Below are 72,089 nucleotides of genomic sequence, written 5' to 3'. Positions count from 1 at the left end.
TAGAGACTCTATTTAGGGATGTCCAGGTAGGTAGCCTCAGGCAGAGAGCCAACACGGCAACTCTATAGCATTTCCTGGGCAGATTGCCTCACTTTCCTTCTTCAAAGCAGCTGCTGGGTTTGAACTGCCCACCTTTAGTAAGCGATCCCGTTAATACATGGGAGGGTAATTAGAACTCTTAATGTTAAAATAGTACAGTGGAAAAAAGGTTTTCCACTTTACTAGTTTTCTGTTATCAAAGGCAAGTACATTTTTGTGCTGAAAAACTCAGCTTATCCATGAGTATATACGATATGTTCAGTTATTATTTGTGTTTGCGACCTACAGACTCTTTAAGTATCTTTATTTATTTGTTTGAAGGGTCAGACTTTTATAAATAAACACATATACACATGAATGAACAATATCTCCTCTCTTTATATTCATTTCCAGAGAAAAAGTGCTACATTTCATTTGAAACAAGCAATGGAGAGTGAATTCACATCTTACTGGTGTTTCATTTGGTGATTTCTTATGCCAAGAAACACCTTACTAAAGGCAGTTTTTAAGAATTGCATCAGGTCTACTGTGATTCTTTTTCTAATTTTGTTATTACAATTCATTATATATATTATCTTCACTGCTAACTTTCTTCATTCCAACAACAAATGTAGGCGTCATTTAGGCCCTTATGATATATTAAGTTTTCTGTTAATGTTACTTTGTTTCCTTTACCTGAATATTATCCTTTCTCTTAAAGAATATTCTGAAATTATTGGAATAATATTTAAAAATTTATTTGAGCTGCTTAAATATAATTTTTATTGCTATAAAAACAGTCAGTTATATTGTTAGAGAATATATTTTTTCGTGAAGCTCAGCTATGTTAGATATATATTTTATTCCAGCTGGAGTGAAATAAAAAAGTCTGGTATTCAAATCCACAAAGAGTTTAAGGTAATACAAATCTGAGTTAAGAAATGAGCACATTTATTTTGAAGGTGAAAATAAAAGTGGAAAGCCTTTTATTTTAACCAACCCAGCGGAGTATGGGGTTTATTAGTCTAAAGTGAGTTAGACATGTTTAATATAAGCATGAAAGGGAGTCTGGGCTGCCGTTTCTATTTCACATTCACATTGGGGCTTCTGTGACAGTTTTATTGCTACCATTCTCTCTTTTTTGGTCTCTTTTGTTTCTTTCTTTGCTTATCTTTTCTTCAGGATGTATTTTATCAGTCATTGGCAAGAGTGGGAACCGACAAGCCAAACTTCCACACCATGTAGAGTCCGTTCCAGCCCAGCTTGTAACGGACGCTAAACACCGTGTGGTCCTGGTCTCAGGGGGGTGAAGATTAATAGTCCCAAGATCCATTAGTCCATGGGACGAATTGTTTCCATGCATCTTCAATTTTCTCCACTGGGTAGAGAGCTACCAAGAATGCACCTGGGGTGGGCATTCACGAACGTTTCAGTGGGTTAAAGAACATTGTCTTAACAGAATTGCAATGCCTATTGCTCATGGTGTTCCCCAACAGCATATCCTCAGCACCGTGACTCATTCTCACAAATTGTTTGGATATGTCTAAAAAAATTGTATAAATCTGTTCCCTGTGATCCACTATATTCATAGATATGCAAAGGGGATTCAGAGAATTTATTTAAAAATCAATTGAAAGATGCTATAAACTTTTCATGAACATTTTGAAACTCCATGACTTTTTGAAGCTTTTTGGAGTACAGGTAAATACACATGTGCAAATATCATCTGAGAACATGTGTACATCTATGGGTATAGCCCCATCCTACCTCCAGCGCTGTCTAATCTGCATGACTTTCTCTACACACATTTACGTATTCCCATGACTCGGTCTTATGCATACAACAGTGCTTACTTCTGCTGCTTCTAACGACTGCAGTCCTCTGAGCCTTTCCCTTGCTTCCATCCCTTTTGACCCTGACCTCCCTTGACTGTACATTGTCCTCCTTCACACAATTTAATATTTATTTACCCTTTCATTTAGAAATTTACCCTTCTCCCATGTCTATCCCTGATAGCAATCAAAGAATGTTTCTTTTAACAGCAACATCCATCTTTTCTTGACGTTTGACTACGGTGGTCTCATACACTATTTGTATTGTGTGGTTGATCTCTCCCTCAGCTTTATGTCTCCAGGGTCATCCATGCTATAAGATGCTTCCAGACTCATTGTTATTGTTCAACTTTGAAAATAATGTTGTTATTTTATAATACTATTCTATTTTGTGTATGTACTAGGATTCATCCATTCTTCCATTAATGGGCCTTTTGTTTTTGAGGATCGTGCTCAAGTAAACATGAGTGTGCATATGCCAATTTTTGTCATTGCACTTTTTCTCCAGGAAATATACCAAATATGTAGCAATAAGAAAATCAATTTTCAAGCAGCTCAAATCAATTTTTAAGTATTATATCAATAGTTTCAGAACATTCTTTAGGAGAAAGGGTATTATTTAGGAAAGGAAAACAAAGGAGAACTAAAAAGGCTCAGCATACTGGCCGTGCCTAAATGACACCTACATTTTGAGTTGGAATGAAGAAAATTAGCAGTGCAGATAAAATATATAATGAGTTCTAATACTGAGAAAATTAGAGGGAAAAATAAAAATGCTATGTATTCAGCTTTTTAAAGAAACATTATATCACTTGTGTTAATGGTTACAACATTTGATAGTCCTGTCAGAAATTTGTTGAGGGCTCCAGTCTCTCTCCGCTAACATTTGTTGTTTGTTCTTTTCCTAAACTTTGCTATCAGTGATGGGTGGAGGTAATATTTCATTATTGTTTTCATTTTAATATTTCAAATAGCTACCTGGTTTCCCCAAAAGTAAAGCATCTCCCCCAAAATAAGACCTACTTACAGTTTTGCCTCTCACTGAAATATAAGACATCTACCCGAAAATAAGAACACCCCAAAAATAAGGGTTTGGATTGTTATGATGTTCCAGAATATGATGACATGACTGTCATTGAATAAACGAGTAAATGTACCATAGATTGTTTTACATGGAAATAATGGTAGTAAAAAGAAATGCTTGATGCTGTAGGATTCACAGTTTGTCTGGTTTTGCTGGTTTGTGATGACAGCTACTACCGTACCATATACAATTAATAAATTTCCTTTTTTTGGTTCAACAATAAATGTGTACTGTATTCTTCTTCATGGAAAAATAAAACATTCCCTGAAAATAAGACCTAGCACACCTTTGGAAGCAAAAATTAATATAAGACACTGTCTTATTTTCGGGTAAACAGAGTACTGATTGTGAGCATTCTTCAGATTCTTGGTTGCCTGGAAGTTGCCTTTGGTGAAGTGCATGTTCAAGTCATATGCTAATTTTAAATTGGTTTACTGATCTTTTGTTGTTTGCTTGTTTTGAGGTATTGGAGCTTTCTATACATTTTAAAAATTGTTGCTGCCAATTTTTTCCCAAGTCTGTGGCTTCTCTTTATATTTCTGGGGTAAATATCTTGTTGCACATGAGTGTCTATTTTTTATGAAGTTCCAGGTATCAAGTTTGTCTTGTGCTGTTTGTGTTTTCAATAATGCATTTTTATCATGTATTATAACCCCTAAGTGTATCCCCATTTATTCATTGATTATTTTTATCATTATAAGTTTCATATACTTTTATACTTCTTGAGTTCATTTGTGTATATAATGTGAGACATGTGGGTCCTGTTTGTATTTCATCCTTGTTTAATGAGTTTTGGACCTTTGCCAAAGATCAACTCGCCATAGGTGAATAGTCTATTTCTGGGTTCTCAATTTCTGTTCCAAGGAATTTGTATTCGTTGCTGTACAAAAACATTACTGTTTAGATTAAAGTGGCTTTGTAGTAGCTTTTGATATCAGGAAGTGTGAAGCTTACACTTTGTTGTTTTTCTTTAGTAGTGCTTTGCTTATTCAAGATATCTTTTTTTCCCTTATAAAGTTGGTGATTTATTTATCCATACCTTTAAAATGTTAGAATTCTCTTAATTTTATACCATGAAATGAACATAGAACTGATACCAAACCAGGCAAAATATCACAGATACAGAAAACTTTACACCAATACCTCTTATGTAAACAGAAATAAAATTTCTCAACAAACTCTGACCAATAGGATCCAACAACTTCTCAAAAAAGTAATGCAGCATGACCATGTAGATTCATAGCAAGCATGAAAAGATGGTTCAACATTAGAAAACAATCAGCATTATTCTCCACATAAATAAAAAAGAAAGGGAACCACCATTATCTTATAAATAAGCACAGAATAGGGATTAGAAAAAAAAATTAACAGCCATTCCTTATTGAAATTCACTCAGTAAAATAATAATAAAGGTCTTTATTATAAATGAGCACATATATTCAACCCCATTGGCCAACATGGGTCTCAGTGTAGAAAAACTGGATGCCTTCCCTTTGTGAACAGGAATTAGATAAGGGCACTGCTGGAAGTCCTAGCCAGAGCTATCAGTCAAGAAATGGCAAGATTGAATGATGCAATGATGTGAGTTTTGGGTTAATTTCCAAGTAAGAATACATTGAAAGACAAAACAAACAAACATAGAAGCAGGAATGGTATGGTGGCTCACACTAAATCCCAGAGCCAATGTAAGAACAATTAGTTCTTATATCATGGCCCTACTGGATGCTCGCTTCCAGGGAGAGTGCACAGAGGAGACAGGTGTTATATCAAAATGTGGTGAAGAAATAAGATGGTGCCTGACTATTAGATAAAAAAAAATTATCTGGGGTCTTAAAGGCTTGTCCCCAAAGAAGCAGCCATCTAAGTGAGATATCCTCTAAGTTCATCATCACCAGCCACAGAAGGAGTGTGAAACACACAATCCAAAATTGAAGGGAGGGATTAGGATGAGAGTCTAAAGTCTGAGAATCTGGCTTGTAGAAGGCTATGGATGACCGTGGGAGCCCAGGATTCTTTGGTGGAACTATCCAGGAAATAAAACCTCTGGTGCATTCCCTCTATCAAGATTTGAAGGAGAAGGGGAAAAGTGTTGCCAATCGGGATGCATTAATTAGCTGAGTATAAAAGGCAGAAGCCTGACTTGAAGTTAAAACATGTCAGCAGATTCCCCTTAGGATGCATGCTGGACCTGATCTGGTTACCAAAAAGTTATGGTTTGGGGGGTTGTATTGTTTTGTTTGGTTCTTGAGTGTACATGTTACGGGATATCTCTGAAGTGTTATGTCATTGGTGGTCACCCTCTGGGAGTTCCCATGTTTGTTTGTTTATTTGTTTGTTGATGTTTGGTGTATGAAAATCAGGACTAATAAATCGAGCCAGCAAGTGGGATAAGGGTTTGGGGAAGAGGGACACACAGAGGTAGTAGTGGAGTGAAGGGGTTATGATATCAAGGGGTCCTTATATAAAAATAATGTTTAGAAACTGATTGTGGTAGCACATGTATATCCATGGTGGACATGATTGAAATATGGAATAATTTGATATATGTATTAATTCCTATTAATAAAAAACTTCACATAAAGATTTACAATGTTTCATTTGAAAATGTTCATTATAATTTAATCTCCAAATTAAATATTTTAAGCTCGTTATTAAAAAATGAAATGAAATGAAAATTCATGACATCCACATTGGGATATAAGAAGCAAAATTCTATTTGCAGATGATATTATCATAGAAAATGCCAAATAGTCAGCAAGAAAGTTACAGGAACAAATTGAAGGTTACAGTAAAGCATTAGTACACGAGAGTAACACGCAAAAAAAACCAATTGGATCCACTCACACTAACAAAGACTATATACGTCTTATGTTACATCTCAATACCATTTAGAGTGTCTGATATGTTGAAGCCTGCTAAACAGATATTTATTATGAGAATTATGAAAATAAATATTAATGTGTCCAAATTAAGTGTAGCCTTAAAATCCCATGATGAAGAATTAAGGTATAGAACTGGTCAGGCCAAAGAATATTTTTCCTTCTTTATGGAATTGCAAATTTTTAAAAATTTGAAACTAGAATGGTAAGTAAAGATGTACAATTCTTCCTCACTTATTGACTCTTTCATTATCCAACATTGATATGTAGGACAATAGTAAAATATTTACTATTTTGAAAATTAACAATGTCTTCTGGCTGTAATGTACACCAAGAAGCAAGGTGCAAGTGACAGTGGCTGTGGTGGTCTAAAGCAGTGGTGTCAGTGCCACAGCATCCTCCTCCGGCTCGTGATCTGACATGTCCATCCTCTGTCTTCATGGTCGGCTAGCTTTCACTGAACTACAGTCTTTAAACCTAATGCTGATGAGTAAGCATTGTGTGTGTATATATCCTTATATGGCCTTACATATCTACATTCAATAATAAATGTAAAACTATCCATGCAGTACTATAGAACTATAGAATTCATCGTTAAATTATATTCTAAATTGAACGTACAAAATAATTGTTTAGACATTCTCTCTGAGAGAGACATATACATTTGTGAGATACATGTTAAATAATTTGAAAGCCCATAAATGTTGCATATGCATAAGAGACATAAGATACATTTATATTACATTTATACCTTTCAGATAATATAACAATAAAACCTCCACAGAAGTTTTAATGAGAGTGTGTGGGAGTATTTTTCAATAAACAGATGATCATAGGGCATTTAGACAAGAAGCAATGTTTAAAGATTCTTTTTAAAATACAAAAATAAACATATTCTCTCAGTTGTATTTTAAATATAATGCCATTTAGAGAACTAAAAGGAAAATAGATATTTTCTTCATGAAATAATGTTTTATAGCTTTTGTTTTAAAATTAATTTTAATTTGGAAATTATGACTATCTATCTGCCAAACAACAGGCAAATCAAGCACATTATTGAGATATTCAATATTAAACATAGAACAAATTTAACTACACAGAGAAAAAGGCAGCTTAAAATGTGCTTAAAGTAATTTTAAAATGAAGAGAAAACAGCATTATAAAATTAGTAAACAAAACAAAGAACTGAACTCACTGCCATCAAATAAATTCTGACTCATAGTAATTCTATCGGAAAGGGTAGAAGTACACTACAGGAGTGCCAGGACCACAGATATTTAGGGACGCAGACTGCCACATTCTCATGAAGCAGTGCACTTGAACTATGGGGTCTACTGGTTAGCAGTCAAGAACTTGTAGTGCCATCAGAGATTCTAAAATAATAATACATTCATTAAAATATGATCCATTAAAATGTCAATATAAAATTCCATTAAATTCTACCACATCATTATAGATTGATATTGCCTACTAAAAAACAGCATGTCAGTGGAATCATGAAATAAATTATTTTTTTATGACTAGCTGTTTTGATCTGTGTATTTTGGAGATTCTTTATTCTTGATATGCATTGAGTACTTTTTTTCCCTTTTAATTGTGGCATTGTGTTTCATACAAATATCTTCCTAGATTTAGATTTGTGTAGTACATCCTTATACTGACAAAAATATCACCTATTTGGTCTCTCTTTCCATATTTAGACTTTTCATTTGAGGATTAAAATGGGAGTGTATAGTATATAATTTGGAAACAACTTCCTTCACTCATAATTGATTTGAGATAATTCAATTCATCATGTATAGTGCTAATTTTTGTGGTTGGTTATGAATGTGCTCCCACTTGATGACCCATGGGCCTTTAGAACATTTGAATGATGTGTAGCTGGAAGTTGCTGTATGTACACAAGTTTTGGGTAAATATAAAATTTTCACTTCTCCAGAAAGGTAGCTAGAGTGGAAATGCGTAGTCATGCAGTGACAGCCAGACTGTGGTCCAGCGTGGCTATGCTCCTTTTCCTCCCCATCCACACTGTGGAACATAAATTAAGATGCATTAGCTACCGTGGCACAAAGATACTTGAATGTTCTGGTATGCTGCCATAACATAGGTAGGTAGAAGTTTGACATATGATCATGAAACATTGAGATTTTTGCCTCCTGAAAGGAAGAATTTCAGTAAGAGCTAATGAAGTATATAACAAATAGAAACTGGCTAATAAAATGAGCTAAAATTCAAGATCTAAACCAACATGGAGAATCCATCAAATATAAAAAATATGCTATTGATTCTACATATAATGTCAATGTAATAGCCATAGAGATGAGAAAGACTTCTAAAATGTTGTCAATCTATATTCCTCATCTCTGAAGCCCGTGGAAATGAGTGTTAAGAGAATTCCAGCCAGCATCAGTCCATTATGCCCTACTAGACTACACTCACAGAATGCAGTTTGGCGTAGAAATCAACTGAGCTACTCAGCAGAGCTCCCTTGGGTTTTGAACTCAAACAGTTCTGTGTAAGCAGTTACTATCCGTCTTATGTAAACGAGATTGACTAGGTATTAATGGGAGTTGTTATCATTGTTGCTGCCAGAAGTTACCAGATACATTTGCTATCATGAAGTCATCTTTGAATTGTGAATATCATCTTTGAATTGTGAATATCAGAATAAATATTGATATGTCCTTGGCAATCTTCATGGGCATTACTAAATTTGTATAGACTCTTGTGCCTGTTATGTCTATCCATCTCCTTGAGGATTTTATTTCATTGTCATGGGTTCTCTTCTTTACCAAACATGCTGTCTTATTCAGCAAATTAGGGCCTAGAAATACTAATCATATCTTCAATGATGCCATTGAGATTTGGGACATTCAGCACAGCAACGATCGAAAGCAGTGAAGACAGTAACAGAAGAGCTTGTGACAGTGCAAACTCAAGGGAAAGTTCTTGCAAGCATGTGCCAAATGCTCACTGCCTGTAAGAGAGAAGGAAACCCCAGCAAGGACCCCACTAAGGTCACCAGCATTTTGTAACCTTAGTCCTACGATTGACTTGCAGAATGAGAAACTCAAACATTTCTTATGAATAACAGGTGCTAAAAAAGCTGACTTAGAATATGAGGTGAACTGACAACTCCAGGTTACTTGAATTCTTACCCCTGGGTTCTATGGCTTTGTCTAGAACCTCTCTGGTTCAACATAAATGGGACCTGAGATTTTCCTCTAACCAGTAACATGTAGAAATGATAATGGAATTTCATTTCTGCTATTATCTCCTCTTGTGTAAGACTCAATCTTGCAATTAGACTTTCTGTAGAGGCACTCTCTCCTTTCTGTCTTCATTTTAAGCATGTTGGAGAAACTACTATGGGAAGGAACGGAAGTCAATCCCTAAAAATTGCATGTGGCCTTCTAGGAGCAGAGGGCTATCTTTGACTGATGTCTGTTGCTATCTTGTTAAGCTATCTAGTCCTGAGTCCTCGCACCCACCCAAGACAAAGTTGACAGAAGCAGACTGCCACACCTTCTCCTACACAGATTCTAATCAATGCAAAATGACAACTATTTTGGCTAGCTGACAAGTGTTTAACCACAGCGCTACCACTAAAACAAAATCCTAATAACAAACTTCTTTGACACATAGTTCTTTTTCTTAGAGAAAATGTTGTTTTATCATTTCATTTCATTTTTAATTATTATTCAGACTATACACTGGTAGAGCATACACCAATGCAAAAATTCCCACATGTGCAATTCAATGACATTAATTACTTCCTTTAAACATCCCCACTCTCCTTTTCCAATTTGTTCTTCTCCCATAAAAACTAACTCCGTGCCTCCTAAGTTTCTTATCTGCTCTTTCAAGCTATTGCTGCAGAGATCGCTCTTAAAAGAGTATAATGTTCAAGGTTGATATTCTTTAGAAATGAAAATAAACTTTAAGTTTAAGAAAATTTGAGAGAATAATTTTGTTAGGGTTTAAAGTTTATTTTAGGACAGCAATTTCAAAAGTTCATCGAGCCTCAATGGCTCCAGAAACTCTAGTGTCCAAGAGCATTTAAACTTTTAAAAAATTCATTTCCTGTTGAAAATAACAAAAACTAAAACTAAAAAAACTGTGAACTCACTGCCATTGAGTCAGTTCTGACTCATAGAAACCCTATAAGTTTGGGTATAGCTGCCCCTGTGGGTTTCTGAGATTATAAATCTTATGAACAATAAAAAGCTTCATCTTTCTCCTGTGGAGCAGCTGGGGGTTAAACTACTGGCCTTGAAGATAATAGGCACCTCCTAACCCACTGCATCATGTTATATACGAATTTTGATTTAAAAAATGGTCACAAATGACAGCCAAGCACCATCGAGTTCATCTGGTTTCATAGCAAAGTGCTTAGTGCCTCATGGAGGCAGGGAACATTTCATTTCTTCCTCCTGTTCCTGACTCTCCTTTCTCGGATTAGGTGAATAGACACCAGGTGTATAGAAATCTGTAATGACCATTTACAAGCTTCTTTTAAGATCTCCCATATGATGTGACAAACCAGTGGTTAACATAGAAAGGACTCAGCACAATAATCAGCCAATCAACTGAGATGTCCTATGAAACTACGACCCTGAACCTCCAAAGAATCGAAATCCCATGCAGTGTGTGCTGTACAGTCTGAGCAACTGCTCCTTATTGTTATTCTGGCTGTCAACGCATCTGTCACACACCATTTGGCCATTCAGCTTTTTGCATACATATAGCTTATTGGTTTCTATCATGTTAATTGGATGTGCAAACCTGACCTTCCTTCAATGCAATTTTACCATCATTATAAACGGAAACTCTGTGCTCTGTATATAATAACTCCCTTCACTTTCTTTCCTCTCTCTAGTAACCACTAATAGAGCTTTTTCTCAATAAGGTTGCCATATATATATATATATATATATATATATATATATATATATAAAAAACTTAGGTTAGATGAGTACAGTAGTAGTCATTTCTATGATTTACTTCTTTCACCAGCACCATGCAGTCAAACCCCAGCTGCTTGGTATCACCTTAGATGACTTCATTTCCCTTTATGGCTGAGTAGTACTCCATTGCATGGATGTATCACCTGTGATTATCCAGTCATCCATTGATTAATAAAGATTTCTATGCAGTAAGATTGTTGTCTACTTTACTCCAGAGTATGTGTATGCCTAAAACATTTTATATGTGTGGAAAGATTTTATCTTATTATCTTTTAATTCCATTTGTCCATGAACATTTTTGAGATCCCACACATATACTTCTATAATGGCATCATTTCATTTTAAGAGAAATGACGGTAAAATCTCTATAAAAATATGTGTACAGTTCTCACAAAAAAGATATCTTAAATATTCTTATGGTATGAAACAAAGACATTTCTTTCTAACCATTAGCCAAATATATATTTAGCTTTTATTATATTGCAGGCAACACTGAGAGTAAAATATTCAACAATTTCAGCCTATATATCAAGAGAACATTAATGTAAAATGGTGATTAAAAAGAAAAATGTTTATTATCTCTTCAAACTAATATAAAGAGTAAAAATTACATTATCATAATCAGTTTCCCATAGCCAAAGTGATGAAAAAAAATTCCCACAATGTATCTGTGTCCTTCTGGAAAATCTATCAAGATTAGCCTTGAATCCTCCATAACAGTTTGAGATGATCTGTCTGCCTTACATTTAAATTGTCTGGCAGTTCTCCTCATAGTTATGGTTTTGATTGGATTTTATATTTGGAAGCCCTGTAATGAGATGAAAACAAGTGTGTACTACACAGGGAATGTGTCTGCAGTCACTAATCAGATCTGCTTATGCAGTCCAGTGCAGTACAGGACTCACTCACTAGTCTCAATCGCAAAATCACATGCACAGCCGTCAATTTGTTCTGACTTACAGCAACCTTACAGGACAAGATGAAACTGCCACTAGTGGTTTCCGAGGCTGTAAATTTGTACAGCAGTAGAAAGCTTTATCTTCATCTTACAGAGTGATTAGTGGTTTTGAACCGTGGACCTTGCCTTTAGCAGTTTAATGCATAACCCATTATGCCAGCAAGACTTCTTATTTACTAGTCTATGTCAAGAAATCTGAAAGATAGGTATTTGACCAATTGGTTGGAAGAGAACCACCTTTGTTTCAATTTCAAACAAAAGTGACTGATCAGAATTCAGGAAAATTCTAGAACAATTTTATTAATATCATACACAAGTAAAATTTTTCTGAAATAATTTTAAAAAACTGTTTCAGCAGTATCAACAGGAGCTGGTAGATATTGAATCTGGATTTAGAGTGGGCTTGGTACAGGAAATACTATTCTTTCATCAAATGGATCTTGGCTGAAACCAGAGGATACCAGAAAGATGTTTACATGTGCTATATTGAGTATACAAAGTATACAAAGGCATTTGATTGTTTGGATCAAACAAACTAGTAATAACATTACAAAGAATAGAAACTCCAAAACACTTTATTGTGCTCATGTATAAACAATACATATAACATAAGACAGTTGTTTGAATAGAAGCAGAGGATACTGCTCAGTGTAAAATCAGAAAAGGTTTGCATCAGGGTTTTATCATTTGTCACACACGTTCAATCTGTATGCAGAACAAATAACCAGAGAATTTGGACTACACGAAGAACTCGACATCTGACCAGAGGAAAACTCATTAACCAGCTGCACTATGTGGATGCATAATGTTGCTTGCTGAAGCCATGAAGGCTTGAGACACTCCGTGATGCAGAGCCAATCCTGTACCTTTCACTCTCTATTATAGTAAAATGTGTAGAAAATCTTCACAACTAGCCCATTCTGATAAACAGAGGAAAAAATATCTAGAGTGTCAAAGATTTCATTGTACTTGGATCCACCATCAATGCTTCTGGTACCAGTCGACAAGGAATCAAATGATTGGATACATCTGCTGGGAGGGTGGGAGTCTTTTAAGTATTAATGAGTAAAGATGTTTTTGGACTGCAGAGTTCTTGAACCAAATCATGATATTTTAATTCACTCATTTGCATGTGGAAATTGGAAAGGACTAAAAATGATGACAAAACATGATTCATTTTAATCATGGCATTGGCAATAAATATTTAAAGAGTCACGATTTCAAGAAAAATACACAAATATTTCTTACAAGTACAATCAGTATGCTCCTTAGAAGCTAGGATGTGAGATTTCATTTCATGTAGTTTGGGTAGGTTATCAGAAAGAACCAAAACTCAAACAAACAAACAAAACAAAGCAACTCACTGCCATTAAGTTGATGCCTACTGATGGTGACCCTAAAGGCTAGGGTAGGATTGCCCGTGCATATTTTTGAGACTAGAACTCCTTAAGGAGTAGAAAGCCACAGCTTGTGTGGTAAAGTAGAGGGTCGCCAAAAAACAAGGGTTCAATTCAATGTGCTGATACAGTGGTGGTAGCAGTGGCATAAACATTACAATTGCAGGTGCGATGCAGGATCAGGCAGTGTTTTGCTCTAATGTACACAGGGTTGCTATTGAGTGGGAATTGACTGGACAGCACATAGTAATGAGAAACCAATAAGAAATTATAATCTGTAACTTAAAAGGACAAGAATTTTGGAGTAATTAGTTTAAAGGAAACATATTCCTGTCACAGGTTTGCCTATTTTTTTATTCTTGTGATAAATATGTACAGAGCAATATATTGGAAATTTCAACCGTCTTCATGTTCTCAGTTCACGACACCCATTATGTTCATCATATCATTCAACCACCATATATATCTGTTCCAAGCTATAGCATCACCCTTAAAAATAAATTTTAGAAGTAAACACTAGTTATTCATTATTAAATGGCTATACACAAAATTTTTGGCTCAATGAATCAAGATTGAAAATTAAAATAGTTTCCCACAAAGGAATTGGAACTGGGGAAGAATCTTTAGCAACAAAAAAGCACTAAATTTTTAAATATGTAGAAAACTATAAAATCTCAACAAGTAAAAAAGCTCCACAAATAACCCAATTTACAATAGGCAAAAAGTCATAACAAAGACATGAAAAAATGTCCATGATCATTACCCATTGAGAAGATACAAATAAAAAAATGATGAGCTATCACTTTACCCTAATGGCATCCCATTTCAAAAAACAGAATAAAAAGTCAATGCTGGAGAGAGATGGTGTGGAGAGATTTGAACTCTCATTCTTTGCTTGTGGGTCTAAAATTTGTACAACCCCTATGGGAAGTGTTATGTCGATACCTCTAACAACTGGGAATAGAAATGCCATGCGATTTAACAATCTCTCTGCTGGCTGTACACACTAGAGAAGGATGAGAAATAATACAAAGAGATGTTTGCACCGCATGTCCCTCACAGCATGGGTCACAATAGCCAGAAATTGCAAACAGCCCAACAGCCCATCAGTAGAAAGAATAAAGTGACTTTGATACATATACAAAATGGAATACTATGCCTCATTAAAGAGCATTGATGAGAACACAAAGCACCTCAGGACATGGATTGATGGGCCTGGAGAATATCATGCTGAGCGAACTTAGTATCAAAAACACAAATTTTATATTATATGAGACCACTAATTAGAGGATAAACACCAAGTCAAGCCTGGCATCTCTTCTCAGGACATATAGTCATTTGATCTGAACTCCCAAGCAATGGTGGAATGTGTCTGCCTAATGTTCATGAACTGTTTATTTCTTCCTCAATTGTACACCTCAAAAATCACTTTTGGAGAAGAGGCCCTGCCTCAGGTGGGGTCAGTTTTTCATTTAGAGAGAACTGAGAGAGGGACAAATACCGTGTATACTCAAGTGTAAGTCTACCCGAATAGCAGCTGAGGCACCTAATTGTACTACAAAAACTGCATTAAAAATGTGTTGAAAACTCGGCTTATCCATGAATATAGACAGTAGCTCCTCCAAAATATCTTTGTCATGCTTTCACCCCAATTTAATAGACATTCCTACAACAGTGTTCAGTGAATCTCAGTGGAAATTAGGGAGCAGAGGAGTGGGAGGGTATGTATGCCTGTTCGCTTTCCACGGCGTACAGGTGTACAGCATTGTTTATAAGGCAACATCAGAAGAATCTGACTGGGAAACTCCTTTAAGTGATTTAGACTTTACCTTAGCAATACCTAATCCAGAATAAAGGAACTGAAATATTCCTTTGGATTTAAAGCCAAACAATCCTAGGATGATAAGAAGCAGATGACTACTATCTAAATATCTTGGCTTAAAATCTCCTGCTTTGACATTCTAGGACAAAAATAGCTTTCTATTTTCTTAGCTATTCAAGGCATAACCTAATTTTCTCTGTACAGACTGCGGTAGTTAGTTTATTGTGCCAACCTGGCTGATAAATACATGTAGGGTTAATTAAAGACCAGAGATAAATGGCTTGGTGAGCCTCCCCTTTTGAGCTCTCTGGTCTCTTGCTTTCTGATGGTTGGACCAGAGTAAGGCTGTCTTAGCCAGTACCCTGCTTCAGCTGGCAAGGCTCACTTCCTGCTAGGCATCCCTGAGAAGCCACATGGACCTACTCTGATGCAGCCCTGGGTGCTGGGACAGCTGTGTGGAAACCCCTGCCAGGCAGAGATGCTCACACGCCCACTGATTTGGCTTTCCACCTGCAGTTGGCATATAGTGTGTGTTTTATGACATGGAAGAGCACTTTGTGGATTGGTGTTGGACATATGAGTTAATGGTTAATGTTGGACTTGTGGGCTTGGGCAATACTGGGTTCAGATGTTTTCTTGATGTGCACTTACCCTTTATATAAAACTCTCTCTTATACATGAGTTTCTGTGAATGTGTTTCTCTAATATACCCAGACTACCACTCAGACTTTTGATTCTCAGATTATATTCATTCCTAAGTATTTTATCTTCAGCGTGGTTATTATAAATGATATTGTTTTCTTGATGTCTTTTTCAAAACTCTCTTCATTAGTACAGAACACTCTGACAAACTATTTCTTGTTCTGCTTGTATTCCACCATGTTGTCAAATATTTAGATTTTTTCCAACACTCTTTTTTGTCATATCTTTGGAGTTTTCTATGTAGAAAATCATATCTTCTGTGAATAGGGAGTGTTTTATTTATTTCTCTAATTTAAGCCTTAGAGGTGTCGTAGTAAAAATACTGGTTATGCATTGGGCTGATAACCAAAAGGCAAGTAGTTTGAAATTACCAATTGTTCCTCAGTGGAAAGACAGGGCATTCTAACTCCCATAAAGAGTTACAGTCTGGGGAACTCACAGGGACAGTTCTACCATGTCCTATAGGGTCCTTATCACTCTGCATAGATTTTATGGGGGTGAGTATGATTTTTGGTTTAGTTCATTGTATTCATTTGATTTATATTTGTTGCCTAATGGCTTTGGCTAATATTCACAGGGAAATCTTAAATACGAGTGGTGACACAGGCCATGATTGTGTGGTTCCTGCTCACAATGGAAATAGTTTGTTTCTCCCCATTGATCAAGATGTTGACTGTTGGCTTTTCATATATGGTCTTTATTGTGTTGAGAAATTTCCCTTCTATTACTTGTTTCTTGAGCTTTTTATTGAGAAATAAATGTTGGATATTGTCAGGTGCATTCTCTGTGTTGACTGATATGATCATGAGATTCTCATTTCTTGTTTTGTTTTTATGATGCATTATATGGACAGTTTTTCTAATGTTGAACCATTACATGTACCGGTTGTGAGTCATACTTGATCCTCATTATTTTACTTTATTTTTATATTGTTGAATTCTTTTGGCCAAGATTTTGTGGAAAAAATTTGCAACTATTTTCGAAGGGATATTAGTCTGTTGTTTTATATACTTGCTGTGTCTTTGCCTGGTTTTAGTATCAAGGATATGAGAGCTTCATAAAATGAGTCTTGAAACTTGCTGTTCTTTTCTATATTCTGGAATTTTCTCTGTAGATTTGGTGGTAGTTCGATAGATACTTGGTAGAAATCTCCTGTGAAGAATTCTGGACTTCCCTTGGTTGGGAGAATAGGATTTTTATGATTGGCACATAGAAGAAATGGAAACATTTTATCTTAGACTAGTTTATTCTGAAAAGGTTGACATCCTCAGGTACATTCACAAAGACATTTCTATACCCACATAGCTTCTCCACAGGGAACCACTGAAGAGAACAAAGAGAAAAATCTTCTTGGACATTTATATACTCTAGATGACAGAAGTGCATGTGCATAGAAAGAAGGGAAGAAGAAAAATATCCACTTTATGTAGTCTGGGCTCATAAAGTGTCTGACAGTCTTGGGGTCAGCATTAATATTGTAAAACACAGAACTTTTCTACCCCCTTTGGGACCAAAGATCAGAATAGATCAGTGTACCATTATATATAAACTACCCAACCATATTCACTGCCATTGAGTCCCATCCAAGTCATTGTGCCTCTGTAGGATAGAGTACATTTTCTGAGATGTAAATTTTTATCAGAGTAGAAAAACTCCTCTTTCTCCTGATATGCAACTGATGATTTTGACCTGATGATCTTGAGGTTAGCAATCCACAGGGAGTCTGTTTTTTAATCTTTTTATTGGGACTCATAAAGCTCTTATCACAGTCTGTACATACATCAATTGAGCAAAGCACCCTTATACATTCGTTGCACTCATCATTCTCATAATTCACCTTCCACTTGGGTTCCTGGAATCAGCTCGGTTGTCTTTTTTTTTAAATCATTTTATTGGGGGCTTCTACAACTCTTATCACAATCCATAAATACACCCATTGTGTCAAACACATATGTACATTTGTTGCCATCATCATTCTCAAAACATTTGCCTTCTACTTGAGCCCTTAGTATTGGCTGCTCATTTTCCTCCTCCCTCCCCAGTCTCCCCTCCCACATGAACCCTTCATAATTCATAAATTATTATTATTTTGTCATATGTTACACTGTCTGACGTCTTCCCCCAGCCTCTTCTCTGCTGTCCATCCCCCAGGGAGAAGACTATATGTAGATTCTTGTAATCAGTTCCCCCTTTCTACCCCACATTCCCTCCAGGCATCGCCATTCTCACCACTGGTCTTGAAGGAGTCATCTGTCCTGGATTCCCTGTGCTGCCAGTTGCTATCTGTACCCATGTACATCCTCTGTTCTAGCCAGATTTGTAAGGTAGAATTGGGATCATGATAGTGGGGGGAGGAAACATTTAAGAACTAGAGGAAAGTTACATGTTTCATTGTTGCTAACCTGCACCCTGAATGGCTCATCTCCTCCCCACAACCCTTCAGTGAGGGGGTGTCCAGTTGCCTACTGATGGGCTTTGAATCTACACTCTGCACTCACCCACATTTACAATGATATGATTTTTTTTTTTTTGGTTTTGATGCTTGATACCTGATCCCTTTGACTGCTCATGGTCACCTAGGCCGGTGTGCTTCTTCTGTGTGGGATTTGTTGCTTCTGAGTTAGATGACTGCTTGTTTATTTTCAAGCCTTTAAGACTCCAGATGCTATATCTTTTGATAGGCGGGCACCATCAGCTTTTTTCAACACATATGCTTATGCACACATTTTTCTTCATCAATTGTGTCAGGGCCGTGTGCATCATGGAATGTCAATTTAATAGAACAACGTGTTCTTGCATTGAGTAAGTACTTGAATGGAGGCCAATGTCCATCAGCTGCCTTAACACTAAACCTATAAATATATGCACGTAGATCTGTTTCCGTATACTCTTATATAAATATATTTACGTATGCACACTCCAGTCTTTAGACCTCTATAAATACCCTTTGTCACCTAGTTCTTTCCTCTATTTCCTTTCACTTTCCTCTTGTCCCACTATCATGCTTAGCCTTCATCTGGGTTTCAGTAATTTTTCTCTGTTACATTGCCCTTGCTGAATCCCTAACAGGCCTCTCACACCCTCCTTGCCACTGATTTTGGATCACTTGTTGCTCCCCTGTCCCTGGGTTGGTCAGCACCACTTCCTTACCCCCTCCTCCCCGTCTCCCATGTACCCCCAGAACCATTGGTCCCATTGCTTTCTCCTCCAGATTATTTGTCCAGTCTATCTTACCTAGATAGATCTGTCGGGGTAATAATATGCACCAAAAATCAAGCTATAGCAAGATAAGCAATGAATGAGAAGACAGCAATGACAACAAAAAAGAAAAGCCAAATGCCCATAAAAGAATAAATTAAATAAAAGAAAACTTTTAAAAATAAAGTAAAACCTGTAAATAGCTCAAAGTCTGATTTTTTATCTTTAGGCTTGTTCTTCAGTAATGTCCAATGGGGTACCATGCTCTGGCCCCAGAGCCTGTCCTTTGTACTCCCTCAGGGGCTCAATGCTCTGCTCCCATGGTTGCTCTGCCCCACAACTTTAGTGATTTGCCTTGGTGTCACAGGGTCAGTCTGGGTCAGTCCCGATACTGAGTCTCCAGTGTTGTCCCCCTTAGGGTCCTGGGCCATCAAGGAACGGCATGTCACATAGTGGGTTCAGCCTTATGGTCCACTCTGTGCATTGGCTGTCCAGAGCAGGGATAACATCCTCCAGGCCTGATGGGCCAGGTTGTGCTCCACTCTCGCTTCCTCCCCTTCATTTGCTCCCATTTGCTCTGATCAGACATGCCCCTCTCCCCTACCTGCAGCTGCAGTGCCATCCTCTAAAGTAAATTCTTCTGGGGGGAGGGGCAGTTGTCCATGTAGCTGGTATGGGGGCAAAGCCCTCAGGCCCCTCCACTGGCTCCCCACTCCATAAGGAGTCCTATAGTGAATCACATAGCTTACAAATAAGGCACGTGGGAACTTTCTAACCAAAGCACTAAGGAAGTAGGGTCTAGTTCCTGTTGGGTACATTATTCTGGGACATTCCAGTGTAGAGGTCATGCAAGGCAGTGGGGAGCTAGAACTACTTTTAATCTCTTTCATATGGTGTCATGATTTGTTTTACTATATTCTAAGGCAGGAATGGTGTTTGTCAAGGTTGTATCTTCTTACTACATTGCTCAATCTGTATGCTGAGAAGAACATTCAGAGACACTGGCTTATAAGAAGAAAAAGGTGGCATCAGGATCGGAGGAAGGCTATGAACCTGTGCTCTGCAGAAGGCAAACCTTGGTTGCTGAAAATGGGAATAACTTGAGGAACTTACTGACGAGAAATAACTGCAGCATCGAATATGGATTCCGACTCACTGTAAAGATGATCAAAGACCTCACAGCTCGACCGACAGGTAACATGATAACAAACAGAGGAAAGATTGCTGTTGTCAAAGATTCTGTCTCGCTTGGATCCACAATCAACAAGCATGGAAGCGATGTTCAAGAGATCAAATCATGCATTGCTTCGGGAATAAATGCTGCAAGAGACCTCTTTTGAATATTGAAAAACAAGATGTTACTTTGAGGATTCAGGTGAGCCTGACCCAAGATATGCTATTGTCCATTGCCCCATATTCATGTGAAAATTGAACAGGAAATAAGAAAGACTGAAAAAGAATTGATGCATTTGAATTGTGGTGCTGGTGAAGAATATTGAAAGTCCCATGGACAATTTAATCAAAACACAAACTACTCTGTGTTGAAAGCGATAAGACTACAGTGCTCCTTAGGTTCAAGGATGGGAAAATTTTGTCTTTCATATTTTGGACATGTCAGCAGTGACCAGTGGAGGGGCAGTGAAAAAGAAGAAGGCCTTCAACGAGATGGTTTGATGACACAGTGGCTGCAAAAATGGGCTCAGGTGTAGGAATAATTGTGAGGATGGGTCAGGACCGTGCAGCACTTCCAGCGAGTGAGCATAGGATCACTATGAGCAAGAGCTGATGTGATGGCATCTACCACAACAAATATTCGGAAATGTGGACTTGCAGAAATTCTGGAATGAAAATAGAAGAAATGTGAGGGGTATGCTAGTCATCCAAGAGCTCCTATTACAAGTGGAAGCAATCTTCTCTGCTGCTGGTGGAATCACAAGGAATGGTTCATTATGGTTCTCAGAAAGGTGATCAGAAAAGCTGCCCTATAGGAGTCCATCGCTTGGTGGGGGTAGCAGGGTAGGGAAGAGAGTGGGGGTGGAAACCAAAAACAAATGAATGAATACCTCATTTTTCTTCCTTATTTACAAATCTGTGGGTCAAATCAGAAGAAGATAGTGCTCAAATCAGAAAGGAGTTGGACACTTGCACCCCAATGTGGCTGTTCACTCTGATGGCATCAGGCAGAGACCTTGCTGCGGTGAGTGGATACCATCTCCTAGAGACTCTATTTAGGGATGTCCAGGTAGGTAGCCTCAGGCAGAGAGCCAACACAGACACTCTCTTTAGCATTTCCTGGGCAGATTGTCTCACTTTCCTTCTTCAAAGCAGCTTCTGGGTTTGAACTGCCCACCTTTAGGTTAGCAATCCCTTTAATACATGGGAGGACCATGTATTAACATGTATTAACATTATGAACTCTTAATGTTAAAATAGTACAGTGGAAAAAACCTTTTATCTCTATTAGTTTTCAGTTATCAAAGGCAAGTATGTTATACTTTCACCTTCAGTTTTGAAATATAATGAAATAAGGTCATAAATGCCCTCAACTGTGCTGATGGTCTTCGATTCAACTCCTAATCATGGCAATTCCATATGTATCAGAGAGCTGTTTCCATAGAGGTTTCAATGGTTATATTGTCTGATGTTCCTTTCTTCGGAAGATCCTATGGCTGGATTCAGACTTCCAACCTTTGATTTATTAGTTGAGTATGTTCAGTTGTTATCGAAGTATGTTCGCTACCCACAGATTCTTTAAGTATCTTATTCTTTTGTCTGAAGGGCCAGACCTCTATAAAAAAACACACACACATATACACAAGAATGACTTGTAGGAACAATACTTCCTTTCTTTATATTCATTTTGAGAGGAGAAAATGCTACATTTCATTTGGAACAACCAACGGAGAGACAATTAAATCACCGCAGACTGGTATTTCATTTGGTGATTTCTTATGCCAAGTGGGGTAGTTACTTAATCTGGTGCCAGTTTGGGACTTGAGAGGATAAAGAGTGAATGGAATGGAGTCTAATCTGTCAATCGGGTCATAGCCCAATGAGGCCTTTGTGTGGGTGTGGCCTTCTCCTGAGAATTCTAGGAACTCTAGTTTTCCTCCTTGGAGGCGGGAGACACTCCTCTCTCTGCTCACTCCCTGGGAGACATTGAAGCTGACAAGAAATATGGAACTACACTAGTGCCCTGAACTGGAGAAGCCATGTGGACCTACCGATGTAACCAGATCTCTGAAGGTGGAGTGGCCACTAGAGAACCCAGCCAGCGCTGAGATGCTTACAATGCCACTGGATCCAAAGACTTTCTACCCACTGGTCTGTGATCATCCTGAATTCAGCATCATTGCATATGTTTCATGAATCTGAAGAGGACTTTACATGTTGGTATAGGATATATGAGCTAAGACTGGACTTATGGACGTAATCTGGACTGGGTTGGGATGCTTTCTTAAGGTACAATTACCCTTTATATAAAACTCTCTCTTATCAGCGTATGAGTCTCTAAGGATTTGTTTCTCTAGTGCACCCAGACTAGCACACCAAGTAATACTTTACTGAATGGCAGTTTTTAAGAACTGCGTCAAGTCTACTGTGATTCATTTCCTCTCTAATTTTCTTAATATTACAATTCATTATATATTTCATCTGCACTGCTAACTTTTTCATTCCAACAAGAAATGTTAATTTTCTGTTAATTTTGTTTTGGGTGGCACTGAGTGGACTCGGTTTCCCTCTAGGCCTGGTCTTCTTCACTGTATCCGACTTATGTTTAGTGAATAGTACACTAAATCTTGTCGCTGATCATGGGCTTCCGGTGATAGCTTACATTTCTCTCCCTGGAACACAAACCTGCACTCCCCAAAGAAGGCACCTCTGTGGTAAGTAAAGCAGACGTGGCAACCATTGTCCCCAAGATCAGAGGTCAGGAGTGCATCTTCCTGATCTAGCTTGATGTAGACCTTACTGTTAGCATCACAGAGTTCCAGTTTATGCTTCAACGCTTCTTTGGATGGGTGGCGACTGTACATCTTCTTAGGGTGAAAGAGCTTGAGGATGCTGCTGATGAAAATGGTCACCACCAGCACATATTTCCCAACCACCTCCATTTGTAGTACCTGCTGAGTCTCTCAGCCCAGTTGAGCCGCCTTGTGCCAGCGCCAGTAGACCATTGCCCACCGCTGTTTTAAGTTAATGCCATTGTTGGACATACACCCTAGCAGTGTATAAAACTGATAGACACGACCTCACTTTCAGTCATGATGATTTGAATGCCCCGATTTAGTATCTTTGAAGAGGTCTGAAACAGAATCATATTTCCATTCTCCAGGTAGAGAATGGTTAAGAAACAAACAAACCTTACTATCTCTGTTTTTCTTTTCTGAGAAGCAAGAAGCCCCTCAGGAGTACAATGAGAGTAATTCTGTCTGCAATAGTTTACAGTCATCCAGAAGCCTAAGGTTTTACAATAAAAGATGACTCCCTCGCTTCATTGATGAATGGCTATAATTTTCCATCGGACATCCTGAATCGGCTGCCCTGCCAGAATGAGGAAAAAAGCTCTCTAACTCTGAATTGAAGGTATAATTCTAAAATGTAAAGCTCTACTGTGCAGCAGTAATGCATTTCCTAGGAATCCTTGACATGCAAGAGTGGCAGAGAAAAATAAAATGGTAGGTATTTACAGAGGACAAGCATTTAGATAGATTCAGCACTTTCATTTTAAAAAAGAAAATGACAATAACATAAGGAAATAAATAATCTGTAATCCAATGATACGAACTTCAGGAAGAAATGAACTTCAAGCAAAACTGTCATATGAATCACTTTAGTTAAAGACCTTAAGTGTCTGGCATTTCCCAGGTAGTTTAATAAGACATGGTAGGAGGGTTTGTCTACTCCCATACGTCTAACCCAATCCAAGGCCACTGTCATCAAGTCAATTAAAAATCATATATTCTCTTTTAAGGAGCATTCAGTACAAAATTCATAAAGTAAACTGTTTGAGATGTACACTTGTAAATTTTTTTTCTTGTTACCTTTGTCCTTCCTGGGCCATGATGTCTCTGAAAGATGATAAGTCATTATCTTTAGCTCTGAGGAATCCACATATCTTTTTCATATTGCTATAGTGTGTACATGGTTTTTATATTGCCTGTAAGGTATATAAGGTGAATATTTTTGAGATGTAAAGTTTATAAATTTGACCTTGTCATGATAATAATTTTGAAATTTGAGTATTATTATTGTACTTCATCAATATTTGCAGATTTGGGACATTCCTAGTAGTACTAATTTGACCACTCCATGAATAGGAAGATATAATATTAATTCTATTTTTAAAAATCTATCTCAATATTGCTGAGACTGAATAAATGAAAATGAGCTGCAATGATTACTTGATAGCATTCCTGAGCTTTTGTAACCAAGTTGATTATTTAATCATACACCATGTTATTATATACAAAACAAGTCTTATCTGTGTCTGCCCAATGGTTCCAATTTGAATTCCATTTGTTATTTTAAAATCTACTTTTTTCACCTTCAAGTAGAAGCAGAAAATTACTGTGCCAATGGACCAAACACAGGTTCGTTAATGAAAGAATTCAAGCACTTAAGCTAGACGTATAGACAGACATGTGCTAGGAAGTAAGAAAGAATGCGAACTATCTGCTTTCATGTCTCCTCCAATTCATGGAGACCGTGTGCGTACAGCAGAGTGATATATTGTTTGTTCCTGCATCATCCTCAGCACCACTGGGTTTTACTCTAATGTTGCAACATGTTTTGCCAAATCATCTCACAAAGAGTCCCTCTTGCATTTTTTCCCCTCTGCTTTGCAAACTTGATATCATCCTCTAGCTGTTGACCTCTTCTGATGGCTAAGTGGGATCATGTTCTGTTATGATTCATAGAGTTTATATTGAATAAATTTGGGAGATAGATCGCCGGAGTTTTTTTCCTAGTCTTAGTCTAAAATGTCTGTTGAAAACTGTTCCCTGAAGGTGTCCCTGCTGGTATTTGAAATACAAGAGACATAGAGTCCAGTATTACAACATGCAAACCACTTTAGTCTTAACAACTGATAGGTGGTGGTAAGCCAGCATAAATAGAGATTTTATGAAATTCTTAGAGCTTCAGTCAGTGGTAGTTTTTATATTTATAATTTATGTCTATAAGAGATTAAGACATATACTATGGATTACCAAAAGAACAAAACATTGTCTTGGAAAAAGTATAATAAGAATGCTCTTTATAATCAAAGATGGAGAGACTTCTCGTGCACTTTGGACATGTTATCAAGTGGGACCAGATTTGGAAATCATATTTGGTAAAATGGATGGTCAGATTAAAAGAGATTGCTGCCAGAGAGATGGCTTGGCATATTGGCTGCAACATCTCAAGCAGAAAAATTGTGAGGACAGGCAGTGTTTCTTTTGATCATGGGTCCCTATAAATAGGAACTGCCTCCCTACCGCGTAACAACAACAAAGCGATATGCATTGGAATGGCATAAACATCTGGCTAGTCTGTGTGTGAATTATGGGTAACTTGATGATGGATGGGGCACTAATAGTCTATAAGATACAAGGTAGACAATCCCCTAGATACATTTGATGTCCACAAATCAATTTACCATGCAAATAGAGAAAGCAAAAAAAAAAAACAGAGAAAGTAGCAAAAGAGGTCATCAAAACTGTAGGTGATTTAGGAAATAGATGTTGAGTGTCTTGGCTCCACTATACCTTGATCATAAGTAATGAGAGAAATTAAGAATGAAAATTCTGATAATAAAGAAAAGCTAACATAAAATCTTCAAATGAATTCAAATTAAACATATACAAACTTAACTACTTCCAGTGTATTTTTCCATTCTTGTGTTGTTACTCCATCTTTTATCTTCCATGGTAAGTAAGAAACGTCACTAGTTTAGTAAAGAAAACTAAGACTTTATAACAAAATCCAAATGTCTATTATTTAAAAGGTGTGTGTGTATGTGTTTTCTGTATAATGCAAAGTAAATGTTATCTAGAGAGCTAACATTCAAGGAAGCTTATTCATCACCAATTTTTCCCCATAAAAATACCTGGCCTATAGGGGATTTCAAGTGATTGACAATCCATTTCAATTTAGCTCCTATCACAGGGTGTACCCTGGATGGAATACAGAGCACAAATGTAAAATTACTCAATGAACCAGCTTAATTAAACTCTACTCTATATTTAAGGCCGATCACACCACATGGCATAACTGTGATGCTTCATTTGTCAGTCTCTTAAATTTCTTATTTCCTTTGGTGTATTGCTATCCTAATTCTTGTCCATCTGTAAATGATTCATCCTCAAAAAGTCTTTAAATGCTTATGGAGCTTCCAAAATTTTTTTTTTCTTTCTCTTCTTTCACCATATGCAGATAGTCTGCATTCTTCCTAAAAACCCTTCATATTATTTAAAATTGCATGCATATATCTGTCTCTTTCTATATCAATCTATAATATATAATAGCAACTGATATAATATAGTGTTATATGTTATAACATTGATTTTGAGTCAGGAGGGTTCTATGTGTGTCAAATTACAGCTATATTCCTTAGAGTTTTAAATAGTGAGATTTTTAATAGCTCTCCAGACCTTTTTTTGAGGAACATCTGGATGGACTCAAACTTACAACTTTTTAGTTAATTGCTGAGTATGTTGTTTTCACTACTCAGTTACACACACATTATTGATATCTTCATATGGTTTTATAATGCAATAATTATGTGTTTCTAAATTCTTTCTCTCCTTTGGAATGATATTTCTTTTCCTAGTAGCAAGGTTTGGGCTTTGCTTTTCTAGATACATTTAAGTGCTCATTAAAGTTTTTTATTTATTTCATAAATCATTTTATTGGGGCTCTTACAGCTTTTATAACAATCTATACATCAATTGCATCAAGCACATTGTATATATGTTGCCATCATCATTTTCAATACATTTTCTTTCAACTTGAGCCCTTGATATTAGCTCCTCCTTTTTTTTCCCTCTCTCCCCCACCCTCCCACCTTTGTGAACTCTTGATAAATTATTATTATTTTCATCTCTTACACCATTTGCTGTCTCCTTTCACCCATGTTTCTGTTGTTCCTTCCTGGGGGGTGTGGGGTTAAATGTTGATCATTGTGATAGGTTCCCCCTTTCTCCCCCTTCCTTCCTCCTACCCTCATGGCATCACTACTCCCATTATTGTTCTTTGAGGGATTTATCTGTCCAGAATTCCATGTGTCAAGAGCCCTTATCTTTACCAGTGTTTATGCTCTAGTCTAGCTGAATTTTCAACGTAGAACTGGGGTCATTATAGTGGGGCGCGGCGGGAAGAAGCATTAAAGAGCTAAAGGAATGTTGTGTGTTTTGTTGATACTGTGCTTCACCCTGGCTGGCTCATCTTTTTCTTGTGACCCTTGTGTGAGGGGATGTCTAATTGTCTACAGATGGGCTTTGGGTCTCCACTCTGACCCTCCTCGTTCACATCAATATGAATGTTTGTTTTGGATCTTCTGATGATGATACCTGATCCTGTTGACACCTCTTGATCACATAGGCCGGTGTGCTTCGTCCATTGGACCTTTGTTGCTTCCCTGTTAGATGGCAGCTTTTTTAACTGCAAGCTGTTGAGATCCCAGATGTTATATCTTCTAATAGCTGGCCAGCATCAGCTTTCTTCACTACATTTGCTTATAAACCTGTTTTTTCTTCGGCGATCATGCCAGGAAAGTGAGCATCACAAAGGTTATTAAGTTTTTTATTATTTGAATACAGTCATTCCTTAATGCCCAGAGTTAGACAGAAAGTAAACACCAGGAATAATTTCAAAATGAAATACAGTAAGCTGAGTAAATTTGCCTTGGACAAAGTAAAATTCAAAGGTAAAAATACAATTGGCAGTACTAAATACAAAAAAATAGAAAAAGAAAATGGAATCTATTTAGTCACTAGTGAAACTAGTTTTGAAATTTCTAATGCTTGTTGAATGCATTTATTCTGGGGTAAACATATTAAGAACAGGGCAGAAGCAAAGAACATGAAGAACTTCCAAAATAAAAACGTGTTCACCTACTATTTATTGAAGCCTCTGAGAGCTTTATGCTAATACTAACCAATAAAACTTTGGCTTCTATTGAAATATGTATTCCAAGAAAGAAAAAGATATTTTAAAGGCACCCTTCAATAAAACGATAGCACGAATCCAGGGAAAGATAGTTTTCCTCTAGGACACTGCTAAAATGCCCAATATGTGACATAGTAGGATTACCACAAAACTACTAACAATCGCAGTCTCACAGTAATGTAGACTAAATGTGGAAAGCAAATCATATACTTGGATAGGAAGGACATTTTTTCTATCATAATTTTTCTGAGTATTATCCCACAAAAGGATATGATCTCTTGAAAAACAAAATATGAATGTATATAAAAATGTACCCTGCATAATGAAGTGTACATCGTATGCACTTAGAAGCAGGGGATATTTTGCGTTGTATATTTTTCATCTTTTCTACTTAAATATCTGCTATTTAATGTGAATTTTAAAAACATGAATAATTTTATTTTAATTGAAAAACTGTATTACTTCCTAAATATGTAATACAATGCTTGAGATTTAGTTTTATAGTCAGACTGTAGTGAAAATGAAATGTCTCTGTAAAATAATTTGTTATAGAGTATTATGCAAATGTGTGGATTTCAATTCTATTATACCCTTATTATATGTAAAGACAACTCAGTGAAGGAGGTTTCTCATAGGAATGAGTAAACCTAAACTCCTCTAGTTTTCAAATATTCTGAAGACATGAAAGTTATGATAAGTCACTGATGGAAACTATAAGAAAGTCAATGTGTGCTTGACACAGTGGATGAATGTATGGATTATGACAAGAGATTTAAGAGCCCCCAATAAAAGTATTCTAAAAAGAGTCAACATAGTGCTGAAATTGTGATTCTTAAAGAGATAAATATTGTCATGGGAAGCTGCTGTATAACTAACAAGCCTCAAGTTGCAATACTGAGGGATTCTATGGGAAAACATTGACTGATGCAGGAAGCACTGAAAGAAGGTGGAAAGAATCCAGTTACTGTACCAAAAAATCCAGCCAACCTTGCACCATTTCCCGAGGTGGTCTGTGAGAAGAACCAGAAGTGCTCAAGGAATAAACCCAAACGATACTGGAAACCTGAGCCAAAACCAGTGCTCAGGATTGATGGAATGCCAATGGAAATGTGACCAGGTGAGGCAGCATGGGAAGCACTCAGTTGTCTATGCCAGAAAATTTGGAAGATAGAAATTTGATCAACTGATGATAAGAGGTTCATATTTGTGCCTATTCCAAAGAAAGTGATCCAACAGGATGCAGAAATAATAGAACAATATCATTAGTATTACACACAAGTAAACGTCTACTGAAGATCACCTAACAAAGGTTGCAGCAGTACATTTATCGGGAGCAGCCAGAGGTTCAGGTCAAATTCAGAATATGGGTTAGAACAAGAGATATCGTGGTTGATGTCAGATGGATCTTGGCTGAAAGGAGTAAGTAGCACAGAGTACTTATGGAAACATCATGCTTGGTACAGTAGAGGGACAGCAAAACAGAGGAAGACTCTCCAAGATGCATTGACACTGTGGCTGGACAGTGCTCTAAGACAAGAACAATTTTGAGGATGGCACAGAACCTGAGTGTTTACTTCTGTTGAACATAGAGTTACTATGAATTGGAACCAACTAGAAGGTGCCTAACAACCACCACCTTACCACTCATGATGTCCTTCTCCAGAGACAGGTCTCTACTGATAACACGTGCAATTTACATGAGATGAAATCTGGCCATCCTTGTCTCTAAGAAAGATCTGGCTGTACTTCTTCCAAGATAAATTTATTTGTCCTTTTGACATTTCATGGTACTTTTAATGTTTTCCCCAGTATGATAATTCAAATGTATTGATTCCCCATTTGTCTTCAATACTCAATTTCTAGCTTTCACATTCACATGAGGAAATTGAAAAATACCATGACTTGTGGCAGGCACACCTGGGTCCTCAAAATAACATCCTTGCTTTTCAACACTTTTAAGAAGTCTTGTGCAGGAGATTTACCTAATGCAGTGTGTTGTTTTATTTCTTGACTGATGCTTCCATGAAAATTGATTATAGATTGAAGCAAGATGAAACTTCAGTATTTTTTCTGTTTATCATGATTTTGCCCATCAGGGCAGTAATGAGGATTTGAGTTTTCTTTACTTTGAGTTGTAGTCTAAATTGAAGGTGGCAATCCATGGTCTGCATCAACAAGTGCTTCACATCCTCCTCACTTTCAGGAAGCAAGGTGCATCTTCTGCAAACTATTCTTTTCTTCTGAGCTGTTTTCATGATTATTTCTTTGTTTCTGGTTTTGCAAAATTGTTTACAGTATTTCCTAGTGATTTCCTTTTGGGATCACCTATATCAGGTTCTATCCAGTTTCTTTAATTAATAACTTATCTTTCATGAAATTAGAGTTTATCTTCCAAGAAACCTTCACCAATATTATGGATTTTGTTGCTGTTATCTCTTTCTATTCTTTAATTCCAGTCACATGTAAACTGTTCCTTATGATTCTTGTCCCATATAATTCTTATGCTCTCTTTTAATATTTTATTATGCTAACAAAGTAGAAATATCTTCAATATCACTGATTCTATTTTCCATAAATTCAATTCTATTCTCTCCTTCTGACTACTTATCTTTTTCAGAAGCTTCAGTATTAATCTTCTGGATTCCCATCTGCTCTCTTTGCATGGTTTCTAATTTTCTATTTATTTTCAATTTTATTTTCTTAGTGATTTAATGAATTCTTATAGATTTTGGTCTGTTTTCCCTTGATTGCATGATCTCTTTCCTTGAAGTTGAAAGGTCTTAAAGAGGGCTATTTGAACTCTTTATCAGATAGTTCCATTTCTTCCTCTGAAAGGTTTCCTGGCTATGTGTACATTTTGGAAATTTGCTTGTTCCATCCTATCTTGTTTCTTTTCTTCTGTGAACTGAGGTTATCTCTTGTCTACAAAACACTGGTGTTATTCATTTTATAATTTATATTGCTTTATTACACTCAAAAATTTTTGTTTTATGTTTCTTCTATATATTCAGGTAAGCAAGGTGGGATGCTACTCTGGTCACTACTTTAAGTATCCTCAGGTGCTCGCTATCTGTCTTCTGATGGGTATGGTACTGGTTGGGAGTATATCTAGGCTCTATTTAATTTTTTTAGAGCATAAAGGTTGTGCTGAGTGAATGTGAGCTGCCATTTGTCCTTTATTAGGTTGTGTAGTAGTGGGTAGTGACACTTGCCAGGTGGGCTTGATGTCGTGTGTAACAGGTGTGACTAAGTTCTGGTTTCTGCTAGGTGGGGCAAAAAAAAGAAAAAAATATTTAAAAGAAAGTGTGGTAATCACCTAATCTGGTGTTAATTTAAGAATTAAGAGTGTAGGGGTGGAGCTTACACTGTCAATCTCGAGATAGCCAATGAGACTTTGTGTGGGAATGGCCTTCTCCTGAGAATTCTGGGAAATCTGGTACTTTGTCATTGGAAGACACCTTTTTCTCTCTGCTGGGAGGCATTGCAGAAGACAAGCCACATGGATGAAACCAGGCTTCTGACGCCGGAGAAGCCACAGAGAAACCCCTGACAGCAATGAGATGCTCACAATGCCACTGGACCCAAAGACTTTCTACCCACTGGTTTGTGATTTTCCTGCATTTGGCTTCATTGCATGTCTTTCATGAGTCTGAAGAGGACTTTACAGATTGATATCAGACATATGGGCTAATATCAGATTTATGGTTTTGGGCTACACTGCATTGGAATGTTTTCTTAGTGTACAATTGGTCTTGTATATAAATCTCTTTCTTATACACAGATGTGTGTCCATGAATTTCTTTCTCTAGCCTACCCAGACTGACACAGAAATGTTGACTAAAGGGTAGGGGAGAAGAAAGCAGACAGCAGGAGGCATGAGCTTTTGCCACCAACTCTGGAGGCTGTGGCAGCATGTGTCACCAACTGTGGAGGTGATGGGTTACGGCACTCAATACACAGGAGTGTGCTTCATCAGCAACGAAGCAGAGCGAGATGCTTAAGAACACCCATTGCTGACCTTAGAGACATTGGATGCACATAGTTTGTTACACAGGAACACACCCCAGGCCACTGCGGAAGATGAGCCCAGGGCAGCCATGAGGATGGACAGAAGCGGCTACCACCAGGCTCACGTCAGGGGTGTGCATGGTGGCCACAGTTCTGTTTACCAGGAGTGCATGAGGGAATCAGAGCAAAGATTTCACCTCTCTGCTCACCTGCCATTGCCACAGGGCCTGATGCAGTCCTGGGCAAGCAGAGCCCAATCCCAACACTGCTTACAATGACTCCTCAAACTGACTGTAATGTGCTTGTCCAGGTGTCAATAACTTCTCTGTATCTCTCCTTGGTTGCTGCTTTCATTCAGTTTCTTTGTCTAATCCCGATTTCCAGGAAAATGGACAGAAAAAGTAATACAAGCCAGGCAATGGTCTCAGCTACAGAGGATTTTTCAACCCCATAGTTGCCACCGTCTCCATCCTTCTCAATATAGAATGTCTGAATCAGCCTTCTTTGGGCAAAGAGGGATGGAAAAAGATGAGGAGCCTGCTTTCCATTTCTTTTATTTGATTTCCTTCTTTGCTCAATGGTCTGATAAATACCTTTCTCTTATTGATGCTGCTTTTTTAAAGCCAGGATGTTTAAAATTTCCATTTTAGTCAATAGTTATGGTATTTTGAGAACAATTAACATAAGTTGATTAAAATTCTTCCACCTGGTTTAAAAGTCAGGTGCAATGGTCAATAGATCAATTCTTAGCAATGTCAGGCAGTGGGTAAATTTTGGTTTTATTACTCTTTCAAACCTAATTTCCCCTTCCCCTCTCCTCTCACCTCCAGGGAGCCCATCTCCTTGTTCTATCCAGAGTGGCCTTCCCTGTGCTCTTCTCAGAGGGATTGCCTCCAAATTGCACACTGGTCACATCCAGTGATCCAGTTCCCCCAGGGCCTAGGTTTTAGCTACTGCCCCAGGGGATAATCCCCTGACACTAGAATGTTCCATAACTTCTTGTAAAAATGCTTCAAATGACTGGGTATGGAGTCAGTTTTCTAATAAGAAAATAGAAGATGCTTATGAGAAACAAAATGGCCACAACAAAGTAGGAGCATTATCTGTTATTGTTTAAAGAGAAAGAAAGAAAACAATTAGACACCTAGCTGCCTCTTTCACTCTTACTTTGGTTTTAATCTTTATGAAAATGCGCTTCAACATTCTTCCTACAATGGTTAAGGCTGTACATCAACTTGATCAGGCCGTTCCTCTGGGTGATTTGACAGTTATAATGTCATCATCCCCCATGAGGAGATCTGATATAATTCCACCATTCATAGGGATATCTGCAGATGCTCTGCCCAAACTCCGTTTCTTCCTGCTGCATCTTTGCACTACATCTGGATAATCATCTAACCTCTGGTTCTTTCAACTTGAACCACTGGCTTCCCATAGTATTGAAAAAATCCAGGAATCCTCATCAGCCTGCCATGTTACTTGATGAGTTGGATACATCAGTTCTTGCAGTTATGTGAGACAGGGACACTTCTGCCCTTACATCAGACCTATACTCTTGAAACTTGTCATCCTCTGCAACTGTGAGAGACATTTCCTTGAATCAATCTGTGTATTTGTGGGGGTGTTATGTATAAAGGGCTTCAAAAAGTTAGCGGAAAATGGAAATAAAAGATAATATTTTCCCATGAACCTTTTAAAAACCCCTAGACCCTGATGTTCAAGTCTAGCAGTTTGAAACACCAGCTCATATATAGGACTAAGATGAGGCTTTCTACTCCCATAAAGAGTAGAAACTAAAAGGGGCAGTTCTACATTGTCCTATAGGATTGTGAGGATTTGGACTCGACTTGATGGTAATGAGATTGATTTTTTATACATATATTAGCTTCATTAATTTTGCTTCTCTTAAAACCCAGTGACATGCTTGGTCCTGAGAATGGTCCTAAAGAATTAAAATCAAAATAATACATTAGCACTAAAAATTGGTTTCCAAGTCTCTTTTAAAAACAATGAAACTTTATTTCCATTAGTAAAGAGGACATTGCTAGACATGACACAATGTGGCAATATTAATATGCAAAATGTCACAATCAATTATACAAGTCTTGATGGAAAGGGAAGCTATGAGCAATCATGTGTTTTGGCCATGTGTTTGATATTTTTCTGAAATTTTTAAGGATGAAAATGATAACTGGTGCTTTGTCCTTATATTTCTTATCCTAATAAAATTGGGTTGGTGGAAATATAGGTGATGTGGTCTAAATTAAAACTAGAATTTCATCTTGAGAGGCAGGATTACAACACCAGTTTCACTTTTGTTTATATACTTTTAAGATGTATTGTTTTAAGGCACTAGAATGATGTTATAATTGTCTTCATTTGGAGTTATGTATTGTGTGATACACACACATATATCCAGATGCCAGGTGAATACTAGTGTGATGTGATGTGATGGTCAAGGTTGTATGTGAACTTGTATGTGCCAAGATTCTCAGAAGGCTGGCAATGAAGAAGTAGTCATTCCTTACGATGATATTTGATATAATGAAATCATCCTCATCATGAAATCAGCCATCTATAAGCAAATATCATCTTCAAAGTACTCTCCATTACACTTAGTACATTTGTCAAATCTGCGATTCCATTCTTGGGAACATTTTTCAAACTCATCTGTTTGGATGGTTGATAGCACCTCCATAATTTTCTTCTTCATCTACTCTATGCCGTCAAATCACCGTCCTTTCATGTTCCTCTTCATTTGTGGAAACAAAAAGTAGTCACATATAGCAAGGTCAGGTGAGTAAGGCTCATGGGGCAAAAGAGGCATGCTGTTTTTGGCCAAACACTGGTACACTGAGATGGCTGCGTGAATAGGTGCGTTGTCATGGTGGCAAAACCAGTCCCCCATCTGCCACAAATCAGGCCTTTTTTATCACACACTATTATGCTATCTTTTCAGAAAGTCTAAATAGAAAGATTGATTAACAATCTGACCTGATGGAATGAACTCCGAATGCACTATCCCCTCACATCAAAAAAGCAAATGAGCATCTTTTTTGAGGGGCATGTACCCCCTTATATAAACATCTTTGATTTTTGGTCTTGAGAGATCCAAGCCTAAGATGCTGCCTTGATTTATTGCTCAAATATATTCTTCTGAATATAATTAATATGAAAAATGTCATGATATTTGCATTTTATAATCTCTGTAATTAAATGGTCACCAAACATTTTTATTGCTCATGTATTTTCTTTCATGATTTCATTTTACTCACTCCCAAGGTAGCTTAGAAGATCAAACCCACTACCATTAAGCTGATTCTGATTCATTCCAACCCTCTTCAAGGTTTCTAAGAGTGTTAATCTTTACAGGATCAGATAGCTCTTCTTTTTCCTAGAAACCAATGCTTACTAGACAGCATGCCAGAGTTTATGATAATATAATATGTATAAAATGTATCTTTCTCTGATGTATATTTTATTGAGAAATGTCAAAGCAAAAAATGCATAAGTATGTATTGATGGTCAAAGTATAATTCTTAAAGGAACACCTAACCAGCAGTCAATCTTGTCATTTGAACCCTTTCACTGACTGGCAATGCTAAAACAAATCTAGCTAGTAAACAATGCTATGGGAAATCCAGGTTTAAGTTCAACAAATGTATCTGTATGCACATGTTAAACTATAGGCTGAAACATACATTATAAGCTTCATTTGAGACGTAATAGACCATTCAGAAGTTGTTAATTCAGGTCCTTTGAGAAGCAGAGATCAAAATGAGATCAGAGCTTCGCTGATAAAAAATGCTATTAATAAAAGAGGCGAGCGGCATACAGAGGCTTCATTTTAGCAACTGTGGTAAGAGAAAAACAATGTTTTGGCAAGGAGAGTCTCTGACTATTACATGAGTTGAAGAGAGTCAATGTAAAGTTTGAGGTGAAATTAGCTTATCAGAGGAATTCCTTGCCATGAAAGCATATGCTGACCTTTATTATCCTTAAATTGTTCAGTGTTTTGCTGGAAGCAAACTACAAAGATTGCTACAATGCTGTGAACATGTGAGGTTCCAGTCCGTCAACGCTGCACCCTGCAGGTATTTCACTTATTGGAGAGTAATCAACACTTCCCATGGCAGCTAGAGCTCACCACACTCCCACGCAGACACACTCTTCCCACGGTCCCCTGGGCCTGTCTTCCTGGAAGGAAATCTAGGGTAAGTTAGAAAGTTTGCTACAGAATCAGAGAAACCTTCATTAAATAAAAATCATCAAAATGTGAAGCAATCCTCCCTCTGGGTTTAAGCACCTCTGAGGGGGATGCTTTGGTCTTTCTAAGACCTTCCCAAGGAATGCTGTTCCCTTCGACTCACACCGCAGCAAAGGGGGGTTGTGACATCGTGGAGCAACTCAAGCCCTGTTGATTTTCATTGTTTTGGAGTGGTGTAGCAGCAACAACAAAACTCCGAAGGGAAAAGATGAGGACACGATGCATGGGGGTAAGTTTCCCAAAGCAATTCCCTGAGGATAGTCCTGGTTGCCTAGACAAATGTACAGAGAGAGCGTTATGATGGGAGGGTGATTTTCTTTCCCCCCACCAATGAAGACTTCAATCTTCCGAGCACTTCTCCCTAGTAAGCAAACGTGATCATTTTGTGCCATTCATAAAATTGATCAACATTACCCTTTGAAAAACTATCGAAAAACAGTTATTTTACACCATAACCTACCACCACACTGTCTTGAATTTAACTGGCTCAATCAATTCCTTTGGAGTGCACATTTTGATTGGAGCATTTACTTCTTTTCGGAGGCTTATTAATGCAACTAAGAAAAATGTATGACTGAGTGAACTTGTCCTCAACCATCACTGATCGCAGTGACTAGTTTAAAATTGTTGTGTTTGGAATAAACTCATGAACATAAGAACTGGAACACTAGTAGCAATACATTTTACTTCCCTTTGTATAAAAGAAAAGTTTAGTAGGAAGAACCATACAGTCTAATTCTAAAGTTGGTCTAGAGTACGCATAATAATATCCATCCTCCCCATCTCCTACTATCCATTTTAAATGGTCTTTATCTTCAACTCTTACTTAAATGGAGATTATTGGTTTGTTTAATGGTATGACTCAAATTTTCATTCCTGAATAAATAGTTTGCTGTAATACTCATCTCCGGTCATTTTGAGGATGTATACATTCAGTTATAATAGGCCAAGCTAGGTAGGTAGACTCAAGAGCCACACATGTGGATAGTTAGGTTTCACTTATTTTCATTCCTGATTGCACGATATAAAGGAAGCCATATCCCCTCTTGCTTACCATGGTCGTTTAACCTTGATTTGATCTTGACTTTTCTTGCCTGCTGATTCCTGAACCAAAGCATATTTGAATAACACTGGTTGTAGTTATGTCTATTGTCAGAGGACACCAGAAGATTTCCAACCACAATCTTCCTGTGTCTCCTGACCATGGACACCCTTTCTTTAGGGACTCCAGGACTTCCAACTCTGGTGAGTTCTGAGATGCATTGACAAATAATATTACTTTTTCTAAGGATGATATCATTGATAAGTATGGCCAGAATTCCTTTTGCCTTTTTTTTATAAACATTTGATTTCTCTTATGAGATACAACAAATAAGGAGATAAAAAAGCTAAAGGCTTTTCATGCTTCTAGAATGTTGTCTCCTGGTGGTGTAGTGGTTACCTGTGGTACTGCTAACTGCAAAGTCAGCCATTGGAAACCACCAGCTGCTCTGTGGGAGAAAGATGAGGCTTTCTACTCCTGTGAAGAGTTGCAATCTCAGTAACCCTCAGGGACAATTCGACACAGTCCTAGAGGGTCACTATGAGCCAGGATTGACTCAGAGGCAATGAGAGGTATTTTGTTGTTTAGTTTTGTTTTTAGGTGTTTCATCTGTACTTTTATTACAGTTCATAGCTCTATTGGGTTGACAGTTTCTCGATAGTGTAGTGTGTGGTATGAGCAGTAGATTCTGTAAGCATAACCACACACCTCTCATCAGTCTCTCCATGTTAGTAAGCCCCATAGCTAGATGCCACGATATGTGGGATTCTGTGTCTGTTGAGCAGATATTTCACAATTCTCTGAATAGTGATGCTGATTGAGACTTTGTGGGCAGAAACAGCAAACCCATAGAAAAGAAGTACTTATCCCTGTGAGGACAAACTACTGGCTTTTCAAAAACATAAGGTAATTGAGACAGTTGACCAGGCAAAGGCCCTGTCAGTTCCTTGAGGAACAATGTTGTGTCTGGGATCTCACCATTGTTCTCTATAGCGGTCACGTTGAATATTATGAGACATTAACTGTATTCACCTCAGTAGATATGAATCAATGCTACAGAGTCCTCTATATCTGCCATTGACATCCACTTGCCATGAAAATGTCCATGAAAACAAACAATACCTTAGAATTATTATGGAAATTGTTTTCATCTTGCAAGCTCCCTAAAAGTCTCCTTGAATGAAGTTTTTTGAAGCACTTATTTAAGACATATATGATATATCTTAAACCTTAGTTATTATGACAGTATGGCATTAAGGAGACGGGTGCTGTTAGTACTGTTTTCACAGGTAATGGAAAACAGTGGAGGATGAAACTCCTAGTACTTTATCATGAATCAAAGAAATGAAGTCAAGTGAACAAATAACCTTTATTTCCTTCTCTTGTGCTTGCAATAAAACTAAATACTTTTACTTAAAAATGACATCAAAAATGAAACTTGGCTACTTTTATTAAATCTCAACGTGTGAGTCAATGTCTTTTTTTATTATATGTAACAAAAGAGAATGTATACCTAAAACATTTCTGCTGGAAGTCAAACTTGTACCATGTTTTTTGAATAAAATAATTTGTGCAATTATTTGAGTTGAAAACTGCACTAACTACTGTATCTATAACAGTCCTCTTTTGCCTGAAAGAAAAGGCTATGGAAAAACTATGCTTATACAGATGTCGGTGTTTAACTCCTAACTCTCCTTCCTTCACTATGTTAGCACCCGCCCACATGTGTAACTTAGAGGAGCATAGTGAGCTCTTTCAGTTCAAGGAGAGAATGAAACTCAAAATGGAGGAAGAGAGAAAACAGAGGAAGAGAGGAAAGCATCCTTCCCACGTGCTCTCCCCTTCTCATGCGTCAGAACCCAGTGAGCCATGAATGAAGTGTGGAAGGAAGAGACTTCATTTCACCTTGACTGAAGGCTGGGCCTGTTTTAATTTAGGAAGTGAAAATTTTAAATTTATAAAACAGGATATTTTAAAACTGTTAGTAACCAGGTGACAATTTTTATTAATATCATTATAATTTTAGAGTCAGCAAATAAACCAAGGCATCCATTCAAGTATTCATAGAGGTTCGGGACAAAGACTTGCCCCATCGAATGGGTTGGAGCAGATAAAGGTACAGGGTCTGGTCACACCAAAAACAATTCAGTATTCTTGTATACATTTTTGAAAGAATTCTAATGGAAATGCCAAGATTGTGTTTTTATTTAAGAAATATGGGTGCAGGTAAATAATTAATTAGAAATACATATAAATAAATACAAATATAAGACAAAATATACTATAAATCATATATGGTTAAACAGTGTAAAGAACATTACATAAACATGATATGACATCAAGGTAAACATGAAATACAAAAATGGAAATACAAAAAGGAAAGTCATCATAATTATAAAATATGAGTGTAGCAAAAGTTCTAGGCAATAAAAAGGATAGATATTCATATTTCTATATTAGCATTTTCAGGTTATTTTGCAATATAACTCTATGGAGAATGTAGCAGCTTTGTACAAAACATATCATAGAGAGTATTTATAAATAAAATGTCCTGAAATTTTAGAATCTGAATTAATGGCAGAATGCATATATGTTTTAAAACACTAGAAGAGATAGAGGAAAATATTTCTACATTTAATATAGGAAATATATGACTTGAAGGAAAACAAATACCAAAATTTGTTAAAGTTATTTCATAAAAATAAAATTTCAAATTGTGTGTTTTGAATGTATATGCAGTAGTTTTGATGTTGCTCTTAATAATCATAATAGGCACGGGGGAAGCTTAATTTTAAATGTACACATACATAGGACCAAATGGAAAAATATTCAGGAGACCATTTTTTAAATTATTATAATTTGTCTTTTTACTGCCAACTGAATTTTACTTCGTGAAAGCCGATCACACTTCAGCAGAATTTTTTCACAATTTACTCTGTGTTAAACAAGAAGTTTAATAAATAATGACAAATTTTCTTAAATATTTTTTGGGGATGAGGAAAACATAATAAATTATGCATAGACTTTTAAATGTAGAATAATTTAAACTATAAGTACCATCTGTGATGCATAAGGGAAGCAGTAAATGCTCACTCATATTTAATCTTATGGAAAAGGAAAGTCATTTAAATAAACATAGGAACAAAGAGCTTGATGCTCACACCAAGGTCGCAAGCAATTGAAAATACCAAATAAACAAAAGCTAATTATATGAGGGCGTAAGTATTATAAAAAGAATAACATCAAACTTCATTTGAAATTAATATCAGGGAACCAATCATTAGACTCATAAAAATGTGAAACTATTTTTCAGCTTCTAAATCAAAAAAGTAATGAGGTACATCATATGAGAAACAAAAATAGATTTCGTTTAAGTGAAAATTTACCTAGAAGTCAGGCTTTGCTAACAACCAAATAAATGCCTTGATGCTATTCACCCTTGTAGAAAAAAACCTAGTCCTTGCTGGTACTGATGCTCCATGGAGGAGAGTGCGGCGGGTGATCCTGAAGCTATTGCGTCCCAGCTCTTAGCACTGACACACCAGGAACTTTCTTCTGGGAAGTACAGTGGGGCTGCCGGTGTGATATGCAAAGTGAGTGATTGCGACCCAGAGTGTCCTCACTAATAATCTAAGAACTGAGTGCTCTGCAAAATAGAATTAATTTTTTTCTGTAGATTAGAGAAGGACACAGCATGAGGGAGGTTTGTGTTTTATTTGAAGAATGAGAGATTGCCTGGCTTCAAATCATAATTCTGCATTCAGCATATTAGTGTTGTTTTGCATTGACTAATTAAAATTGTTTGCAAAGGCATTGTATTGTCAGGTAACTCAGTACATTACAAATATGTCTGAAGAGGAAATATAATATTCTGTTAGCAACTTTGCACATGGTAGTTTAAGAAGGTGGATTTCACTGTATTCTGGGATAAAGGAAAGAGATAACTTTGTACAAAGTGATTTCAAAGAGTTTGTGTAAAATTAAATTAGCTTTTCATTCCATTTTCCACAATTGTCGGTCGTCTCATTGGTTTTCAACCCTTGTTGAAATTTCACAATAAGCTTTCTCATCACTCACAATAAACTATAAATCGTCGGCTTAAAATATATCTTCTAATTTGGGCTTTGATTACTAGGCCCAGGCTCATGACCTCACCCAGGTGGGATTAACCCAACCAATGGGGTCAACCAACACCATCAGCCTCACCTCCCCAGCCAGAGACTTGACATATCCTGGCTGTCGCTCTCTTTTACCCTGTTCCTGGTCAGTCGCAGGCCTTAGGTGAGGGTCTCCCTCCCCCGCCTGGGCACACATGCGCCCTCTCCGGGCCGGCCAACTGGCTTTCATCCTCTAGGTTTCTAGGGCTTCGGGCCTCCCAGGATCCCCCGAGATCTGCACGTGTGGGTGCTCTTTTCCAGGCGGTTGTTCATGCCCAGCTGTGAACTCCATCACAGCCTCTGCGCGGCTGGGAAGCTTCCCAGGAATAGCAGGAACCCTTTTGAGACTGTCAAACCTGAAACTTGTCCCGTCCTTCATTAAAAACCCACTTAGATGACAAAGCAAGCTTCAGCATGCATTCTTTCATCAGGTGAAGCCAAGAGCCGAGGTTTAGTGAAACGTTCCAGAAACCTTACCTGTGGGCCTCGTGTGACTCGGATGGAAACCTTGGAATAGATTCCCTGCCTGTCTCTGGGTGCACCTTTAGTTTCAGACTGCACCTCACCCCCCCGGAGAGACTGGAAACCTGGCGGTCGGTCATATCTTCTGTATGGGACTTAAGCGGCAAGGGGGGCGGTTTGAAGAAAACGCCGGCCTCTTTCAGGGAGATGGGACCTTCTGCTTCCAGACAGGTCTGCAGACTTTCTGGGTACCACTTATCCTGGGCCTTTGGAGTAAGAGAACTGCCTGGGGCCACGTGGAAAGGTTGGTGGCAGGAGCCCCTTTCCCCTCCCCCTGCGTGTCTGCCTCTCTGCTCTCTAGTGAAATCCTCGCCCTGGTTGCCTGTGATGCGGCCAGAAGACTCCAGCCTGCAGTTTGGGGGAACTTGGTCCCCAAAGTCCTCTACTTTTCAATGTGTCGCTCCGTGTTCCTGCCAGCAAAATTATCCGGGGGAGCATATAAACCCGTGAGTCTCTGCTGGATTCTGACCCCAGGCTCCCTGACCCCTGACTCCCCTGCACAATTCAGTTACCATTTTCTTGCAGGGTAGCCAAGTACACGAATCTACTACCCTCATCGAGATGGCGCCTCCCATTGTCTGCTGCCATTTCGTTGTAGGGCAACTGCGCATATGGTCTTCTACTGAGCTCAGCAAGATGGCTTCCAATGATCCATCCAAGTTGAGGGAGGGGGACGGTACTTAGTGGCTACCCTCGCCCCGTTCCCAAGAGTTGGCCCAGCCATGTTCCCAAGAGGTTGGCCTTGGTTTTCCCACAGATGCCCCTGTTTTCTCCTGTTCACAAACAGGTAGCTTGGTTGTGTTTAGGGGTTGCTTTGGCCTTCAGCTCATGTGTAGTTTTGGTTCTCCTGCTGGTTGGTTTGCCTTTTGACAAGTCTTGGAAAAAGGCATTTGAAAGCCAGATGTTAACCCTGCTGTTTTGAAAGAGTTTTAGCATAACAGCCTCTGGCCTCTGGCTTCTGGCCTCTGGGCCATTTACATTCCTGGTCCAGCTCCACTGTGACAGTGTATGTCCAGCCAAGGATCCCAGTTTCCCTATTGTGCACCCTAAGCCAATTGACAGGTCTCTCGTATTCTGCAAAGGTTTCAGAAAAGGCCACTCACAAGCCAGTGGTCACCTTTGAAGGCTATTGTAAGGCCACATCAAGCAGTGTCCCGTCTTCAGAGGTTCAGGTGAATTACTCATGCCAGTAATTCCCTCCACGCACCCTGGAAGGTCAACCAGGCTGATGGCCCACCAATCCCTTGCTTGCTGTCTAGAAAATTGCCAGGCCCTAGTCTGCTGGCAAAGACTGGTTCCCCCAAGTCCCCTCCCTTGATCAAGGTCACCTATTCAAGGTCAGGTTCCACGGAGCCTTAGATATGGCTCACACTTGGACTCCAGTTATGACCCCAGGGCACTGAGCTCACGTAACTTCTCTGTTGTTGTGTTTTCTAGATGGGTAATGAAGGATCTGTCCCCAGTGGAGTGGCACTACACTGCATCCTGTCTCATTGGCATAGATCTGACCCACAGATGCTAGAAAAGCAGAAGTTAATATCCTTCAGCAACACCTTCTGGCCTCAGTACAGTCTAGGTAATGGGGAATCCTGGCCAAAGAATAGCACACTTTCCTTCCGACCCTGATTCAACCAGAACAATCCTGCATAGGGATGAGGAAGTGGGCAGAGTTCCAAGGGTACCAAGGTCCCTCTAAGGGTCCCTCAATCTGAAGGCCATTCTACCCCCACTGAGCCACACCACCTTCGGTCAGTCTCTGAGCTTGTAGAAGCTGAGGGGACAGGTGGCCCCACCAAAGTCCTACCCTTAATAAAGACAGCTTGGGAATTTGGCCCCAGGCATTTCACAATCCTTTAATCCTAATTGAACATAGGAAGATTAGGAGTAACCTAGGCAGTTTTTCAAACCGTCCCAAACAGTACATAGAGACCTTTCAGCAACTCACCCTAGCCTATCAGTTGGCTTGGAAAGATGTAATGATCATTCTGGGGGAGACTCTGACAGACTTTGAGAAAGAGTGAGTGCTGAAGGGAGTTAAAAAGTTTGTAGAAGATTTACAGCTGATGAATGATAAGTATCCAACAGGAGAAACATCTGTGCCTCTAACCAAGCTCACCTGGGATTATAATGATCCCAATGAGCATGGGAACGTTTTCTGGTATGTACCAAAAATTGACTAAAGTCAGGATGGCAAAAAGCCATCAACTATACAAAAGTGACAGCTATTAACTGAGGGCCTAATGAAAGTCCTGTAAGTTTCTTAGAGGGCTTAGAGAAGCCCTGGGGAATCACACCACTGCAAACAGAGACTCCTATGAAGGGCAAGTCCTACTCAGGGACACATTTCTCACACAAGCCACAGCAGGCATTTGGGAAAAAGCCCAGAAGTTAGTGCCTGAACCTTCAGGAATTATTCCAGAAAAGATGGCCACTAGTGCCAACATAACTTTTTACAATAAGGACAAGAAGTAGGAAGTCAAGGAGAAGGAGAGAATGAAGAGCATTAGGCATACACAGGTACTGGTTGCCATTGTTAACCAATGCCTATCAACTGACTCCCAGTTTTCCAAGACCCCCTGAACAATGCCATGTGCGCCATCACCCAGGTCACTGGGCAATGAATTGCCCTAACCAGAATAGGCCTCCACACAGGTCATGCGACCATTGCAAACAAACTGGTCATTGAGCAGCACTCTGTCCTATGGGAGACAACTGGGAGGGGAGGCACCCTCAGACTAGTGTGCAGCTGCTGAGGATTGAAATGGCCCAGCCTGGACAGCCAAGCAGCAAGAGATAGCAGTTACTGATCTGGAGCCTAAGGTGAACATAGCGATGACAGGCAGGTTAGTAAATTTTCTCCTAGATACTGGGGAGGCCTACTCTGTCCTTACCCCCTTCTCCAGACCCCTGGCACTGCACATTTGCATCATCATGGGAACGGCAGGAAAACCTGTAGTCAAAGACTTTATGGAGTCCTTAAGGTGACTTTGGGACAACCTTTATTTATCTCATAATTCCTAGTAGTCCCTAAATATCCAGTCACTCGTCTAGGCCAAAACATATTATTTAAGCTACATATCTACATAGTTATAGTGCCTCATCCTAGTCCCACTGTAGCTATCCAAATGTTCCTTATGACAGAGGAACTGCAAAGCCCCATACAGGAACAGTCAGAAAGTGCCATAAACTCTGAAGTCTGAGACACGGGAGTCCCCAGCAGAGCTAAATATGCAACCCCTGTAAAGATTTTCCTAAAAGACCCCACCCAGTTTTCCCACCAGTGCTAGTACACTTTTGTATTAGTCTAGGTAGACTAGAGAAACACATTCATTGACACTCATATGTGTATATGAAAGAGCTTTATATACAAGTGCAATTGAATATTGAGAAAACATTGCAGCCCAGTCCAGTCAGATCAAGTCCATAAGTCCAATATTAGCCTATATGTCTGATACCAAACTCACGAAGCACATGCAATGATGCTGAATGCAGGAAGATCACAGGTAAGTGGGAGGGAAGTATTGTGGATCCAGTGGGGGTGTAAGCAGCTCAGCACTGGTAGGGGTCTTCACGTAGCTTCTCTAGCTTCCAGGTCTGCATCAGGGTAGGTCCATGTGGCTTCTCTTCAGGGATGTCTCCCAGGGAGTGAGCTTTGTCAGTAGAGAGTCTCCAATGGAGTGAGCACAGAGAGTGTGCATCTCCCCATCCCAAAGATTAATTAGCGGAGTTCCCAGAATCCTCAGAAGGCCATGTCCACACAGAGGCCTCATTGGCTATGACATGATTGATAGAGTAGACTCCACCCCTTCAATCTTAATCCTCTCAAGTCCAAAATTGACACCAGATTATGTAACTACTACTATTTTTTTGCAACCTGAAGCCATCAAAGAATTACAACCCCTTATTAATAAATTTCTCCAGCATGGACTTTGGTCCCTATCAATTCCCCATGTAAGACCCAATATTACCAGTCAAGAAAAAATATGGATTTTATTAGCTCTTCAAGACCTTAGGATAATAAATGAAGCAGTGATCCCAATGCACCCAGTAGTACTTGACCCCTATATATGCCTAGGGAAAATTCCTAGCTCCACACAATGGTACAGCATCCTCGACTTAAAGGATGCCTTTTTATGCATCCTGCTGGACCCACAGAGCCAGTTCCTTTTTGCCTTTGAGTGAAAATTAGAACAGGGGCAGTCCCACAAATTTTCCTGGACTGTGCTGCTAATAAGCTTCCAATATAGCCCCCTATATTTGGGGCTCTAACCCAGAACTTAGCTGGTCTTACTCTAGTGGGGGGTGGCACAGTCCTACAATATGTAGATGACCTCATCATCTGCTTCACCACTCAGGAACAGTCTGTCACTCATACAGTACAAGTTCTAAACGTCTAGGCAGAAAGAGGCTAGAGAGTCTCCAGTGGCAAGGCCAAGCTAGATCAATAGGAAGTAACATATTTAGGACTTGTCTTATCAAAAGGAAAATAAGGGCTCTCCCTGGAAAGAGTAAGGGCAATTATAGACCTGCCTGGATTGGAAATGCAGACACCGCTCCATGCATTTCTAGGCCATATGGGGTTTTGGAGAATCTGGACTCCCAACTATGGGCTCCTAGCAAAACCCCTATATTGAGATGAGAGGGAGACATGGAACAAGCCACAACTCAGGAATTCTGCCTTTGACCTGATGGATGGTGGTTGAAAAACAACTCCTACTGCCACAAAGGTACTGTGTAAAGTTGTAAAGTCTTCCAGATGCCACCCATCTTAGTTATGCAGCCTCCTTGACCCTGCTCACTCAACAGTTCTGTGGAGCCAACTGACCTTGGATTATCGGGTCCATAACCGCTCATTGTCCCACCTGCCAGACCAGCAGTCCCCATGGGGCACTTAGAAGTCACCTTGCTCAGCCTACCCAGCTCAAGGCATCCTACCCTGGGGAAGACTAGTAGGTAAATTTTACCCAGGTTCCTGCTATCTAAGGATTCAAGTATCTTCTTGTGTTCATAGACACCTTTACCAGGTGAATTAAAACATATTCCAGCCATACCGAGAAGGCTCTCGAAGTGTGGTAGTAATCTGTTGTCTGTTTGAGAGACTTAAGAGTGAATGGGTGGAATCTAGCCTGTCAATCAGGTCACAGCTCAATGATCTCACTTGGAGGTGTTAAGGAGACAAATAGCTCGCTGGAGGTGGGAAACACGCTCACTCCCTGGGAGACATTGCAGCTGACAAGACACATGTGGCTACACTAGTGCCCCAAGCTGGGGGAGTCATGTGGAGGTCTATGCCTGGGCTTAGACTCTACAATGCCACTGGATCCACAAGACTTCCCGCCCACTGACCTGTGATCTTCCTGCATTCGGCATCATTGCATGTGTTTTGTGAGTCTGAAGATGACTTTATAGATTGATATCAGAGATAGGGGCTAATATCAGACTTATGGACTTGGTTGCTATGTTTTCTCAATCTTTAAATGGTCTTGTAATATAAACCTCTTTCCTATAAACATGGGTGTCTATGAATTTGTTTCGCTTGTCTATCCAGAATAACAAAGTTTCTGAAAGGTTACTTCAAGATGTAATCCCTGGATTTGGGCTTCCCAAATCACTGTAAACTGATAACAGGCCTGCTTTCATCTCTCAAATCACTCAGGCAGTCTTTTAACACTTAGGAATAAGCTATCGCCTCAACTGTGCCAGGAGGTGGCAGTCCTCAGGGAGGATAGAGAGAATTAACCAGCACTTGAAGCTAACCCTCAGGAAACTGACACAAGAAACTCAGATGAACTGGCAAGAAGCACTGCCAATAGTTCTGTTACATCTTAGAATTGCCCCATGGCCACCTTCGCATTTGAGCCCCTATGAAATTTTATACGGGTGATCTTGCCTTGGAACAGAGCCAGCTATAGACTCTGAGGTAGCTTTAATACAGCAATATGGCATAAAAGTAACTCAGGGTCAGGAGGCATTCCATCAGCATAGGCTCATCCAGGCCCAAGGGGAGGAAAAACTACCACCCTTATGCCTGCCTGGAGACCTAGTTCTTATAAAAGCTTGGAAGGACAGGTCCCCTGATTCCTAGGTCCAGCAATTCTGGAAGGGTCCCTTCCCAGCAATTCTGCCTACCCCCACTGCTGTTAATTCCAGGGCAAAGTGCTTGGACCCACCATTCACAGGTGAAAACATGGAAGTTGTCATAACCAGACCCTCAGAAGCTGAACAAACAGACATGTACTCCTTGGACAGTCTTAAGGTGGTGTTTCACTGACACCCCGAGACAGATAAGTGCCCTTCCTCCACAGAAAACCCCACCTTAGACCCACACCAGTCTTTAAGCTAGTAAATGCTTTCACAACATTCCTGTGTTTTTGAAGTAAACTGGCACCATTCCTGTCAGTCCTAAGATTTCTTTTTCCAATCTTCCCTTGTCAGTGACCCCCACCTTCAAGGACACTGCTACCTCACAGCTTTGCCCCAGCCTTACCTAAACAGTTCTCCTGCTTTGTTTCGTCCAGAAGTCATCAGGTTGCTAATGACACTGAGTCAAGTGTGCCAATCCCAGGATCCCCAGCCCCTGAATCATCCCAACCTCTGACTAGGAGCTGGGAGAGAGTGCAGCCTTCCCATAGCTAGGATATTTCAAGCCTCTGGCTGGGAAAGCATTGTTGACGGTATTGGTTGACCCCATTTGCTAAGTTAAGTCCACTTGGGTGATATGAAGAGCTAGGGCTAGTTTGGGCACCCAGGTGTACCTCCCACCTGGCTTAGGGGCTTCATTATGAGTGTGCTCAGTTGGGGTCTTCATAGGTGTCTAATGGTTGCCTGATGTCTTTTCAACCTCCTCCATGGGGGCTTTTGCAAGCATGGAAGGGGGAACCTCACAGTCTCTAAGCTAGCTACCTAACACTATGTTTTACCATATTTTTATATTGAGCCCAAAGAATATTGCAAGCACATATTCAATAAATGGGTGAATCAATGACTAATCATAGATTCAGGGCATCAGTGATGAAGATCGGATTCTAGGACAACAATAACAACAAATGTAAGTAATATCTATGGCAACAAATGTAAATACTATCTCATCCTTTTTTTTTGGTTGAGAATGACTCTGATCAAAAATTATTTTCAACTCTCTCAAGATGTCCTATGCAACAAATTTGTCCAATGTAACTTGTCTTGTAATTTCTCCACTGCTGGTTCTCTGAGTATTGATTAAGGATCAAAGCAAGACAAAATCCTTGACAACTTCAAACTTTTCTCCATTTATCATGACATTACCTATTAGTCCAGTTGTGAGGATTTTGGTCTTTACGTTGTGTTGTAATCCATACTGAAGGATGCGATCCTTGATCATCATCAGCAAGTGCTTCAAGTCTGCCTCGCTTTCAGCTAGTAAGGTTATGTCATCGGTATAGCCAAGGTTGTTATAAACCTTCCTCCAATTGATGTCATATTCTTCTTCATATAAACCAGCTTTTCTGATCACTTGCTGAACCTACAGATTGAACAAGTGTGATGAGAGGACACTACCCTGATGCACACCTATTCTGATTTTAAATCATGCAATATTCCCTTGTTCTGCTTTCCCCACGCCTCTTGACTCATGTACAAATTCTACATGAGCACGACCAACTGTTCTGGAATTCCCATTCATCACAAGGCTATATTCATGGTTTGCTATGATCCACACATTCAAATATTTTGGCATAGTAACAAACAAACAAACAAAAGAACCCAAAAGTAAATATCTTACTGGTATTCTCTTCTTCCAACAAAGATCCATCTGACATCAGCAATGATTTCTTTTATTCCTTCCCATTTTCTTTTCAATTGATGGTTTCCTCTAGTTTATTTTGTTGTTGTTGGTTCTTTTGTGTCTGCTTATTGGGTATGCTTTCCTATGTATAAAATCCAGCACAGGTAAATCTCTAGAAAGAGTAAGTGGATTAGTGGCTTACTATGGGTACGGGCAGGAAGGTGGAAGCAAAATGGGGAGCTAAGAAAGACTATAAGAAGAACGAAAATGTTCCAGAACAGATTGTAGTGATGATCGTATAACCATTTTAATAGGACTGAACTATTAAAGTGTATGATGTGTGAATTATGTCATAAAACTATTTTTAAAAGAAAGAAAATAAAATGATTAGGGTAAAGAATGTACAGATGTGCTTTATACAATTGATGTATGTATATTTATGGACTGTGATAAGAGTTGTATGAGCCCCTAGCATTTTAAAAAAACTATTTTTAAAAGATATACACTAACATGCTTAACTTTGTTCCTGATTTACTACTCCATACCTTATATTTTGTTATTGCTGTGGTCTATATCATCATCCTCTGCCTTCTAAATCACTGTAAAAAGTCTAAAGAATCTCATCAGGTTCTAAACACTATTGCTCTAAAGAAACTTACTCAACATTATCTAACACTATGCTTCACAAGTGTGCTTGACCACAAAATAGACATACATATATATATATGTATGTCAATAATTGTGTATATATATATATATATATACAATTGTTGACTTCTATTGCAAACGCAATCTATTTTGAAACACTTCATATCAAGTGTCTAGTTTTGCTATTTCTTCAGTGTAAAGTGCAATTGACTTCTACTCTTCTGAAATATCCCAGCAGTACACATCAGGTATAAATTCTGAATGGAACGAAAATTTGTCGATATTAGAGGTCACACATCAATCCCAAACTGAAACCAAAGTCCTTTTATTGATAACCTCACACATAATCAAAAATGATTATTACATGAATATGTCTAACTCAGTCTGATGATCTTGTTTCATTACCAACAGTTCTCTAAACATTAAATTTCAATTTGAAATATTGAAGATCATATTGTATTTCCCTACAACATAAAATTCAGGTACCACCTTGGTTTTAAAGGAAGATAGAAAGTAGTATGATCCCAAATAGAATCATCTAGCAGATGAAACAAGTAGTAGGCTTCACACCACTTCCACACGTGAATTGTCTGTTTCTTCAAGTAGGTGAGTTTTTGAACACTATGTAAAAATAATATGTATTTTTATATGTTTAATCACACTGTTCTTTTCTGAAATATGATGATGATAACTTAGTATTGACAATTCTTACCCTATAGCCTGGTATATGACAAAGTAAAGTCACTCAGTGAGTAATAGTGGTATAAATGATTAGAAATGCTGCTGGGGAAAAATGCTCTCAGGTGTGTGTGATTTTTATAATTATGGGAATATAAGTAAATGAAAATAGCACAAGAGAAGGATTCCATATATATATAACAAAAATAAAATAAACTCACCTGGGGGGTGGGGGGGAAAAGAAAAAAAAGAAACTCACTGACAATTTTACTGTCATTACTAGGGGAAATACTTAAAATTATCTTTTAATAAAATTTCATCCTCTATAAAACAATTACACAATATGTAAATATAAATTATGGCATTTCTTGGAGTTTTTAATCAGTCACAAATACATCTAAGAATTAATTCAACTATTTAGAAAATAGTTCAAAAGAATGAACAGATACAACGCTGAATGCTTGGGACAGATGGATTCTGATCAAGAATCTAAGTCATAGCAATTTCTGGACCAAATATAGGAAAGCTTATTGCATTTGCCTAAGAAATCATAATTATTTACAGAGGAAAGGGTATGACCAAATTAATTTGGCAGAAAGGTGTTCTACTCCTTCATGTAATCTTTAAATTGTGAATTAGAATATAACTAATCTGAATGTCTTATTACCTTCCTTTGAACTACATGGTTCCTAGATATTACAGTCTTTCTTTTCATTCACCATGAGACCGGAGAGCTATTTATTGACTTGGGGGGTTAGTTATGCATGGGAAGCATCCTGAGTCCAAGAGGTCCGTAGTTCCCAAAAGAGACTCTATCTGGCCTAGGACAGTTCTGAACACTTGACAATGTTTTTGCTAATTCGTCCTAGATGGAGTAGCAAAGGCATCCCTGGCAGAAACACTTGGGGACACTTGTTTTCTCTGTTCTAGGCTCTAGCCAGCATTTTATGAAAACAGGAACGTAAAGCTTAGCCATGCCTTTTTAAAGGGAAATGAAAACAGGAAGCTAAACATGGGTCATCATTTCATTCAGCTTCAGTCGTGCAATCCTACCTGATGTGCATTTTCCGTTCACTGGCCAACTCCACCGAAGAGCAAAGTGACGTTTTCATGGTGAATCCTTTCATTTGCTGATATCATTCATACTGCGATGATGCTTTATTCAAGGCTAAGTGATAAGGACCAATAATTTTCCACATTGGAGCTCTATTAAACCTGGCTGAAGAATATTTTACTCATCTCTATATATTCACAGAGTAATTGGCTTTATTGTTAGCATATGATTTTTGCTGTTGAATCTTCTTACAAGTAATTTAGTTCTGATAACATATTTAAAAGATCCTCTAACAATTCAAACACATTATTTAAGACTTAGAGCTTTAATAAGTACTATTCAATTTGATCTGATTTAATTAATTTAATTAAATTTGACTTAATTAAAGATAAAAGAAAATACTTGATAGATGATTAAAAATATAGCCCTCTTATTTGTGAAGTAAACATGTCAAATAGGTAATAGTCTATTCTATTTTTAAATCTTCCAAATTTTTGGAAATAAAATTACTGACCACATGCAATGTATTTTATATTAACCCATCCAACTCATGTAGATAGTTTACCTCGTCCTGGATGATATCTTTGTTCTGTTTAAGGTACAATAAAAGAGTTTCCTTAAGATGGGTTTATGTGTGTGTGTGTGTGTGTGTGTGTGTGTGTGTGTCAGGTCAGTATGGATCAACTCCAACTTTGTGGCATCTAGCAACAAAAATACATAAAATATGCATGACTTTGAGTATTTTTTATGAGAACAAAAGTTCTGTCAGGATACTTGGAAACAAGGATGGCAAGATTTTGCTTCATATACTTTGGATAAATTATGAGGCGTTTCTTAGGCTGGCTTCTCTAGAAGAGGAAGAGAGAGAGGTTGTTATCAAGACAGGGATTCACAGTTTTGTAACAGCAGGCAAGTGCCAAGGCTGTGAGTCATATGTTAGGTTGGGCATTTCTCCTGAGTTGATAAATACAATGCCACAGACTTTAGGCAATAGAGGTGAATAAATGAAAGATCAACAGGCAATATGGCAGGCTGCTGATGACTTCCAGGGCTGGCGAGCAATATGGCAGACTGTAGCTGAAAGTGAGCAGGGCTCAAAGCACTATTTGCTGAAGACCAAGAATTACAGCCTCCAGTGTGGATAACAAATCAAGGTTAAAAATAAATAAACAAAATCCTCACAACTGGACCAATAGGTAATACAATGACAAATGGAGAAAAGATTCTAATAAATTGTCAAAGATTTTGTCTTCCTTGGATCCACATTCAATGTTCATGGAATCAACAGTCAGTAGATCAAATGACACATTGCATTTGGTAACTGCTCATAGTTTTGATGATAAAGGTATGTTTGACCCTATCCATGGAATTTCCATCACCTCATATGCATGTCAAATATTAACATTAAATGAAAAAGACAAAAGAAGAAACAATGCATTTGAATTATAATCCTGGTGGTGAATATTGGAAGTACCATTGACTGCCAGTATAACAAACAGATCAGGTTTGCCGGAAGTGCTGCCAGAGTTAAGGATGGTGAGATTTAGTTTTCCATACGTTAGACATTTTAGCATGAAACGTCAGTCCCAGTAGAAGGGCATCATTCTTGGTAAAGGGGAGAGACAGTACTAAAGAGGAAGACCCTCTACACAGTAGCAGTAACAGTGGACTCAAACATGAGCGCAATTGTGCGGATGGCACAAGACCGGGCAGTGTTTCACTCTGTCCTCCTATATTGGACAGGGTTCTCTAGAGAGACAAACCAGATTGCTAGTAATTATATATAAATATATTTTAAAAGATAGATATATAATTCAAGAAATAAACCATTAAATTATATACAGATAGATAATACAAGAAATTAGCAGTTAAATTATAAAGCAGTGAGACACTAGCAGTCCTTCAAGTTTTGAGAGCTGCCAGGTGCCAGTCCCCTTCTGTAGAGAGAGCTGGGCTATATTTACCCAGGCAGCAAACAGCAAGGCAGGTCCCCAACTGTCATCAACTGTCAGTCCCCAGCTCCAGAGATGAACACTCCAAACGTGTGTGCTTAAAGGGACCTCAACTTACAGCAACACAGTCCACAGGCTAGGCATCCCACAGATAGTGTACCCCTTTAAACTGAGGCACAGAACAACCAAGGTGAGGCTCACCCAGCCGTTTATCCCTCTTCCCTTCAGTTAATCCTACTTGTGTTTATCGGCCAGGCTGGCACAATAAACTACAGCACCTACCTAGGGTCACTATGAATCCATACCAAACTGCCAACACCTAACAACAATACCAACACCAACAACAAACAGCAACACAGCTCAACTCACCAGACCACAGATTGAGAAGCTGGTAAAATGTGGAATCCAGACACAACAAAATAAAAAAGTTTTTTTTTTACCCTGTCTAATTATTTTGGAAGTAGTTCAAGTCCTAAAAAATCTCAGCATGGGGGATTGCTAAATATTAACGGCCAAACCACTGTTCTCCTGACCAGCTAGAGTATCTGGAGAAGGACATCATACCCGGTAAAGAAGAGTCTGTGAAAAAGGAAGCTCCTCAACGAGGACGAGATGGCTATAACACGGTGACTCCCACCATGGGCCCCTACGTAGCAATGATTGTGAGGTCAGTGCAGGGCCCTGCGGTGTTTTCTTCTGTTGTCCATGGTCATTTTGAGCTAGAACCAATTCTGTGGGGTTTAACAACAATTATGATATCATTGAAAAATATTTCAACCAAAAGAGTGGAATTCTGGTATCGTAAAAATCTTCTCTTCAACTATGCGCCCACATTCCTAAGAAAGATGTTATTCCAATTTATATTGGAGGTAAGAGGGAAAATCAATCTACAATCTTATCATATTTCTGAGAATTCTTGGTATTATAAGATTTTTAAAAATTTCCCAACTGTGGCAAAAATTGAGATTTTCATTAGACATCTTCTTTGGTTATTTGTCTGTTTGAAATCTCTATTTGAGTTTCTAATAGACATCTCAATATTAAAATGTCCCAAATTGAAAATTTTTCACTCCTTAAAGGTGAAATATTAAAAAAAAGAAAGTAAAAGAACATTAAAAAATCCCCAAAGAAAGTGAAATGTCTTTCAACTGTATTAGAAAGCTTTAGCAAATCCTAAACACTTACATTGGTATATAAGTTCCAATATAATACGGTGTATTTTACATTCTCTGACCTCGTTTCCTAGGACTTTCTATGTGATATTCTCACGCACTCAGTTTGCTGCTCCAGCAGCACACTGCCGACAACCTGCTTTAAGCCCATTAGGCAGTGGGTCTGGAGCAGCTAACAATAAGATCAGCAGTTTGAAACACCATCCACGCCATGTGAGAAAGATGAGGCTTTCTACTCCCATAAACAGTTACAATCTTGGATACCCACAGAAAGTTTTCCCCTGTCCCACAGAGTTGCTATTAGTAGACATTGACTCAATGGCAGAAAAGCTGGAGTATTTTGGATTACTGGAACAGAGCCATCTCCACTGAGCAAATTTATATTTTGTATAGATAGCCTTCAAATTTCTTTGTTGTTGTCTTTTTGTTAATTGGCATCTTCTATATCCAGATAGATTTTTGTGGCATTCACTTTCTTAGACTTTCCACATTAAGACAGTGTATAATCAAACTGCAAAGTTATTTCAAATAATTTTGGGGAATACGATCTAAGACTCCCAAATCTATACCACTTACTTCCAACATATTTTAGATTTTAAAAAGGTAGAAAAATGCATGAATCTACGGGTTATCAAAGATAGCCAAAGTTCATAGAAAATAAGCGAGACTTAGGAAATCTGAAGATAGCTAGATGATCTGGGTGAAACGCATTGAAAAAGGATTTATTACTAAACTTTTGCCTGAAGCAAACCCAAGTTGAAGAGTTCAAGGAAGTACGAGATGTTTGTGGTCACAAAATCTAGTAATAGGAGCAAGAATACAGGAGCAGAAGCCATTAAGTTTCAGATTGGCCCACCAATTTTCCTCCAAATGTACAAAATGTTGTTTAGGTCATTGGGTCAGTTCCTATGCATACAGAAGGAAACACTGCATGGTCCAGAGCCATCTTCACAATTGTTCCTATGCCTTAACCCAATGATGCAGTCGCTGTGTCCATCCATCTCGTTGACAGCCTTCTTCTTTTTTACTTCTCTTCAACTGTACCACACATGATATTCTTCTCCAGGGACTGGTCTTTTAAGATAATATGTCCAAAGTGTGTAATACTAAGTCTTGTATCCATGCCTCTAAGTAGCACTCTGGTCTTACTTTTTCCAATAGGGATCACTTTGTCCTTTTAACAGTCCATGGTTCTCTCCATATTGTTCTCCAGCACCACAATTCAAATAAACCAGTTATTCTATGGTCTGTATGCAAGGTCCAAATTTCACATGCATATGAGCCATGGAGAATACCATGGCGTGGGTTAGGGACACCTCTGTCCTCAAAGAACATCCTTGATTTTCAATATTCTAAAGAGGTCTCGGGGTGAAGATTGAATTAATGCAACAAGCCTGGTGTTGTCTTCATGGCTGCTTCCATGAGCCTTGATTTGGCATCCAGGCAGGATGAAATCATTGACAACTTGCGCAAATACCCTCTCTTAAATGAGAAACTATCTAAAGGCAAAAATAAACTACTGAAATTATAATCCCTAATTTATTTAGCCTACTCTTTCTGTTAAAAAATGAGTAGGCAGAGAGATATAGATGAATTCAGACACCCAGACACTAAAAATTGCCATTCGCCACTTCTCTTTAATAGCAAAACCTAAGATTTTCTTTCCCATTCTTGTTGTAGTTGTTTGTCTTAGATTACACATTTGTAGTCTGCTTCTTTAGTACTATTTTAGAACAAAATAGTCAATGTTTCCCCTCCTTATTCTAGGAAAACCTGCAATATATTTTATGCCTCATTCATACTCTGAGGTAATATCTACTTTCACATGTCCTTAACTAAAACCAAAGGGCCTTAAATTCCTGTGATAATTTTACCCAGTACAAGGAAGACTTTTTTAATGTGCTCTAATGATGAAGTAAGATCTAAGATTAATTTCATAATGTAATTACTTCCTTGATTCAAAAGAGCATATATATATATATATATTCTGTCAAAATAGAGTTTGCTAATAAGGTATAATTTATGCATATTTGGTTGTATCAATCTACAGGCTATTCTTAATTTTCCTCACTCCTTAGCTCAGAGCCAATTAAGGTGATGTGTAGGTCTTATTGTCTATTTGTTAGTTGATTAGCATTTTATTTTTTGAAATACATATATTTCTCAAGAAAGATTTTGATCATTGAAACTCTGGTAAGATAAAAAATCCAATCTTAACAGCAGAGAAAACACTGACTGAAGAAATTTCAAGCTAGCTTCAGAAAGGCATAATACCTATATTACCTAACCATTAAGAAAGATGAAATAAATATGTGACACAATATTCCCAATTTGGATATAAATAATAAACCAATAAATTCTAGGATCAAAGCAACCCCCAAAAGAATCAACCTAACAATGTCCAAATATCAAAAATTAAATTTCTGTAAATTAGAAATAATGAAAAAATCTTGAAAGCATCTAGAGAGAAATGATACATGATGAAAGGAGAAGCCGAGTTTGAATGACAGCTGAATTCTCATCGGAACTTGTAATGCCTAAAAAGATATGGCAGTACATTTTTCAAGTGCTAAAATAATATGAATATCAACCACACATTCCTTATCTAGCAAAAATATTCTTCAGGAGTAAAGAAAACAGGAGATCTTTGGGAACAAAGAAAAACTAAAACCATTTATCCTAGAATATTTATTCTTAAAAACAGAAAATCAATTGAAATTCCTCTTAAAATAACAAAAGAAGTCATAAAACAAAAAATGAACAGGAAAATGAGTAAGATGGGGTAAATATAATACACTGTTCTCATGAGTTTTTAAAATCACTTAATCATTAAAAAAATACAATAATAATTCCTGATGTGATGTTGAAATTATGAAGAGGAAACATAAAACTATTAAATTTAAAACATGGTGGATAAATAGAACATTTGTTAAATGAAAGTTTCTACACTTCAGTGAGTGTAAAATGTTCATCTACCAGTAAGTACACTGAGGTAAGTTATTTAGGTATATTTAACACCAGAGTAACTGCTATTAAAAATACACAAAGTAGTATACTCAAAATCTATACATCATTAAGTAGTTATTAAAATTATTCAGGCAACCAGCATGCAAATGAGACAATAAAACAATTAAATAAAGTAGCAGACTTATGTTCTAACATAGCAGTACATATTTTGAAATATAATGATCTGCATACATCAGTAAGTAACATGTCCTGATGGCCTTGGTCTTTAGGACTGAAGCGAAGAGACAGAGGTAAAGAAAGGAATATGCTGTGAATAAGATGTGTATTTCAAACATAAGCATATTAGTAGAGTGAAAGCTAAAAATGGGGGGAATGATATTTCATGCAGATATTAATCACAGAAAGCCAGGGGTGACAACATATTAATTTGAAAGAAAGCTTTCTTCAGAGCAAAGAGAAATTATTAGGGCAAGATTGACATAATAAAAAGATAAAAGGATCAAGATAACCCTACCAAGTGTTGATTGGTTGACTCAAATCACTGGAACAGGTGAATTCCTATTCTCCGCAAGTCTATATGAGAAAGAGTAGATAGCCTTATAGCTCATCCAAGATATCATAATAATAATAAATATATATTAATCACACAATAGAGTTTTAAAAACCATGAAGTAGAAAATGCAACAACTGTCTCTAAACCAAATCTTAATAGGAGCACATTTAAAAGATCAGAAATCATACAGAATGTTTTCTCAGACAAAAATAAAACTAGCAACAGAAAGCCTACAAGTATATCTCTAAATGCTTAAAAATTAATTAACACACTTCTAGTCATTTATAGATCAGCAAGTAGTCTCAGAGGAAAAGATAGAACTGAATAAAAATTAAACATATCAAAATTTCTCAGATGGGGTTAAAGAAATGATGTGGGTAGAATTGTCAGCACTAAATTATCACATTTTAAAGAAGATAATCTCAAACCAATAAATCTACCTCAATAATTTCATAACAGAATTTCATAATAGAACAAGGTATAATATACAAGTAAATAATAAAATAAGAGTGGAATTCAATGAAATTAAAAACAAAATTCAGAGAAAATAAATTAAACAAATAAATGTTTATTATTTGAAAAGGTAAAATTGTTAAGCCTTTTAGCAAATTTCAAACTAAGCCATATTCTGAACCATAATCATAAAGTATACACAGTATTTTCTGATCCTAGTAAAATTTATCTGCAAGTCCTCCAAATATACAGAATCTACATAATAGCTACCCAGATAGGTCATGAAGTCCCTTATGGTGCAAATTAGCTTGATTGCTAATTAAAAGGTAAACATTTTCCATATGGAATTCACAGAAATCAAACTGAATACATCCATGGGAAGAGACAATGAAGACGGTTAATATCAGCACCTAAAATTAGGCAGGGGCTGACTGTAAAACAGACAATCAGGGCTCATATGAAATTTCTTGAAATTTAAAACAAGTCAATGAGAACCAAAATATGACCTTGTTTATCCCAGCTGAATTTCAAAAATATCACAGGAACCAATTTGATACATTGAACACTCATGGCAGAAGACCAAATGAGCTTTGGGAAGAAATCAAGACCATCATTCACGAGGAAAGCAAATAATTAAAGATCAAAGTGGATATCCGAACAGATTCTGAAACTTGGTCTTCATTGGAGAGTAACTCAAGAAAATGGAAGAAAGGGTGAAGTCAAAGAGCTGATTAGAAATTTCAGAGGACTGCTTGAGAAGGAAAAAGCCAAATACTATAATTAAATGAGTCAAGACCTAGAATTAGAAAAACAAAAGGGAAGGACACATTCAGCATATTTAAAACTGAAAGACCTTAAGAAAAATTTAGTCTTGAGTTGCAACTTTGAATGATTCTATGGGGAAAATATTGAATGATGCAGAAAGCATCAAGAAAAGATGGGAATCATACTGCACAGCTGGAGAGATGAAAGAGTCACTGTCCCAAAAGGAACTAGTCAACATTGTACCATTTCAGGAGGCAGCTTATGAGCATAACCAATGATACTGGAGGAAGAAGTTCAAGTAAATGCTTTAGCCAAAATCAAGGCTTTAGGAAATGATGAAATATCAAATGAAATGTTTCAGCAAGATGACAACTCATTGGAAGCATTTACTTGTTCATGAGAGGAAATTTCGAAGACAACTACTTGGCCAACTGACTGGAAGAGATCTTTATTTGTGCCCGTTACAGAAAGGTGACCCAATAGAATGCTCAAACTGTAGAACTATACCATTGATATCATATGCAAATATGTTTTTCCTGAAAGATCATTCCACAAGTGCTGCAGCAGAACATTGACAAGGAATTGCCAGAGGTTCAAGCCAGATTTAGAGGAGGACGTGGATTAAGGGATGTCCTTGCTGATGCCAGGTGGATCTTGGCGGAGAGCAGCGGAAACAGCAAAGATGTTTACTTGTGTTCATTGGTTATGCAAAGATATTTGACTGGGTGGACTCTACGAAACTGTGAATAACATTGAGAAGAATGGGGATTCCAGAACACTTCATTGTGCTCATGAGGCACTTGTTCGTTGATCATGAGACAGTGCGCCAACAAAATAAGGGAATACTGCACCTTTTAAAAAATGAAAGATGTGCATCATAGTGGTATCCTCTCATCATACTTGCATGATGAGTAAATGACCAAAGGATCTGACCTATATGAATAAGAGTGTGCCATCAGGAGCGCAGGAAGGCTTATTAAGAGCCCTCTATATGCAGATGGTACGACCTTTCTTGCTAAAGGTGAGGGGAACTGGAAGCCTGGACTGCCGAAGATCAAGCTCTCAAAATGGATTTTGATTCACAGTCAAGAGGACCAAAATCCTCACAACTGGACACATAGTTAACATCACAATAAATAGCGATAAACACCATGAGAAAAAGTTGAAGTTTCTCAAGGATTTTATGTTGCTTGAATCCTTAACCAATGGAAGCAACATTCAAGAACATTAAAAAACTTGTTACATTAAGTAAATCTACTGCACAAAACCTCTTTAGAGTATTGAAAAGCAAGGGAGTTACTTTGAGGTCCAAAGTGTGCCTAAGCCAAGCCATGGTATTTCACTTTTCTGACACCCAGTGAAAGTTGGGCTTGGTTAGGCATACTGAAGGAGCAATGCATTCAAATGGTGGTGCTGGAGAAGACTTCTAAAGGACAGCTATAAAGACAGACAGATCTGTCTTGGAAGATGTAAGGCCAATGTGATTTTTAAAGGCAAGAATGGCAAGACTTTGTCTTAAACACTCTGAGCATAGTGTCAGCAAAGATCAGACCCTGGAGAAGGATATCATGCTTGCTTAAGTGAATGAGCAACTACAAAGGGGAAGAACCTCAAATGAGATGGATTGACGGAGTGTGTGCAACAATGTGCTCAGACGTAAAACTGATTGTGAGGATGGCCCAGGACCATGCAGTGTTTACTTCTATTGTTTACTTCCTGGGGCCTCTATGGCTCCTAACTGACTGGATAGCACCTAACAAAAACAATATCATACATATTAGGAATGAATTATTTAAAATTTATTTTTAAAATAATTTTTAAAATATATGGAATACTAAGGGCTTTTGTTTGGATTTTTAAAAATCCTACTCATTCAGTGCTCAGCTGCTAACAGAAAATTCAACAGTTCAAATCTATTATTCTCCTAGAAAATGTTAAGGCAATCTTCTTCTATAGAGATACGTAACCCTGGAATTCCTATGGAGGAGTTGCACTCTGTTCTATAGGATTTCATGAGTTGGGATTAATTCAAAAGTAAAAAAATTAGCATAACATTGAACAATATATGTGGAAAATTAAGATATTGTGTTGAGAGAAGTTGAAAAAAGATATAAATGTCATAAAATGTACATTAACCCTGAGTTGAAATTTTCAGTAATTTAAAACATCAATTCTCATATTTATCTAATAGAGTCGATGTAAATTCTCAGCAAGTGCTTAAATAATCAAATTAAATTACTATGATAAAGCAAAGGAAGCAGCATACATAGAACAACTTTAAATATGAAAGAATATAAGGAAGTTGATACCTTCTGAAAAGATTTAATATAAAGCCACTATTAAAAATAGTGTGATATTAGTGCAAAAAAATAGATGTTTGTAGAAATAGATCGATAGAACAAACTCACACCAGAAATACATTGTTAGTCAATTTTTCTGCTAAGGTTTAAAAGTAATTCAGTGTAAATAGGAAGGATAGCTTGCAAAACAAAAACAAACTACTGGTGGCAGAAATAATTATATGGAAACAAAAAAAGAGAACTTTTTGGTACAATTGATACCATACACAAAGTATTACTTAAAATTGACCTAAAGCCATATGACCTAAATTTTAAAAAATCATTTTATTGGGGGTTTTTACAATGTTTCTCACAATCCATACATACATCCATGTGTCCAGCATATTTGCACACTTATTGCCATCATCATTCTCAAAACATTTGCTTTCTGCTTGAGCCCTTTGTATCAGCTCCTCATTTTTCCCCTCCTCTCAGCTCTCACTTCCTTCATGAACCCTTCATAATTTATCAATTATTATTATTTTGTCATATCTTGCACCACCTGGCATCTCCCTTCACCCACTTTTCTGTTGTCCGTCCCCCAGGGAGGAAGTTATATGTAGATCCTTGTAATCAGTTCCCCCTTTCTACCCCACCTTCCCTCCACCCTCCCGATATCGCCACTCTTGCCACTGGTCCTGAGGAGTTATCTGTCCTGGACTCCCTGTGTTTCCAGTTCCTATCTGTGCCAGTGTACATCCTCTGGTCTAGCCGAATTTGTAAGGTAGAATTGGGATCATGATAAGGTGAGGGGTGGGGGGAGGAAGCATTTAAGAACTAGAGGAAAGTCATATGTTTCATCGTTGCTATGCTGCCATACGACCTACATTTAAAGCCTAATTAACAAGAGAAGTAAAAAAGCATATATTCATATAAAAACGATATAAGATTTTCATGGACAAAGAATGAAAATAATCCAAGGTCTACCATCAAGTGAATGTATAATGAAACTGTGTTATCTCCACACAATGAAATGGTGGTGTTTGTTGTTAGGTGCCTCGTTGTGATGGTTCCAACCAATAGTGACCCTTTATGCAACAGAATGAAACACTGCCAAGTCCTACACTATCTTCACAACTGTTCCTACATATGAGCCCACTGTAATCACTGTGTCCTTCCATCTCACTGAGGGTCTTCCTCTCTTTCTCTTCCCCGCTACGTCCCCCAGAATGATGTCCTTTCCCAGGATTGGTCTCTTCTGAAAACATGTCCAAATGTGTGAGATGCAGTCTCACCATCCTTGTTTCTAATGAGTATTCTAGCTGAACTTCCCCCAAACAGAGTTGCTTTGTTCTTTTGATAGCCCATGATCCTTGCAATATTCTTCACCAGCACCACAATTCAAATATATATATATATATATATATATATATATATATATATATATATATATATATATATATATATATATATATATATATATATATTCTTCGTCTGAGTTCCTTATTCAATGTCCAACTGGTAGCCTAGTGGCTAAGGCTTGGGCTGTTAACTGCAAGATTAGCATTCCAAACCACCAGCCACTAGTTTATCCTACAGGGTCACTGTGAGGTGCAGTGAAATACTACTCATCAATATAAAAGCATGGACTATTTATTGATATGAGCTCTGCCATGATCCAATATCAAGCAATTATTCTTAATAAAAGAAAAAGACAATGCAGTATGTATTACCTGATTCTCTCTATATATGCATATATTTATACATATATAATTTTAGAAAATGCAAGCATATATTGTGATGAGCACAGAATAGTAGTTGCCATGGAATGGGGTGAGATAATACTGGAAGGAAGGAATAATAGAGGTATTACAAAAGATCAAGTGTCACTTGGACTGATAGATGTGTTCTGAAGATTCTGACGATTTCATGGGTATGTACATATATCAACTTATTAAACTTTATAATTCAATATGTGTGATGTATACGATATTTGTAATGTGTATGATAATACAGCATATTATCAAATTTAAATAAAGTTTTTAAACTGTAATATATTTGATAAACTTTGAACTTTATATTTAATAGATAAAACATGATGAAGTCCTTAAAAAAAAGAAATAAAATCTATTGCCATCCAATAAATTCTGACTCTTAATGATCCTATGGTATTATAGAGTAAAACTACTCTGTAATACTTTTTTGGGAGGCATTAATTTTTATAAAAACAGTCCCTTAGTACTAAAACTTTCTTCAGTGGTGCTTCTCAGTAAGGTTCAACTGCCAATCTTTATATTAATTATCTAGAGGCATCTGTGCCACTCAGGAACCCTTTTGCTTTCCAATTTCAGGGGTCAATAAAGCAAACTGTGTTTTAACATTTAGCTCTTTTAACTATTCAATTTCTTAGAAAGCATAGTTCATGGATGGTTTTATATGGTATAGATTGATTGAGCTCATCATATATAGGTGACAGGGTAGTATTTGCTGTTATCTATTGTAGAGTGGATTCCTACTCATGGCAATTCCACCCTACACTTCATTAACATACCAAAGAAAACTAAATTGAAGTATAAGAAAGGCGTAGAGGTTAGGATTTAAAGCACATATTTTTAGATAACACAATTCAATTTATAAGAAAAATAATGGATTAATTTATTCCATAAAGTTTTCCAGGTGAGATTTTTAGGAAGTAAATTTCCAGGCCTGTCTTCTAAGACTCAAATCACCAAACTATCAGCTAGTAGTTAATCATTTTCAGCATTTAGGAAATCAAGAGAAATGTAAAATGTGAAAGTAAGTTCATAGATAGACAACTAAATGAATAATTCTACATCCGAAACTAACCTTTATCAGATTGTTTTCATGGTTTGTGGTTAAGCTGATATGCTTTTCAAATTTCTGTATCCAACAGGAAACGCCACCATATGGATTGATTCTTAAGCACAGGAGAGTCTCATTTCCAACTATTACACACAAGAGAAATGAAAATGTGGTTAAGCTAACCATGTACAACACCATACTGTTTTTATCTCTCTACACATTACCTTTTCAACAAAGAGAAGTTTTTTCAAAATGATGCTATTACTTTAATAGCTTCCATTTGCATTCTGAATTTTCATTGTGCCAGTTATCCGATTCCACTTATCTGATGAAATTTGTGAGCCTCATGGCTATTTTAATGTGATGCCTTTTATACTGTAATTGAGAGACGTCTCCAATGAATAAAATAAATGGTTTCAGAGGGTTCTTAAGCCCTCAACAGACATCAACTAAAATGTTAAGAGTGCCTCCAAATCCCGCTGGTGCTATATTTTCTAGCCATGAAAGAAATGTCATCATTGTAAATTCCCAGCCTTTGTCTGAAAATCTTGTACTAGATCCCTTGAGCACCAGTTCAGTTAATTAATTCAAACAATTTCCTCTCTAATCTCTAAAACATTTTCATATTTAAGACAATAAATGAGGTACTTAAGGGGCTCACTCACTGTTGGTCATTAATATGCCAGAAAATTAGAAAAATTACTCCTAGTCTTCAGTGACGTGAATAATGTCTGGGTTTTTTTTTTCAATTTTTATTTTTTTACCTTGCAATGGCTCTGACCTGGACAAGGTTAAAAGCACGGTTTCTTTGCAATTGAATTGAAGAAAATCCTATTTTCCACTTGCTTTGGTTTCAGCACATATTTCCAAATACTCTTTCCTTTGTTCCAGTAATAAATGTGATAGGTTATGCCAATTTAAAGATTAAATTAGTTAATATTAACATTGAAATTAGTGATTAGTTTAGAAAAATAATAATTACATTTCCCTTGAACCAGTACATAAGGTTAATGCAGTTGGGAGCGTGATGGCTCCAGTAACTCTGACATTAATTGGCGATTGTGTTACATGTTAAGATACGGGCTCAGCATGAAAGAATTCCCATGGGTCTACTGGAAGACAAAGCTATTTGTCTGCAAATCTGCTTTTCCCCATTTGAACGATTGGTTTAATTTCATAAAAGTTGGTATGTGACCTTCAGGATACAATTTCATATTTCATGCCATTGATTCTGCATTATCAAATTGAAACAAACACAGAAATAACTTTTCCTACAAAATGAAATCAGCCATCTCTGTCAATAAACCCAAATTGTTCAACCTACTAATTTGACAATCGTGGGGGAAGGAAGAATGTGTGAAATGCAAAGAAAACCCTATTTAAAATTGTTCATAAGACTTTATTCTTGAATAACCCTTATCCCACAGGTCTTCCAGATCATTTAAAATATATAATTAATATTTCCACCAATAAATACACACATGCATATGTAGATGCATGTGTGTGTGTGTGAAATTTCTGCAAGGCAAACTTTTGAAGTGTTGACAAAGAACTCGAGGGTGACAGTGAGCAGTATTTGGCACAGTATATAGTCCAGAGGGAAATCAATGCAGAGAAATTTAGCTAATTCCCATAAATTCTATTTCACAGACATATCTATTACTGGATGAATCTTGTCTCAGGTTAAAAATCAAAAGCAGCATAACTCTAAATCCATACAAAATTTTCTGTTAGGTTTTTGCCATTTTTTTTACTTATTAAAGTATTGTTAAAATACCATTCACAGTAAAAACAGCTCAATTATTTCACTCCAAACTATTAAAATATGGCATCCAAAAATACATCATGCATTTTTTATCTTAAACATTTATACTATTTTAATAATAATCAAATATTAACATAATGTAATACATGCTTGGGCAAAAAGATATTTGAACTGGTTCTATAAAATGTATTTTCAATTAGACAATTGACTGATTTAGGAGAGTTACATTATCAGTCAGATTTTCCTAAATGCTCTTGTTAAATTTCATATCTTGCTATCTTTTTATCCTCACCATACATAATGCCTTTGTAAGCGTCTGAGCCTATACTAATATAAATAACTTCTTCATATTTTCCATTTTAACAAGATTTTATATTTTAAAAAAATATAGAAATGATATTTTCTTCTTTGAGAAGGAAGGTAATATACTTTAAGATTAAAAGAACAAGCTAAATTGCTTCCAAAATAAGGAAATATATAAAATTTAAAATAAAATATAATTTTATTTATTTAAATAAGGGAGGGGGTCATTTAAATATTGAATAATATTTTGAATAAAATAGCTAATTCCTTCCTTGTCAAGCTAATATCTAAATCCAGATATTTATGAATGAGTATTTTGCTAGAGTATTATTCAAATAAATGTGAACAAAAGACTATGTATTTAGCTCAACACATGTTGAAGTAACAATATTGGGGAAACCTAAAATATTTGTGCTTTCTTAGAATGGACAGAATAAATCTGAAGGATAAGGTGTGTATTCAAAGCTATGCTACCCAAAATATGAGCAACTCATAATTTTTTAAAATGTCATTTCTGCTTTTTCCTCTTCAACTCATGTACCATTATATTATGAAAATGACAAGGAAAAGGGGAAATGGAATGCTTAAAGAAACTAAACCCTTTTCAGTAATGCAAGGAGAAAGGAACAAGTAGGGAGAAGTATGGACCAAGTCTGCATAACCCCACTCGAGCGGGACAAATAGCAGAACTGCAGAATTTCAGGTGAATAGATACATTGGATGGTGTAGATATGGGAAAATATTATATGGAATAAAAATTATATATAATAAAGGTCCCCATGGGGCTTAGTAGGCGGAGGAGAGGGTAAAGGGGACCTAAGATCAAAGAGTTCAAGAAAAAATTTAATGTTTTGAAACTGATGGTGGTAGCAATTGTAAAATTATGCTTGCTCTAAATAAATTATGGATTGTTAAAGTATCTGTAAAGCGTTCCTAATAAAATGATTAATAATTTAAAAAATACCATCAAAGTACCAAAGAGAGAGAGAGAGAGAGGTCTAGAATGGTAATATTTTCTAAAGTTTTTATCTTTAGGAAAGTTTTATATATGTATACAGCTTTATGATATCATTAAATAAGTATTTGATTATTGCATTTAGTTAATGGTTTTCAAGGTTGTTACACTTCAAGGGAATAGAAAGTCTCCTCTTTCTTCTTCAGAGCAGCTGGTGGTTTTGAACTGGTCAACTTTCAGTTAGCAGACCAACTTGTAACCACGAAGCCACCAGGGCTCCTTAGCAAGCTTAGAATAGATATACCAATTATTTTCAATGATTCTCTTTTTTTCTACAACAGGTTTTTAATTATTAAGTTGTTATTTGTTAGTTCCAAAGATAAATAAATCATTGTCCAATGATACTAGATAATGCCAGAATAATTTTCAATAAAATTGTAGCACTGCAAACTGTCCCTAGGAATGTGTGAGTATATTTCATTTCTCCATTTCCCTGAATTCTTACACTGCTGGATGGCATTGTTTATTATGTTTTTTTAAAAACTTATTGTTCTTCTTTATGAATGTTGGGTCTCTGCTTTTTCTAAGCAAGTATGTCCTTGCAAAGTATCAGTTATTTAAATTTCTTCTTTTGTTAATCTCCTTATTTTTTTCCTTTCTTTCACATAATGTAAATTTTAAAATTCCTGATATATTTCATGTCATAATTGCATCCATTCTGATTTCTCTATACTGGCTAATTATTGTTATACTCCACTTATTAGACTCATTTCTTGGTTTATGCTCTTAGGAATATTGTTTATATAGATATTCTCATATGTTTACTCCTTAGTAAGTTTTTAATTTTTTTCCTCTGGAAATCTAGCACAGTTCTGAAGATAAAGCATAGAGCTCAGTCTGTAACATGTGAGGCTTTGGAAAGTTGTTATAATGAAGAGAATATCAGAGAGAAAGTACACGGATAAGTAGAATACACTAGAGAGCCTGTGAATGTGCCAGATAAAGTGGGAAAAGAACAGCTTTCCAGTAAATGGAACTGGAAACAGAAAAACATCTTCTATATGGAGAAAGACTAATTAAATTACTACTACTTCTCACATTTTGAAAAGTTGAATCCATTGACCATAATATATGTAAATGCTTATATTAAAAAGAGTAATTTTTCAGGTCCAGGTCTGTAGGGTGTCTGAGGGGCTAGACTTATTCCCATGGCTCAAATTTTATCCAGATGATAGATTGACCTATAAGGGGATGCCAATTCTACCTTACAAATCTGGCTAGAACAGAGGATGTACATGGGTACAGATAGCAACTGGAAACACAGGGAATCCAGGACAGATGATCCCTTCAGGAGCAGTGGTGAGCGTGGCGATATCTGGAGGGTTGAGGCAATGTGGGATGGAAAGGGGGAACCGATTACAAGAATCTACATATAACCTCCTCCCTGGGGGATGGATGGACAACAGAGAAGTGGGTGAGGGGAGACATTAGACAGTGTAAGATATGGCAAAATAATAATAATTTATGAATTATGAAAGGTTCATGAGGGAGGGGGGAGTAGGGAGGGAGGGAGAAAATGAGGAGCTGTTATTAAGGGCTCAAGTAGAGGGCAAGTGTTTTGAGAATGATGATGGCAATGAATGTACAAATGTGCTTGACACAATTGATGTATGTATGGATTGTGATAAGAATTGTACGAGCCCCCAATAAAATGATTTTTTTAATTTAAAAAAAATCAAGGAGATAGGCACTCTTCAAAAAACTCAGCTACATGAGATCAAAGGCCCACATTTGCCTAGCAATAAAATTCAGAGGCAGAATTGGATAGAAAAGAGCAAATAGAATTGGTAAACACAGGGAAGAAGAGGAAAGCAAACCGTTAAATTGTGGGATTAGAACCAAGGTCACAAAACAAATTGTGCATGAATCATTGGGTGGATAACCTATTTACTCTGTAAGCTTCCACACAAAACACAATAAAAAATTTTAAAAGTAGCATTTTTTAAAAAGCATACTAAAATAAAAAGATGAATAACAGTTGGGAGTAGATACTCATGTAATGTATTATTGAAAAATTATTATGCACACTTATATATTCTACATTATTAGTTAAAAGAGCACACGCAACCCGATGCTATGTGGACAAGAGACGTGATTAAGCATTTCATAGAAAAGAAAACACATCTGAAGCAATATGATAAACGATAGTGCCATGTGAAAATTAATCAAATATATAAGGGTTAAATATTCTATACTTACAAAATTGCTCTCTTTGTGATGTGGCTTGTCCTTAGTTCATCAGTATGTAGAATATAAGTTATATATTCCCATAGAGTAGGGAACAGTAGCCCTCGTGGCCAGCTTGGGCTGTTGATCACGAAGTGAGAGTTCTAAACTGCCAGTTGTTCAGTGGTTGCTTGGGAGGAAGATGAGGCTCTCTCTGTTCAGAGAGTTACAGTCTCAGAGACTCAGAAGGATAGCTCCACTCTGTCCTTTGGGGTAACTCTGAGTTGCAATTGACTCAATGGACTTTAATTTGGGTTGATTATTATATAATGGGGATGGTGTTCCTTACCTTCTACATGAGGCACAGATTTGTTTCCAGGGCATTTTCTTTTTTATTGTATCATAGGGCATTAAAAATATTCATATTATTGTTGTCCAACAATCTAAAAGCCATCAAAATATTTCATATTGTGGATCTTTTAACAATATAATGCCACCATGTTTCTGTATTGTTTCATGTATAGTTAAATGAAAATTAGTCATTATAATGGGCATAATTTATTTTTTAAACATGATAGTATCATATTAAATGGTAACATTCTTAGACTGTGTTCATTGAAATCAAGCAAAAACAGCTCAGGATGATAACTTGTCCTAATATTACTCAAACATTGGCATATGTCCTAGGTAAATAAAGATACACCCAAAGTAGTGGAATAAGCTAAATTAATCTCATCTCAATCTTTTAGAAACTTCCATTCACAACTGATATAATTAGTATTCTTAAGGAAATATTTTAACTCTGGTTGTATTTTATCAACTATGCTTTATTGCTCAAAAACGCTGTTTCTCAATGATAAATTAGTTGGAGATTCCACATGTAGCTCAGATAACAGCAAGCTTCTTTCTCTCTAGGACAGAGTAAAATGTCCTCAAAGTTTCATTACAGTGATATTGAAAATGCATTGCCCTCCACAGGATTTCTGAAAGTTCCCATGAGGCAAATGTTCTTATAATCAAGTAGGGCTCATAAATTTTGATTCCGCTAAATTAGTTTAATTTAAGAGATCATATGCCGTTCCATTTGGCTGTTATTTTTTCTCTACCACACTTGTCCGACCATAAAACGTTGCCCTTAAATTTTCACACACATGCAACTCACACACACGACACATATTAATATATTTAAATCAATCGTTATGTAATGCGTTTTGAATTTGGGAGACGATGGAGATGTAGGGGTTTGTGTTATTTCCATTTGAAATGCACTCCATGATCATTATTCTTATTTTCCACTTCATTTCATTTACTAGCTCAACTCAAGGCGCCCCAGGACGAGTTTGGACTGTTCTCAAATCGTGAATCCGACCTGGTTTCACGGTTCATGACTTAATTCATACGCTACTTCCATGTCACTGACACTAGATTAGGAGGAAAATCATCATCATTGCCCCCTCATATAATATCTTCAACTCCTTTTCTCCTTTCTAACTTCATAGTATTCCCTGGATTATATAAAATATATCTTATAAGGCAATTAGTCACTTCAACTTTCTAACAGCTCCAGGCCCACATTTTCTTATTCAAATTTATGGATATTTTTGAGAAAATAAAAATTGTAAAATGGTCCCCCAGCTTCCCAAAAAGGCAGTTGCCATACTTTCATATAAAAACCAATGAACTACTTGTTATCAAGTAGATTTTGATAGACAACCCATGTGTCTCGTA

General features: G+C 37.3%; 1 long non-coding RNA gene across 1 annotated transcript; it reads right to left on the bottom strand.

The window, feature by feature from the left end:
* Nucleotides 1-39,910: 39,910 nt before the first annotated feature.
* Nucleotides 39,911-52,262, bottom strand: LOC142449968 (uncharacterized). The gene is made up of 4 exons (XR_012784898.1): nucleotides 52,148-52,262; nucleotides 49,766-49,940; nucleotides 44,349-49,507; nucleotides 39,911-44,318 (listed from the first exon to the last, which is right to left on the bottom strand). It is a non-coding gene; the product is annotated as an uncharacterized LOC142449968 (long non-coding RNA).
* Nucleotides 52,263-72,089: the final 19,827 nt, after the last annotated feature.

This window comes from Tenrec ecaudatus, chromosome 6 (assembly GCF_050624435.1).
Source record: "Tenrec ecaudatus isolate mTenEca1 chromosome 6, mTenEca1.hap1, whole genome shotgun sequence".
NCBI classification, from domain to species: Eukaryota; Metazoa; Chordata; class Mammalia; order Afrosoricida; family Tenrecidae; genus Tenrec; species Tenrec ecaudatus.
This window is presented reverse-complemented; position numbering and strand designations above follow the sequence as displayed.